Below are 72089 nucleotides of genomic sequence, written 5' to 3'. Positions count from 1 at the left end.
ATAGTTATGATGGTTAATGGTTAGTGACAACTGTCAGCTTGACAGAATCTAGACTCCCTTGGGAAACTGACCTCTGGGTATGCTATGGAAGATTATTTTGATTATAGTAATTGATATGGGAAGTCCAGCTTTGGGAGTATTTCCTGTGCAGCATATTGTGAACTGTATAAAATGGGACCATGTGGGGAGCATTAGCTCTGCATTGATTCCTCTCTGCTTCCTGATTGTGGATGTAATCTGCTTGACCACTTCAACAAACTTCTGCCTCAACCTCTCTATCTTTTCTTTTCTTCTTTACTTTTCTTCTCTTTTGTTTTTTTATTATTTGAGAAATACTTATGCTTAGCTGTTTTATTTTGAAATTAATATTTATCAGGCTTTCCATGGTTTTAAAAATGAAAAGAGAACTAATATTCTTAAGAATATTTTAATAGCTCTTGAATTGATATTATAAAAAGCTTACTCCTTATGAATTAGAAAATGTCATGTAAACACAGTTCTCACTTGAAGATTTTTCTAATGAGCAAATCCCTAGGTAACTCTTAAAATATTTTAGGAGCTTAGTTATCAGTCATAAGAATAATATTTTCTTGAATTTTTCCACGATGAAAGTCACACTTCAAAATTTCTCAGAAAGGTTGTAGTCATTCATATTTTTTTAAAATAAAAAGAGAAATATCTATGAAAATATGATTGCCACCTAGATTGCATGGCTACCTAGGAACGACACAGAAACATCTTTCCATAAAAAACACAGGACAATAAGTATTTTTATTAATTATTTTACTTTCATAAAAAGTCATTTCTCAGTGAATAAAGTTGTAGCTGTCATACATTAAATAGGCAAAGTTGCATGCTGGCATTTAGAAAACAGCTCAAATATGAAAAACCATGTTGCATTAATCTGTTTAAGTCAGACCATTTTTATAGCTTTATGTAGGGTTTCAGGGTTTCTATTCCTGCACAAACATTATGACTAAGAAGCAAGTTAGGGAGGAAAGGGTTTATTCAGCTTACACGTCCATGCTGCTGTTCATCACTGCAGGAAGTCAGGACTGGAACTCAAACAGGTCAGGAAGCAGGAGCTGATGCAGAGGCTGTGGAGGGATGTTCTTTACTGGCTCGATTCCCTTGTCTTGCTCAGCCTGCTCTCTTATAGAACCAAGACTACCAGCTTAGAGATGGCACCACCCACAAGCTGACCTCCCCCCTTGATCACTAGTTGAGAAAATGCCTTGCAGTTGGATCTCATGGAGGCATTTCCCCAACTGAAGCTCCTTTCTCTGTTATAACTCCAGCCTGTGTCAAGTTGACACAAAATGAGCCAGTACAAGGGTAGTAGTTTATTTTTCTTCTTAGGGATAATTTACAATAGTAAGAACTGTCCCTTATATTAGTGAGTTATGTATGTACAAATTGAAACTGTAAAATGTAAACACTGGAAAGCACCATTGTGACATAAACATAGTAGTCATATAGTAAACTGAATATTAATGGAAGTTAAAATCACATTCCTGTGAAACTTAGCTCCCAACTGTTAAGAGATTTGTGTTAGTGGGTAATTCTTAAAGAGCTTTGAAAATACTGCATAATCTGTGTAACCCAGAATTATTATTTCTTTGTAACTTATTATTCAGCTTGCCGAGTGCTTTTGATTTGGCAGATTGATAACATGGTACAATATATTTACTTAGTTGGAAACAATTCTTTCTACATACTTTAAAAAAAAATATCTGCTAGATGAAACATCCAATAAAACTACCTGTACTAAAATTTGGGAGAACTTTAGGTCCTTTAAAAAGTATTAATAATCATTAGCCACATCTATGATAAAAGTGTTTATTCTGGTTTACTTAGAAATGATAAACTTTTGAAGTGTTAACATCTTAGGAATGTAGTGAATTAATAGAATAAACATTTTGCAAAAAATTCAAAAAAAAGGTCCTCTACCATAATGTGCATGTGCATCAATTTTTGAAATCACTGCTTTTCCAAATATGTCTTTTGGAGCTAAAAATGAAGAGACCAGTAGATCATTTTAAGTACTCGCAACATGTATGGCTTAGAGCACACTTTTACAGCTGACTCTAAAGCCCTTGAGATGTGGGATTTCCAGTGGAAACTCTGAGAGGCCGCTCACTGTACGGACATTGACAGGTACCATTATGATAAATGGACCTGTGGGAGACATGATATAGGGTCACAGGTAATTAATGGCAGAAGTAAAATAAAATACAGGCAACCATTCCACTGAGAGCATGATGCAATGGGGGAAATCTCTCATAAAACACAAAGAATGTATATTTAACAAAGAACAGTGAGGAAAGACTTGTAAAATAAATCAGAATCTGGGGCTATAACCTTAAGCAATCATTGCATATTGCCTTATAATTAGGAGTTTTTAGAAAAACACCATAAAATTGATCCTTAGCTACACAAAATTACTCTATATAGTAGACTATGAAGGCAATGAAATATGAACTCGAACACTCAAGCCAGCTAATGACACCCAGGGTTTTCTAGTTGGAAAATCCAGCTGTAAGCATTCGTAGACTATGGCTCCTTGTTGTACAAATGGAATGTAACATGATTAGAACAAAGAATCACAATGACCCATCATCTCTTCTTCAATGTCACAACATGCTCAGGTTTGGCCACACATACACGTGCATACACACACACACAGAGAGAGAGAGAGAGAGAGAGAGAGAGAGAGAGAGAGAGGAGGGATTTATATATTACCTTTATAGATAGATTGAGAATATCTGCAGAATTTCTGGTCATAGGTTTCTGTTTTGCTTTGCGTTGTTTGATCTTTGAATATTACTTTAGCTCCAGTAATTTAAGTTTTCTTTTTAAGAGAATGAATGAGTTCCACTATGTTGCTAAAATTCACTTTAATTTCCTCTTCACACTGGACTTCAACTCTTCCAAGAAAATGTAATGTTTGTAAGCCTATGGTGTTCTTTTGTAAGTAAATACATCCTACAGATTTTTTTCTAAAACAGATAGCCAAAGGAAAGATACAGTAGTCGTGACGCTGTAGGGTAGGATAGCATAAAAAAATAGGAGAAAATGATTATGATAGATTATTGATCTAAAGCTTTGAAGAGACTGACATCAATCCTGTCTTGCTTCAGGGCCTTGGGGTGGCAAGAAATTAATCCTGTATGTTAGATGTAGTGACTGAATCCCCAAGAGTTTCAGTGACTGACTGTGTTCTCATAGTGCAGTCACTGGAGAGAGCCATGATAGATATCATCCACCTATGGATATGCTAAAGGTTTTTGATTTTAACATGTTCCCTGTAATTTTGAAAATGAATAAAATTCTTGCTCAAATAAAAGACATCCCCCACTGCTGTTTTAGAACAGATGTGGGCCAGATGACTGAGATGAGGTCGTTCCTGTGAGGAATACCTGAGCAGACTTTGTCATAGTTTCCCAAACAGCATTAGACGTAAAATCAACTTCATTATGTTCTCGCTACTTATCTGAAGATAGCATTAACCGGATGAGGTTATGTATGCCCTCTTCTTTTAGCCATACTTTTAAAAATGCCTCCTACAATTTTGCAGTGACTAACTCTTTTCTTGCTGTTTGACCCCGGCAAGGTTTGGCTTTGAAAATGGTTCTGATTCAGCTTCTCTGTGGTGAGAAAAGAAAAGAAAGCGAAGGGAATAAATAATGAACGTTTAACCTCAGGTTCTCAAAAGCACTTCTCTAACTTTCACGGGAATGCATTTCAATTCTGTTTGTTGACTGAGCAACTGATATCACCTGCTTCCCGTTTCCAGGTTAGTGAGTTTATAATTTTATAGTTGGGTTGTAATAATAATTGGAAATTTCATATTTTTTGTCTTAAAGATAAATTGGAAGTCTGATGGTCTGGTAGTTTTATGATCTGGTTTAATTGTATTTCTGATATTGTGCAGAAGTAAGGGAGATCTTTTAATATTAAAAATGTTGAGTCCATTAATTTAGGGATATGAGCAGATATACATAAACTACAACTCCTGGGTATCTTTGGTTGCCTTGCCTTGATGTTTTGACTGTCATATGAAGTGAGAGTTATAGAAGACAAAGCTGGCTATACAGAACACATGTTCTAAACTAGCAGACGTAGTAAGTTCACATGTTATACACATAGCAAAAGAACAAACTAGAAAGAGATGCTATAGTTAGTCAAGCTTATGTATTTCCCACAGAGAAGAAAATTACTTCCCATGGAACAGCTTTAAAAAAAATTCACAAGGTAGTTTTGTCTGAATTTTTATAGGGCCTCCGTGGTTAAAATGCTGCCCATGTTCCCGTATAGGTAATTTCTGATAAAAAAAGATTTATTATTTAGCATATTTATCGCCAGGTTTTGATTTCTTTATTCCAGCTTGCTCTCATTAAAATATTCATTCAGTCAGCAAGCTAGCTTCCATTTCATAAAATTGGGCCCCAGACATGTAAAATTTTGAGTAGAAAGTATTTATTAAAAATCCCTTTTGTGGATCTGCAACCCTATAGGTGGAACAACATTATGAACTAACCAGTACCCCGGAGCTCTTGACTCTAGCTGCATATGCATCAAAAGATGGCCTAGTCGGCCATCACTGGAAAGAGAGGCCCATTGGACACGCAAACTTTATATGCCCCAGTACAGGGGAACGCCAGGGCCATAAAAGGGGAGTGGGTGGGTAGGGGAGAGGGGGTGGGTGGCTATGGGGGACTTTTGGTATAGCATTGCAAATGTAAATGAGCGAAATACCTAATAAAAAATGGAAAAAAAAACAAAAAAAAATCCCTTTTGTATTTTTATTGCAAATGAACTCTGAGATGTTTCCTATTTAGTATTTATGTTTTGATTGTTAACTAAGATTACAGATTTTTAACTTTGTCAAACTCATTTATTTTAAATCAATGAATCTAATAACTTTAAAATATTAAAATGCCTTTCATTTGTATTTTGATCATCACTAGATTGATTATTTCTACTGTTTAAATAGGAAACATACAACAACGCTTACTCACTCTTTAACTTTTGTAATATATTTTAAGTGGTGGCTATAGAACTAATCATCTAAATACGTTTTATGATTTCATGTAAAAAACTATGTTGCTTACTTTTATGTTGCTATGCCCTGAACAGCAAACAAGGGCCACTAATGGGCACTTGAATGGGTGAGTGATGGTATATCTGCATCTGCTGTACTTAAATATTGATGGACAGAGAAGCAGCAAGCTTGGACTGAACAAGGCATGGCTATAAAGCGCAAGGCTCCACTTCACATCTCTGTGACTCACTTCTTTCAGTTAGGCCCCACTTAAAGGGGCCAGCAGAAAGAATGAAACATGCAACCTCGGGAGGTATGGGGTTGGGGGGACCCTCCAGAATGTACCAGAGACCTGGGAGGTGAGAGACTCTCAGACTTCAAAGAGAGGGACCTTAGATGAAATGACCTACACTGGGGAGAGGGAATTTGCTAAGTCCACCTCCAGCAGAAAGACAGGGCATCAAGTGAGGAAAGGGGTTGCCATCCCACAGTGAAAACTCCGACCCATAATTGTTTTTGTCTGAAAGAACTCTAGGAATGGAAATGGAGAGGAGCCTGAGGAGAAGAAGGTCCAGCAACAGGCCCAAAGTGGGATCCAGCTCAAGGGGAGGCCCCAAGACCTGACACTATTAAGGAGGCTATGGAGCACTCACAAAAAGGGATCAATCATGACTACCCTCTGAAGGATTCAACAAGCAGCTGAAAGAGTCAGATGCAGATATTTACACCCAATTAATGGACAGAAGCTGTTCACCCCTGTGGTTAAATTAGGGGAAAACTGGAAGAAGCTGAGGAGGAGGGCGATCCTGTAGGAGGACCAGCAGTCTCAATAAACCTGGACCCCTGAGATCTCTCAAACACTGGACCACCAACCAGGCAGTATAAAACAATTGTTATGAGGCCCCCAACACATATACAGCAGAGGACTGCCGGGTCAGGGTTTAGTCAGAGAAGATGCACCTAACCCTCAAGAGACTGGAGGCCCCAGGGAGTTTAGTGGTCTGGTGGGGTGGGGGGTGGGGACATCCTCTTGGAGACAGGGGCTGGGGAGGAAGTATGGAATGTGGAACAGTCAGAGGATGGACCGAGAGAGAAATAAAATCTGGAGTTTAAAGAAAATTAAAAAAAAATCAATAAAAGATTCAACAACCTCTCAAAGGGTGCCTCTAATGGAGTCCCAGATGTTGTCACAAAAGATCATGGCACAGGGGAAATAGTCCACATTTAAATTACAAAGAAATTGCAAGAATAATAAGATGTATTTTCTTAAATCTCAAGTTAGAGCAAAATTTTAGACCTCATAGTTCAGATTATATTTCAAGCAAGGCATAAATCAGTAAACTGAACTAATTGTCTACATATTTAAAACAAACAGAGTAGCCTAATTATGTTGCTTAAAATTTAAAGATTAAAGTGATTAATTACATATATGTGTGTGTGTTTGAGTGAGTGTATGTCATGTGTGTGCAGATATCCATGGGTTCCTAAAGAGGTCTCACATCTAGAGCTGGAGTTATAGACTGTTGTGAGCCACCTGGTATAGGTGTTGGAAACCGAACTCAGGTATTCTGTAAGAAGAGCATGTGTTCTTCACAGATAAGGCATTTCTTGACCCCTGATTCCATTTCAAATCCTTTATGCTTTTTACATTTTGCAAATGTTTAAATGACAAAACAAAGGAAGTACACATTGGAAAATGTGTAGTTATGCTTATTATAAAGATATTAACACCATTCTCATTTGCTTCATATTTTTATATTCATTTCTATGCCTTTTGCTCTGTCCAAGCCAATTAATATCAATGAAATAGTTAGAATTTTAAAATGGCTAAAGTTTCTTGGCTTCAGACTTAGTTCTAAAACCCAGTTAGGATTTGGAATATGAGCCAAGTTTCTGAGCAGACATGTGTAGCGTGGGCTTCAATATGAGGGCAATCACACCAGAGTAGCAGCTTATGTTAGATTGGCTGTTCCTGTATATAGTGGTCCGCCTTCAAGGAATTTGGGGAACATGGAAACTTAAAATACAGTGATTAGAAGTAAAACTTGTAACTCAGTGCATGAAGATTTTTGACTTTACTTCCAAGACTCATGCTCCTCACATTTGCTCTTCAGCTCTGTGGCCTGTTAACCTTATTTAGAGGATGTAATTTAAACCTTATATGTTTCAAGGAATCTCATTGCCAGTCAGATTATAACTAATGGATTTATATTCCATATCTCGGCAATAGAACTCTTCATTGTTCAAGTAAAGAAAAATTGATTTTTATGTTATTTATATTTTTCTTTCTTATTGAACTGACTAACATTTTATACATTACAACCAAATTGCTAATTATACTTTAAAGATTACTCTCAATATGACTGATGGTTGTATTTTTCTTTACACTGCACAGCTTTGTAAATGTGGTGTTTGAGAGAGGTTCATATATCGGCTGCTGTTATAATTATTTCAAGTTGAATATTCAATATGACTCATTCACAAGCTTGACAAAAGGGCACTGGTTAATGGTTGAGAAATCAGCTGTGCAGTCCACCTGAGGCTGCACATCATGGCCTCTTTCAGTGGAGGCTCACAGCACTGCAGCCATAATGTAGACCTGTAGACCAACTTTTTATTTGATAGCTCACTGCTTGAGTGAGGATGGCCCAATAGTGTATAGGCTATACTTTCTTTATGATCTAAAGCTAGGAAGTTATCTAAATTTATTTTCTTTGTTGTGTACCTGGTAAAAATAGTTTCAACTTTGCACAGATTCAAGAGGAAAGCATAGACATAATCTCTAAGTGAGAAAAATTGTTGCCAAATAGATATTTAAAAACATTCAAATATATTTATTAACCAACTGGTTGTGTATAAACTGACTCTAAATTTATTTCTCTTTCCATTCGCCAAATTACTGTATTGTCATATGGGATATTTTCCTTTTAACTGAAGTTCAAGTAAACATTTTATTTCTTGGAAATGTTTATTTGTCAAATTCACTGGTGTATACTGCAGCTCAATTTTACTTCTGATGTTGCAGTAAACTGATATTTATAATGTAAGATAGAAAATTCAGTTTGATTTACTTATGCTTCATTTTTGTTTAGGAACATTTTGTTTTGTGGGATTATTTGCAAGGACAAAAGTTGGGCAGAAAGTATATCAAGTCACACAAGCTACATTGGAGTGAAGGTTTCTAGGTAGATGCCTACTGGGACAATTTTAATATTAATATTCTGATTTGTGGTGAGCACAATATTTTACTTTGTACATCATCCAAGACTTGATGAGTTTGTTTAGGAAGAGAATATTTCTTACCACTTCCAAACATGTCAGGAGAAGATTCTGACATTTTTGTTGATTTGCAAGGTATCCTACCTACAAGTGGAACATACAACCCCATTGAGTGATTGGCTGAGGGTTAGTGCCTCTTTGCCTTGACTCTTCCCATCATCACTGAATGCTCTTCTCTCTTCTGACCAAGTTACTCCCACCAGTAAAGTCCCTTCTAAAGAAGACTTTATTTTGAGTTAATAGATTCATTATAGTTGTAAGAAATAATTCAAGTGACTCTCATCCATCTTTGCCTAGTGATAAAATTTTACAATATGTTAGCACAAACTAGAAGACAGCATATAACATGTGGAAAGTTTATTTCTGTTCCAGCAGTTGTGCTTGTTACATGTTTTGTGTTTGTGGGCATGTTATGTATATGCGTGTGTGTGTGTGTGTGTATGTGTGTGTGTGTATGTGTTATAATTCACCATGTGTATAAGTTAACTGATACAGTTAAGATACAGAAAAGTTTTGTTCCTAGAGGAATTTCTGCTTCTGTCTCTTGTTGCCCACTTCTCCACTGTCCCTATTAATTTAACATCAGTTTTCTCACACATATGTTATGTTTGCTACATACACAATAAACACAATATAGCTAAAATAAAGGGTAGTTCCAGTGAGATATCCTTCATAATATTAGGCATTTGAACACTTGTTCCCAGTTGGTGGCAGCAGTTGAGGCGCTGCGGTTTTGCTGAAAGAATTATGACTTGGGAACAGCCTTTGAGACTTTTAAACACTCTTACCATTGCTGTTCAACGTTCCCTGGTGCGCCTGCCTTTTATGATGAGTCCTAAAACCAGGCTTGGCAGCTCAGACCTCTCATCCCAGCCCTGGGGAAGCAGACACATGTGGATCTCTGAGTTTGAAGTCATCCTGGTCTACAAAGTGAGTTCCAGAACAGCTAAGGCTACACAGAGAAGCCCTGTCTCAAGGGGGAAAAAAAAAGATGGGAGTCCTCACCTTCCAACTCCGGCTGCCACATCTGCCATCTGCTGCCATGCTGTCCTTGCCGTTATGAATTTGAACTCTCTGGAACCCTAATCCCAAAGACTCTCTCTTCTATAAGTTGTCTTAGTCATGGTGTTTTATCACGGTGATAGAAAGTAACTAATATACAGGAAAAACAACAGGCATTACAAACAGTAAAGTTTTAATTGAAAGTGCTCTTAGAGATCATTTAGCAGCGAGCATACAACTATTGTTCCACAACTGTAGCTAACAGACTATTTATAAGCAACAACTTACCCTGTTTAAATGGCCCATGTGAATACTTTGAATAAGTGCCCTGTGAATCAATATATAAAGTTTTAAATGTGATCAACTGTTCTCTTCTTGCTTGTTAATTTATACGATCCAAACCCTTCGACTGTGTTGTTTTAACAGGACCCCTTGTAGAGAAACTATTTCCCAGTGGTAGTATGTTGAGGAGAATTAAGCAAGAGATTATGAAACAATTAAAGAAGCTCAGGATATATGTTGCTTTGTTTTAATAAGGCAAATAGTATTATCCAAAGTCATATAAAGACTTTTGCTACATGTCATTTCTAGTTATTTATTTTAAAAACTATTTTAAATTTTAGATGATCTTCAGTTGAATGTGGGAATTTGGGCTGTTGTTATTTTGACGATTTTAACCTATAAATTTGTTTGTGATATCTATTATATTTCAGTCTCAATTACTCTGTCACCTGTCTCATTGATAATGTTGTGAAACCTCCATTTTATCTGAAAATGAACTTTTATTTTTGTTCTTCAATCTTGTCTATTATTAGCTATAAATTTGATGTCTTTATCCTTTAAGATGTTTGTAAAAGTGCCCCAATTTAGTTAAGGTCTGTTTAAGGTTGTCTGAAATTACACCTCTAAAATTCAGGAAGCTTGTTTTCAGACATGTTGGGAATTCAGTCTGAATCCCACACACCTGGCAAAGCTTTTCTCCTTGATTGCTACTGAGCACCACTGTGCGGCCATGGCTGCCCTAGACAGTTTTGACATTACCAAATGACAAGGAACATCATCTTCATGCAGTAACCCTCTGAAAATTCACTAAGAAAAATTTTAAAAGGAGACCTACTTATTTTTTGTTTTATATGTTTTAGTGTTTGCCTGAATGTATGTTTGTGTGCCATAGATGTGTCTTGGTGTCTGCAAAGCGTAAAAATGAGCAGTAAATCTCTGGGAAGGTACTTACAGGTGCTTGTGAAAAACTATATGGATGCTTGAAACTCAACCCTGGTTCTCTACCAAAGGATCAAGGACAGTTGACTTCTGAGCCACCTCTCCAGCCTTACAGTAACCAAGATTTACTGTAGTACAAAACTAATGCTTAATTCATCTGATGTTTATGCAACCTCATGAAGGAGTGGCTGGTGGGGTTGATTTAAACCTGGAACAAGTCTCTTCATCTCAACATCTATTCACAGATGTTTTTCTGACATGACCAAAGTTTCTTGGGTCAAAAACTTGAACTTCAGACTATAAACACCCTTTAGATACTTTCCATTGATGCCGAGTTGTTAATAAATATTATCTTAATTTCTCAATCTATCTGTACTGGCTAGTTTTGTGTCAACTTGACACAGCTGGAGTTATCACAGAGAAAGGAGCTTCAGTTGAGGAAATGCCTCCATGAGATCCAGCTGTAAGGCATTTTCTCAATTAGTGATCAAGGGGGAAAGGCCCCTTGTGGGTGGGACCATCTCTGGGCTGGTAGTCTTGGGTTCTATAAGAGAGCAGGATGAGCAAGCCAGGTGAAGCAAGCCAGTAAGGAACATCCCTCCGTGGCTTCTGCATCAGATCCTGCTTCCTGACCTGCTTGAGTTCCAGTCCTGACTTCTTTGGTGATGAACAGCAGCATGGAAGTGTAAGCCAAATCAACCCTTTCCTCCCCAACTTGCTTTTTGGTCATGATGTTTGCACAGGAATAGAAACCCTGACTAAGACACTATCTGAGAGGTGAAATCAGACAGTGGCTGAGTGTGAAACTGTAAATGTTTTTGTTTCCACTAGCTGTGGTGTGTGGACCATGTGAGGACTAACATTACTAGTAATGATTATTTTCTTCTACTCTCAATTTGCTATTCTAGAATTATCTGGGAAGAGTTTCAGCAGGACTGTTCAATTAGATTGACCAGTGGGCAGGTCTGTGGGGGAACTGTCTTAAGTATTTGTTACTTGGTGTGGAAAGACACAGCCCACTTTAGGTGGCATCATTCCCTAGGCAGGGAAAGATGGGACTGAGCACATGTAAACATGTATAAGTGTATTTTTCTCAAACATTGGCTGTATCTGTAATATGACTAGCTATCTCCTGATCATGTCACTGTGACTTTCCCTGAAGTGATGAACTGTAACCTGAAGTTGTAAGTTGAATAAGCCCTTTCTCTCCTAAGTTGCTTTTGCCAGAATATTTTACTATGGTAACAAAAACGAAAAATAGGAAACTATTTAAAACTTCTTCACCATGTTAACTTTGATTTTCTATTCCTTTTAAGGGTGAAAAAAGGTATAAACTATTATTTCATTTACAGTTTTCAAATGAAATATTTGATTTAAAATTATACAAGTTGAACTTTCGAGATGAGGAATCTGAGAGAGCAAAACACCCAAAGTTTCCTATACAAGAAAAAGTTTGCTAGAAAAGTCTACCTCTGATATCACCAATCCACAAGATATCTCTTCCTTTCATTTACATACTGAATAGTATGTCTGAAGACAAGAAGCATTTCTCTAAAATTTCAGTTTTATATATGCTATTTTAGCTTTTGTTCCCCTTCTCTTTCTCTTTCTCTTTTTCTGTGTCTCTCTCTGTCTCTCTGTCTCTCTGTCTCTCTGTCTCTCTGTCTCTCTGTCTCTCTGTCTCTCTGTCTCTCTGTCTCTCTGTCTCTCTGTCTCTCTGTCTCCTCTCTGTCTCTCTGTCTCTCTGTCTCTGTCTCTGTCTCTGTCTCTCTCTCTCTCTCTCTCTCTCTCTCTCTCTGTGTGTGTGTATTTTCAGATGTCTACCTCTGCCAATAATCTGGCTTAAAATATAGTCATCCATTTATCATCTGGATATGTGGTACTATTATATGCTAATTTTATTATAAGATGACATAATTTAAAATTTTTCAAGAAAGAAGAATACATCTTTACTTCTACTTAGATTAGATATAGAGAGGGCTGTACATCCTAAATGCTGCTGGCATTCTGGGCAGATCAGAAATTGTCAGTTACTGGAGTTTTTAAGTCAGAGCCATAAAAATTTATATTTTTATTTTATGGTTATTTGGGTATTGAGTGAGAGACACAACTAATGATGTGTGGAACCATTGTTTAGATGCTTTTCTCTGAGCATAGTGGTTTTATTTGTGGACAGATTAATAATAAAACCAATCTATAAACAGCTTTCCCCATGAAAGTTTTGAATTTTATTTTTTTCTCCTACTTAACGAGAAAGCTTAGTATCTAGTGACACATGTAGAATAAAAAAAATAATATTCTTGGCTAGATTTTGCAAATTATATTACTTGGTTCAGTGACTTCTCACACAGAGCAGTACATTTTTCCAACTGTAAAAAGTATGAAGGCTTTATGTCAATCAGATATACCAGTTGTAAATTTGAACATCAAAGTACAAAATGCCAAAATGCTCGCAAATCGCACTGATTACATTTCCCATGGGAGACTACCCACTTTATATTTCATGAACGACTTCTGTACATATAGCTGCACTTTTTTATTTATTGCTCTTGAAGCTCTCAGATTGAAATGTTGCATAGCTGCCTATTGGGATAAAATGTTTGTTAGAAGTACGGGGAACTAACTGTAAGGGTATAACATCAGAATCTGAGGTCTTCCATAATTCAAATTCATTTTATACAACAGTCTGCTCATGCATGCAGATGGGCTAATGGCATAGCTCTAGTTATTAACCCAGTGTCACCTCTAGAACGCTACACCAGAAGATTATTTTCTGTGATTATAGTTTTGGATTTTTCAGCTAGATGACCTACTTTTGAAAATAATCTCATTTTTTTTCCTGTTAGCAAAACACAGATTTTGCTAAAATGAATTAACTCCATGGTTGATTGCCTCCTAACTCCACAGTCTCTCAGCCGGGACTATGTCATTGCATGCATACAATGCACTGCTCCAGGTCTTGCCCCAGTAAGTCTCTGACATAGCTCTACATGCCTTTGCCTTCATCACTTCATTGGATGGAGATCTCATTCCTCGCTGATCCCTTTATGCAACCAGTCTTGCAAGTATGAATTCAAATGAGCGGTATCTCTGTACTGATGAAACATGCATTGTGCACAATTTTCTCTATGGAGCATAGAAAACTTCATGTGATATTTCATTTCATATGAGACCAGCATGTGAATGGCGCTAGAAAAATTAGCTACAATTTGCCAGTAATTTATTCCATTTTAATGTTCTATGCTTCATTTGAATTTGAACCTATACTCTTTTGCAGACATATAAAAGCATGCCTTTGCATACAGGATTGTGTGCTTGCACACGTGTGAGTACATAGGTGAGGAGGCTGAAGGGTGACATGAGTGCCTTCCTTGATCTCCATGTTATATGAGGCCGTGTCCCTTGCTGCACCTGAACTTGCTATCTCAGCTAGACTGGGTGGCCAGGTGCTCCAGCGATTCCCTATCTTTGTGTCCCTGGTGCTGGGATTGTGTCTGAAAGTATAACTTTCTGGTATAGATCTTTGTATGTGGATACCTACATCATCTGTCTGTGTTGTTATATAATCACTTCCAAAACTTTATAGCAGGGTTGCTGTTAGCACCCAAGTGTTACAGCTGGGTGAAAATGTCCCCTTTTCATTGTTAGCTTCTACTTGTGTTCCTTGGATCTCTGGGTCTGCTATATTATTGTATTTACCCCTTCATTAGCCCTCAAAAGCCACAGAGAGAATGGTGCGTTTTGGCAGATGTCTGTTCTTTCTCAACTCACCTCTTTAGCCACAGGGCTTTTCTGTTTAAAATTGCCTCCATAGTCTGAGTACCAGATATTTTCATCTATATTGAAATCTTTTCTCCTAGATATTTCCATGTAACTGTGTGACTTCTGTCAAAATTTTGTCCAAATGTCACTTTCTTGATCACCTCTTCCTAAAACCCCTTGGTAATCTGCATCCATGACTGACCCCATAGTTTCTTTCCTGGTTCTGGTTTTCACCACCAAATTTATCCTTTAAAGTACATGGTAAAACTATTATTCATAATGCCAACAACGGGTTCCCATCTGTGATGTTTAGTTGTAATTGTTATCTCAGCATAATCTCAAATTGTCTGGAAAGAATCTTTGTGGGAATGGTATGAATTTTGTTGGCCTATGGGGATGCCGGGAAGCTATTTTCTTAACTGGGCTGACTGAGGTAGGACAACTGGCCTTGACTATGGACAAGGGCATTTCATGAACTTGGTGGAAGAACTGAGCAGAAAGCATGTACACACTCATTCTCTGTCTGCTCTAGATGGTGTGTGTGACCATTCACTCCACATTTCTGCTGCTCTAATTTCCCTGCTATGACATGAGCTGAAATAAGCCCCTTCTCCCTGCTCTCATCAGGAATTTTATCACAGCAACAGACACAAAAACCAACCTATCAGCTCTGCTTACCCAGCTACAGTGTAAGTCCTTTTTTTCCTCTGAACAGTGCCAAGTATAAACAGTGTTAAGAAAGTATTCAATGGATAGAAAGCTATAAAAAGTAATTAATTTTCAATATCTTAATTTTCTGTCACCTAGTTCCCAGATTCCAAGGAATCACAACTAAAATCAAGAATCTGTCACGATTAGAAAATCTAAGATTCATATAGAGATCGAAAGGATGCAGACTAGATTCATTTGCTAAGAAAAATTAAAAGCACAACATGAAACCAGAGCACTAGTTTGCCTCAATTGTAGAACCATTGTAGATTTTTAGTCATCAAGAAATCTGCTTATTGTCTTACAGAGAGACAGACAGGTGAAGTAAATCGTAGTAGCCAGAAACAGATCCACATGAGTACTGACAACTGGGTGGTGATAGACTAGTAAGACAGCAATAGGCAGCAAGGAAGCTATGTCTTAAACCGTATGTAAAAAGTAACTAGACTAAACCACACACCTTCAAATATTAAGCATCTAAATGGGATCACCATAGATATCCTTGCCACTTTGTTTCCAGTGATTCTCAACCTTCCTAATGCTGTGACCTAATACAGTTCTTCATGTTGTGGTGACCCACAGACAGAAAATTGTTTTATTGCTACTTCATAATTCAAAATTTGCTACTGTTATGAATTGTGATATAAACATCTGTGTTTCCTGATGATCTTAGATGACCCCCCAAAAGCTGCCTTTCTTGGAAAGTAATATTCTTTTTTTGTTGTTATTGTTGTTGTTCCTGAAATGACATTGCATACACCCAACAAGTCATGGAGAACTTCTGGCTAAATGAATTATGGTAATTATGCATAATTATATTCCTTCTGTTTGCTGTGCATGTAGCCCATCCCTACAGCCTTTAAGCCTGAACCATCTTTAACAATGAATTTAAATGAAGTAGAAAGTGGGCAGGCGTCACCACCACGGCAGCCTCTCTCCCAGAATGATGAAGTTCCCAGAAGTGTTTTATCGGGTTGTGGATGAAGACTGTTTAGTGAGGTATATCCTTTTCAGGAATCTCACACATGACTTCCTAACCCCTCACCCCTTTTCTGTGTTGGTCATGGAGTGTGAGGATTCCTTTCTTCAGTTCATTTCTCAGGAGAAATGAGCCAGGTAGAGCTCAGCTGCTGGCACTTCTGTGAGGTCAATGTTTAACAATGAGCACCAAAGAGAAAAAACAAAACCAAAGAAAGTGAAACAAAAAACCTAGGAAGGCAACTACCCAATAAATCCATCTCTCCAGTGAAAGGAGGGGGCATTTGCTCTTCTGAGTCTCTAGTCCTGATCTTAAACCCACTCATCACTAAAACAACGTCAATGTGTGATCAAACCATCATCCTGGTTTTATTTTAATAGTTCGCAGGTATTCTCCCAAGACTCTTAGTTAGATGGTTTTATGTTTTTAAAGGTTTTATGTTCTGGAATTTGAAATACTTTTAGGCAGATGATTTTAGCTTAGATACCATGTGAGTGGCTCTCTCTTTATGGGATACAGTAGGAGGTTTTTTGTTTTTGTTTTTGTTTTGTTTTTTTATCCCCATCTTTCATTTTCAGAGTCCACTCATGGGTGTAGAATGCTCAGCTTAATCGCTGTTCTAAATCCAATAATAAATAAAGTTTCCAAGATAAAGATGGTAAGCCATATTGTCTTAAAGCTGTTCCCATGTTAAAATATATAGCACCGGAGTGTCTAAAAAAATGTGTTTTCTATGAATTTAACAGCCATGTTATTGTAGCTGAACACTATAAGACGGAGAAAGATTGAGTACCATTTCAAATGGGTAGATATAATCATGATGAAACATTTGGCAATGTGTGCTTGGTATTTTAATATGTGCAGAAAATATAAGGTTTAGCTCAATTCAATTTCCATAGCACTAACATTAAACTAAGTATTTATCCCCAATGTTGGACCTGAAACTTCATGCACAAAGTTACTGCTCTGTTAGGAAACCCTTGATAGACTCTAATAAAGTTGTCAGCAAAATAGAGAATGTGATTTTCTGACCTTGGAAAATTTGCAAGTTGATGGATCTTTCAACCTTCTGAAGTAAAACAGCCCAAATAATTCACCATGGTTTTCTTTAAAATAATAATAAAGGTATAAACATAGTGGCTCCTTGAAGTGGTGATTTCTTTTCAAAACGGATTAAGGCAGCTGTAAGTGCAGAGGGAAAGAAAGCTGCACATTTCCCTGTGAGTGATAAGTGAGCTGAGTAACTCACCTTGCACTTAAGAGGTTCCATCAAATCAGTGTTTCAGATGGCCTTGCTTTGCTTACATAGAGTTTGCTTTCAATTAATGTTTGCTATCTGCACAGAAATACCAGATGTAAGAGGCCTAGAGCATCAACTTACAGCAGACTTACATTAACTTTGGTTAAGGGATAAATAAATTAAAAAAAAAAACCTGTAAAATTGAGTGACTTAGAGTCAGCAATCTCTCAGCACTTGCTCTTCTGCCTCCATCCCAGCCCTGCCCCCCCCATTTAACATTCCTTTCCTACCACTTCCTTTTCCTTTTTATGTCACTGGAATTATATCCCCCTGCCCTCAAAATTACCCCCTAACTACTTTCCTGCCTTCTATGGTTTCAACAGTTTAAGCATGCATACTTAAAGATTTAAATCTAGCATCCACATATAAGAATGAACACACTAGGGTTGTACTATGGGTATAGCTGACCTCACCAGAAGGATTACTTACAGTTCTGTCCATTTCACCTTTCTTTGCAGTTCAATGACACTCCATTGTGCATCTGTATAACATTTTCAGTACCCATTAATCAGCTAATGGACTCTTAGGCTGGTTCCATTTCCTGGCTGTTGAGAATAAAGAAGAAATCTGAACGAGTGAGCAAGTATCTCTATGTACAGCATAGAGTGCATTGGCTTGAATCCCAACAGTGTTTGTGGAGGTTTGGATGAGATGTCACCCACGATTCTTGGGCATTTGAGTACTTGAACTTTAGTTGGTTGCTGTTTGAAAATGATTAGGAGGTATGGCCTTGTAGAGATGTGTCACTAGGGGCAAGCTTGAGGCTTCAAAAGCCTCGGGACACTCCCAGTGCACTCTCTCTTCCTCTCTCTCTCTCTTCCTGTCCTAGATGTGAGCTCTCAACTCCTCCTGGAGCCATGTCTTCACTCTGTCACAGTGGACCCAAGCCTCTGGAACTGTAAGCCCATTCAACACTTTGTTTTCTAAGTGCCTTGTTTGTGGTGTTTCATCAAAACAATAGAAATGTAACTAAAACAATGGTGTAGCTTGATCACATGGTAAATCTATTTCTAGCATTTTGAGGAACTATATACTGGTTTTCATAGTGACTGCACCATTTTTCACTCCTATGAATTGTGAAAAGCTGCTCCCTTTTCCCACATCCACATTTCCGTTGTTGTTTTTCTATTTTTATTCTAGTCATTTTGAATAAAGATGTTTAAAATGCAGAAACAATACCTACACCCACACACCAACACACACACACACACACATACACACACACACACACACACACACACCATGCTTTGGCTCATGATTAATCTCTTACTACATGCTTCTGCTGTTGTTTTTCTATTCTTTAGCAAAATTCATGATTTCCATGCATCTTTGTAATGTCAACATTTTGCTTTACAAAATCCTACCAGTACATTTATTGCCAGACAACAGGGTAAGAATCGAACAGAACTCAACATGGAAGTTTCCATGTAGATATATTCCATTTGACCTTCCATCTTAGTTCTTTCCTGCTTTCTCTCCCCTTCTCTGCCTCTCGAAGGCTGGGCTACATGAGCAACATTACTGGTTTCCAGTTTTTTCTGATCAGTGGAAACCCACGCAGCAGACTGGAAGGGGATGGAGTTATAGGTGCCTGTCTATGGAGTGGCAGTCACAACTGGAGTGATTTATTTCTTCTAACATTCTCTACTCCCCAAGCGTTCCCAAGGAAACAGCCCTGGGTTCTTAGGAAGCTCCGGATGAATTCTCTGAGGTCCCCTCCCCCATGTAGTTTATTTATGGGTACATTGTTAAAGGTTTCTAAGATGATCCTGAGTAGAGTTTAGTTTATATTCTACTCTCTCCATACAAAACGTTTTCAGTAAGGTTTATGAAAGTTTTTCAGTATTAAAATGCAAATAATGCTTAGTATAACTTTAGGTTTTTAGAGAATACTAATTAATAACGACCTACCTTTTTCCCCTCCTCTTCCCACTCCTCTAGTTTGATGCAGGATCTTGCTGTAGAGTCAAGGCTGGCCTGGTTATCTCCCTACTTCAGCCTCCCAAAAGCTTGGATTGCAGGCATTTATCACGATGTCCAGCTTTGCTATTTTTTTTGAACACTTACATCAATACTCACATCCTAGATTCTAGTTGTGAGTATATAGAAAAAAAATAAACCATAAATACTGACTTTAAAATGAGTGTTCTGAGTTCTAATGACATTGATGCAACAATTTTCAGATAGGATAGCATGGGGAGAGTGAACATATTCCAAAAATCAACATTTCACAGAATTAGTCTTGGTCTTAACATACTGGTAGAATTTCATAAGCTACCCTTGCAATAAATTCCAATTGATACTATTTTCAACAAGATAGATGAGTGCCGGTAACTTTCCCTCTCTGAGCTCTCACTGCACTATGAAAAACACAGCTAGTATCCTCAGAGAACTTAGAGAATCTTTCTTTTTCTTTTCTTCTCTTTATTGTTGCATCAAAACATAAACTTGTAAGAGATTGCAACTTGAGGTGATGATTTTAGGAGCTACTTGAGGAGAATAATAATACCCTAAAGACTGTATTTTACTCTAAGAAGCTTTTATTTTTATTTTTTTCAAATGAAGTGATGGAAAGACAAAAGAATTTGTCATCCAGTAAAAGGTTTTCCCTCTTGCCTGTCCTTTTACTACAAGCACATTTATCAAAAAGAACACAATGAGCATGCATTATACAAAGCAGAATTTTACAGTGGGTGATGCTCACAGATATGAAAATTAATGAACAAAATGTGTCAATTTCAAAATGCTAGACATTCTAATTTTCAGAGGAATAAAATCAGTTATGCTTCCTGAAACTTTAAAAAAAATGGGCAACTAATACAAGTTGTTGAAGCCTTGGCCACTGATAATAAAAACTGAATCATAACATTGTGTTTTAGGGAGTGTTTTTGTCTATACATAAGCCAAACTGATTAGCAGAGTTACTATTCCCATCAGACTTTTACTCTGAGAATTTTATCTGTCCTTGAGTTGGGCTGTATAAATCAAACAATACTCGTGATCTTGAAGTAAGCACAGCACACATTCATCTTTTTTGTTGCTTGGTATTTTCTTAATGTCTGTGAGAGAGTTCTCATATATCATACACACTTGCTTATGGCTGCCTCGGACTTGTTTTCTAGTTGTTTCCCACAGTGAAATTTTAACTGAATCAGGACTAGTGTCTTTGGCTCATGGATGGTGTAGCATACTTCTTTAGGATTTCCTGAGGCTGTGCTAGGCAGTTTTTATCATCGCTCTAATGTTTGTTGATGGATCCCAGTGATTAAAGCTATTTTGTTGCATGTGCTGAATTCTCTGATTATAGTATTCCTATGAAGCATAAGAATAGTTATTTGAATTGAGTTTCAGAAACATGAAATTTTCGTCTTGAATGAGGGCTGTCCTGTACTTTGCTCCCCATATAAATGCATTAGCAGACTTTGGATACATAACATGGAGGCTTTCTTTTACTGCAGATCTGTGCCAAGATATACAGTGGATTTCTAAAAATTCTTAGAATTGAACCTATGCATATTGGACAGATGAATACATATGTGTATATATACACATGTATGGATGCATGCATATATAGATACATATGTAATATGTACATAATACTATGAGAAGTATAATTTTTCTTCTCCCACAAAAATTAAGAAAGAGCTGGAAATTATTTTCTTATTATGATGTTTGAAGAGGAAGGTTTACAGATTGTTTCATCATGAAAACCCATCATAATCAGGACTCCAAAGTGTGTAGAATATTAGATATGCTAAGCACATTTTTTTTTGACAGGCAAACTTTTATACCATAAATTTAATGAAAATCTTTTCATTTCATGCTACCTAAGCTTAAACATTTTATTTATTTTTTTTTGCAAATTTTTAACAAATACCTTGTCAAAATGATTACCAATGGAAACTTAGGAAAGTGATTTGAAGCAAAAATGTTTGAAAGTGACTTTTTAAACATCTTTACTGTATTATGAATCTTTAAAAAAAAGATTTATTTTTTATTATATCTAAGTACACTGTAGCCTTCTACAGACACACCAGAAGAGGGCACCAGATCTCATTATGGATGGTGTGAGCCACCATGTGGTTGCTGGGATTTGAACTCAGGACCCTCAGAAGAGCAGTCAGTGCCCTTAACCACTGAGCCATCTCTCCATATTATGAATCTTTTTTTCTCTTGACACTTAAGAGTGTATATAACATTCTCTCTCTTTTTTTTTTACATTTCATTTTTTATTAGATATTTTCTTCATTTACATTTCAAATGCTATCCCGAAAGTCCCCTATACCCTCCCCCCACCCTGCTCCCCAACTCACCCACTCCTGCTTCCTGACCCTGGCATTCCCCTGTACTGGGGCATATGATCTTTGCAAGACCAAGGGCCTCTCGTCCCATTGATGGCTGCCTAGGCCATCCTCTGCTACATATGCAGACACAGTTCTGGGGGCTACTGGTTAGTTCATATTGTTGATCCTCAAGAAGAAGGAAGACCAAAGCATGGATACTTCATTCCTTCTTTGAATGGGGAACAAAATACCCATGGAAGGAGTTACAGAGACAAAGTTTGGAGCTGAGACAGAAGAAAGGACCATCCAGAAACTGTCCCACCCGGGGATCCATCCCATATACAACCACCAAACCCAGACACTATTACATATGCCAGCAAGATTTTGCTGAAAGGACCCTGATAAAGCTGTCTCTTGTGAGGCTATGCCAGTTCCTGGCAAATACAGAAGTGGATGCTCACAGTCATCTATTGGATGAAACACAGGGCCCCTAAATAAGGAGCTAGAGAGAGTATCCATATTATGAATCTTAAGTACAAAGTTTTCTCTTTACACTATTTTATAAAATACCCACCTGTGAATTCCATTTGTGATTTTTTTCCTTTAATATTCATAGCCTGCAAGTGACTCTGCTGAAACTCAGAATAGCATGGATAAGGGGAGGCACTGTTATATAATCAACATGACTTTAAGCAGAAACTTAATAAGTTTACAATAGAAATTTAAAGTGTGATGCACACCTCTTAAAAATGTATATTCCTCTACTTGGACCATTTTAGGAAGAGGGCAGAGCCCTGGTGGAATGACCTGCTTTTAAAGCCAAAGCTCAAGTGCCCATCATATTAAAGGTGAGAGAATGATGTTGTTTTATGGCAGTTGCTAAAGGTAGAAGATACTGTCCTTTGGCATTGGACTTGGGGGCTTTGAGGAAAACATACATATAAGTTGAGACATGAAGATAGTGGAGATGCATTGAGGTGATTTCTGGAATCTTCCTGGAGCCTGTTGCCTACCCTCCTTTGAATCTTGTTAACATTCATGGATTCTACAAATTTGCTTTTTGTTGACTATTTAGTTCTTCTCCTCAAACTTAAGTTGAGACATAAATTAATAACTAATGCATAAGGCAGCAGTTCTAAACCATTAGTGGGGGTCACATATCAGATATCCTGCATATCAGATATTTACATTACAGTTCATAGCACTAACAAAATTACAGTTATGAAGTAGCAACAAAGTAATTTTATGGCTGAGGGTAAACACAACATGAGGAATTGTACTAAAGTAAAGGGTCAGAGCATTAGGAAGGCTGAGAACTGCGTATGGGCTGGAGAGATGCTCTGCACATGTAAGAACCTGAGTTCAGATCCTTAGAATTCACAAAACACCCCAGGTACTATAGTGCTGTCTGCAATCCCAGGGCAGGGCAGGCAGAGCTCCCCAGCCAGCCAGGCTAGTGGAATAAGTGAATGGTTCAGTGTGAAACTATATCTCAAAAAGGGGGGTGGGTGGAGAACAGTTGAGGAGGACAGCATGTGTACAGATATGTCTGTGTATGCACTCTTACTAATAAATACATACACTACATACACTACATATGCTACATACAGATACATACAGAACACATACACTACATACAACCCCTCAAAATACGTATGAGAATTAGAAAATTGAATGTTAGCCACATGGCATTATACAGATAACTTTGAGTGACATAAAAAATGAGTATGTGTTCTAGATGTCACCAATGTTTCCTCAGGTAGGAAAATATTTCCTTTTCCTCCTCTTCTTACTATCATATTCTTGCACATGTGCGTTTTGTTACTTCATATTTGATTCCCCAATAGTGCTAACTCTGAAAGCTTAGTGATAACTCTGTGGGTTATTGCTTTGACCCGTGTGTAACAACAAACAGGAACGGACTACAGAAAGCTTGTAAGTGGTATCCACACTTCATGACTGTGCATTCATGGAGTAATACTGGCTTTCTACAGCAACCAGGGAATGGACTTAGCCTGCCCAGCAGCCATCACATTAGTGGGTAACAAAATGTGGCTTATATATGCAATGGGATTTTACTAAGTCATATGAAAAATGAACTTGTGAAAGTGTCTGGAAAGGAGATGGTATTGGAAAGCAGGTTATTCAGTGCAGTGTCCCTGGTCCAGGAAGAAAATGAGTGTATTTCTCTATCATGTGTGGTCAAACATAAGGGCATGCAGGCAGGTATTTGTCAATATGGGAAACATCCAAGAAACTAAAAGGGGGTCATGTGACTGAAAAAGAGGAGTTTTAATGGAGAATTTGGGGAAAGTAATAGAACTAAATGGAAAGACAAAAACTAGGGGTGATGAGCAGAGACTAGAAAATAGAAAAAGTTGGTAAGGAAATGGGAGGTGGAGAGCTGACCAAGAACTGTATACTAAAACATTGCATGGAAACCTATCGTTTAAAATCTATGGTAATTGTAAAAAATGTAACATAGTGACAAATGTGCTTCATGATTCATAATTCATATTTGTGCGCTTTAACATGTTGAAGTGTTAACTTAATATTGTGGTATTTTAATTATAAGCATTTGATAGCTAAGATTATTGAGACATGGCAGAAATGTTAGTACGAGTGATGAAGAGAAGGTACTATGGTTTACTAGTGATTAACTTGATGGCTAATCTATTATTCCCTTAATGAGTCATTGCAATGAGTCACCAACTGTCTTCTGATTTGCTATGTTATGAATCCTGAACTGTGGAAATTTTGTGGAGACTTTCAGTTTATCTGTGAAACCAATTAACTTTATGAGATGTCAATGAATACAAGATAAAACTATTATGCAGTAAACATTTATGTAGCTAACACGCTAAATGGGACTGTCCATGGGGCAGGATCAGTGAATCTGAGTTAAGTACTAGTTGTTTCCAGCACCCACATCTCACCATGCCCAACTGCCCATTCTGAGCTGGCAAAGATCCAGTGCCCTCTTCTGGTCTCCACAAGCACTCACACACATGTGCTTACATAAAAATAAACATATACATACATAAAAAAATAAACCTGGTTTCAAAAGATAAGCATGATTATTTAGTTATCATATGGTGAGTAGATCTTAAAGAAAACAGATATGATTATCTAAAAATCATTTAAAATAACAAAAGCCATGCTTTTTAAATTATGGCCTTTAGGATTTCATCTCCCTATCAAACTTGTGTACTACATTGTCAAAACAATACAGTATTCAGCACAGATACAGGAGTCAACACTTCAGCCTCTTGTTACAATGGTGAGATTCATGAACAGTCACAATTACATTCATTTTGTGTACTTTTTTCTGAAGTTAAATGCAGGAGTTTAAAAAATAATTTTTTATCTCCCCTTCCTTGGTTTGTATGTATGATACCACCATACTGTGAAATGGCAAGTGCCATCAATAATGGAAGACTTGCTGTTCATAGAAAAGCATAACAAGGTGTCTGTAAGCTCGGAGACCGCCTTTACACATTTAGTATTTGTTCTTACTGGTTATGGTGCTAGCACACACATGGACACTTAAGTAGTAGAAGAATAACAAAAATAGAGTAATGTTTACATACTTAAGAATGCTGAATTCATTGTTAGTTATTAGAATAGTACTTAATAGATTCTTTGGTAATTTTCATTGTGTGTGTGTGTACATTTTGCATATGAATACATGTGTGTACATAGTATATATGCATAATACATGTGTAAACATGTTTGTATATGAACACCTGTGTGTACATAGTGTATGTGTGTCTACATGGTTTTATATGCATATATGTGTGTGCACATAGCATATGTGTGTGTACCTCTTTGTATGTGAGTGTATGTGTGTAGGTATGCATGAAAGTATGTGTGTATGTACCTGTGGGGACTAAAAGTCTTCTTCATTACTACCTCAAAAGCTCTCCACCTTAGTTTTTTGAGACAGTGTCTCAATAGACTGAAGTTCAATGGTTTGACTAAGTCTTAGTACAAATTTCAAGGACCAGCCTATCCTGCCACCCTGTGCTGGGAATTCAAATGTGTGTATTTTCACCTGGCTTTTTATATGGGCACTGGGGAATCAAACTTGGTCTTTCCCAGCAAACACTTTAGCAACTAGGCCATCTCCCTAGCATCAAGAAAATGTCTCCTGATTATTTTTATATATTATAGTGAATAAAAGAATTCATAGAGGTATTTCAATTAGATAATACACATCTATGTCATTTGTACCAGCATATGGCTTTTGTAACAGCTGAATGTAACTGTTCCCTAAAGGTGATTTTTAAATCTTATATGTCTTTGTCAGGATCTTTTTATACAACACAATTTATAAACTCCTTTTGAGGAGAAATGAACTTTCTTGATAAGATGCTTAAGCAAATATGAATATTATGGAAGTAAAACTTGCGTTAAGAAACTACTCACCCACTGGTTGATTCTCAGTTGACCGAGACAGATGAAATATCTTTCAAAATGCTTTCCTTGTTTTTGAATGTAGCCTAACAATGACTTGAATAATTCTTTATAGGAGAAGATAATCCTACCCCAGATCTATATTTGGATCGATCTAGCCGTGTTGTTTTTGGTTTAAACTGTATAAAGAAAACACAAAGAGGCCCAAGTCAATGACGAAATGGCTCAATTCTAAGAGCACAGAATTCAAAACTAATAAAAATTATTATCGACATCTTTAAGTTTAATGCCAGTTAAATTTCCAGTGAAATCATGCGGGTTGGCTCACCAGTGAAGCAGTTAGGGTATAATTGTTTTTCAAGCCACCACTTTCAATAGTGCCTTTTGCTGTGAATTGTTAGTTTAAATTTTGAGAGGACCAGTGTTATTTAAAAATACCATGACACCCATACACAAATATTTTTGTATGTTTTCTTTCACATGTAAGTTTACTGCATCCTTGTACTTAAAAGTCAGTCTCTTCTTCAGTATCATACACACATGTTTTAAAGTAAATATTAAACAGAAAGGAACAATTCAATGGTCATTTAAGAAAATGGTCGCCGGGCATGGTGGCACACGCCTTTAATCCCAGCACTTGGGAGGCAGAGGCAGGCGGATTTCTGAGTTTGAGGCCAGCCTGGTCTACAGAGTGAGTTCCAGGACAGCCAGGGCTACACAGAGAAACCCTGTCTCGAAAAACAAAACAAAACAAAACAAAACAAAACAAAACAAAAGGTCTTTAAAGAGGTAATAACATAAGTGTGGATATATTTGTATTCAAGTTTTCTTTGGAATCAAAGATGACATCCCAGTGCATTGAAATTGTTTTAACGAATGGATGTTTTATTCAAATATTCCTTCAGGAATAAAAAGTAACTTAGGCTAATTTCAGTATTATCTAAATTTTATACTTTCTAGTCAAATCCCTGACAGATTTCTGTCTAAAAGGAGACTTAAAGTCCATATGAAGCACTTAGAAAGCTGTATTTCCACCTCTGCCTAACACAGGAAGTTATTGTATACACTGACAGTACCAGCACCTGACCTTGACTGGTGATGCCTACCCTTATTTTAAGCCCATTTCCACCTTTCCCTCAGCATGGCTTTGGCAATGACATGGCTCTCACCGGCCCCCTGGCCAGGGGACCTGCAGGGTATTTGCACTGGTTTGAAACAATAATGAGCTCCCTATAAGGGCAACACTGAAACTTATCTGTCATCCTGACATGTTAGAAGAAATCTACTGGAAATGTTGGTGGCAAGAACATGAAATGGACTTGTTGAGATATAAGATATCCAAAAGGAGATGCATTTAAAGACATCCCATTAATCAAACTGACAGGGGAAAGCCCAAACAGAGGAAAGACTACAGATGTCTTACTGAAGCAAGCCTCATTACTTTTCCTCCCCCCTTCCTTTCTCCATATTACCTGTTGGAACATTTCTTGAGTCTAAAGGCAGCAGCTGTCAAGAAAGTGTTTTAAATCCTGGCAATTACCCTATAAAGTAACTTATTTCAGAAATGTAAATATGTTAAAAATTTTCAATCTTAACTTTGAGATTCTAGTTCTTTTTCCCATCCAAGATTAAAAAATAACACATAATTAGAGGAGGCCTGCAGACAAGCAGTTTAATTTTTGATGACTCAGCTGCTTTTCACACATGCTGGAAAAGTCTTTTTTAAGGCTTATTTTTATTTTAGTCACACTTGTGCAGCGGTGTCCACTGAGGTTAGAAGAGGGAGTTGGACCTTGGATGCACAGCTATCTTCTCAGACCCAAGACAAAAATTTAATGAAAGTGCTAACTCCAACACTAACACAAATTAAAATATGCTACAATCTTTAAAATATATATTTGTTTTATTTTTCACTAATTTCTTTTTAATTTTTTTATTGTTTATTTTATTTATTTTATATTCCAAATGTTATTCCCCTTCCTGGTTTCCTCTCTGCAAACTCCCTATCCCATTCCTCCTCCCCTTGCTTCTATGAGGGTGCTCCCTCACCACCTCCTGCCCCCACTCCTGCCTCACAGCCCTAGCATTTACCTATCCTGCAGCATCAAGCCTTCACAGGATCAAGGGCCTCCCTCCAACTGATGCCAGAAAAGGGCATCCTGTATTTAAAAATGGGGTATAGAGCTAAACAAAAAATTCTCAACTGAGGAATCTCCAATGGCTGAGAGGCATCTAAAAAATGTTCAACATCTTTAGTCATCAGGGAAATGCAAATCAACATGACCCTGAGATTCTATCTCACCCCAGTCAGAATGGCTAAGATGAAAAATTCAGGTGACAGCAGATGCTGGCAAGGATGTGGAGAAAGAGGAACACTCCTCCATTGATGGTGGGATTGCAAGCTGGTAAACCACTCTGGAAATCAGTCTGGCAGTTCCTCAGAAAACTGGACATAGTACTTACTACCCAAGGACCCAGCTATATCACTCCTAAGCATTTACCCAAAAAAATACTCCAATATATAAAACAAGGACACATGCTCCACTATGTTCACAGCAGTCTTATTTATAACAGCTAGAACTTGTAAAGAACCTAGATGTCCCTCAACAGAGAAATGGATGCAGAAAATGTGATACATTTACACAACGGAGTACTACTCAGCTATTAAAAACAATGACTTCATGAAATTCATAGGCAAATGGATAGAATTAGAAAATATCATCCTGAGTGAGGTAACTCAATCACAAAAGAATACACATGGTATGCTCTCACTAATAAGTGTATATAAGCCAAAAAACCTTGGGATACCCATGATACAACTCAAAGACCATATGAAGCTCAAGAAGAAGGAAGACCAAAGTGTAGATTCTTCAGTACTACTTAGAAGGAGGAACAAAATAATCAGGAGGTAGAGGGTTGGAGGGACTTTCAAGGAACACAGGAGAGGGAGAGGAAAAAGGAAGGAGAGGATCAGATGTGTGAGGAGACAGGGAGAGGAAGAGAGGGTCAGGAAATTGAACAGAGGCATGTAGCAATGGGGAATAGGGAACTGAGGTTAGCCACCAGAAGTCACAGATGCCAGGAAAGTAAGAGGCTCTCAGGTCCCAAGACGGAGGACATTGGTGAAATAACCAACAAAGGGGAGAGAGAACCTGTAGAGAACATAGACAGAAGGTTAAGCACAGCCCCCCAGTTCAGGGATGGGGGTCACCCACCCAACTCAAAAATATTTACCCAGAATTGCTCCTATCTAAAGGAAATAGAGACAAAAAGTAGAGCAGAGACTGAAGGAAAAGCCATCCAGAGACTGCCTGACCTGTGAATCTGTCCCATACGCAGCCACCAAACCCAGTCACTATTGCTGAGAGGCTCTTCCAGAGTCTGACCAATACAGATGTAGATGATTTTTCATTAATTCTTTAATTCATTAATATAAAGTGCAATTTTAATATTTTGTCTCTATCAAGTCTTTAAATATAGTGCCCACTGTTATCCTAACGACTAAAATTAACATACTGTATCTCATCATTTGTGAAAAGTAGTTTAAAAAGTTCTATTATCTTAATGTTTATAGACCAAACAATCTGTTAATGAAATATTAATCTGTTAATATGACTAGTTTGGTACAGTGGGGACACAAATTCAAATTACATTTGCATCAGCACACTTTGAGATAAATCAAGCTAAATTGAGAACAGCAAGGCAGGTGTTGCTCAAACTGCCTTTTCAATTCTGAGTACAGCTTGTTTATCAGTGACTTCTGATCTTGAAGAAGAATGAAGGGAGGATGAAGGGTAGTCCCTGTCAGGCCTGCTCTGGTATTACTCTTGTCTGAACCCACTAGACTCACATGTGTTCCCATTTCTTTTGGAAATATTCCCCTTTCTCTTCAGCTTCTTTTGTCTTAGTGCTTGGGATTTTTTCTGTCATAGTTCCATCCCTGCCCTTTCATCTCAACGGGGACTATATCTGGTCCAAAGATCTATTCACTCTTTCTCCTGATAAATTTTAGATACGAAATTCTCTTAAACCTGTGGCCCATATTCTACTCATATCTATCTCAAATCCAGGCCCTCTAGGAACTTATATTTCCAAAACAAAACAAAACAAAACAAACAACAACAAAAAATAAAAACAAAAAACCCAAACAAAGACAAAAACAGAACCAAAAAAGATTCAGACAGTAGGCTAGTTATCATTTTCCAAATATCATGGAAAGTCTACCATGATTTTTAGTGAACAATGGTTTCCAGATAAAATAGCTGAAATTTAGACTAATGAAGTTACCATAAAATCCAATTAATAATAGATAGATGAAAAGACAGACATTTGTGATGCCAGTGGTGTGTTTGCTTCACCTCTAGCAGTGTCACACATACCTCAGTGCACTGAAAGGGCATCCATCATCACTGATTGGTTCCACCTTCTCCATCAGGGCCTCACTGTTGCACATACAAAATTTTTTTTTTTGATTTCCTCAGTTTAACAAATATCCTGAGCATTTCCAAGACCAAGGTTGTCTCTACCGAAGCATGTCATTGTGTGTACAGTCCAATTCTACCTCAGCCAAACATGTCTCAGAGGAAAGTGATAGCACCAATTTGGCATCCTCTGTTTCTTTTCTTCATTTTTATTAAAGTATGTTTAAACTCTCTACTAGTAGTAGTATTCATGTACCCATTGTGGAATTCAAAATGTTATAAGAAGGGACAAATGTCACTCTGTCTTCTAGCTTTGTGTTCTTGCAAGTAGCAATGCTCAACTGGCATTCCACGGCATGAAGAACATTTTATTTTTGGGACAGTAGCTTTAGCAATGTTGCAGAAAATCTGCAGAACTTCTGAGGAAACCTCTTTTCATGTTGATCTATGGTGTGTGTGTGTGTGTGTGTGTGTGTGTGTGTGTGTGTTTCTGCATGGACGTGTTCTGGTGAGCACACTGAGGTCTGAGTACACCTAGACATCGGTTCTTCTTCTGTAACATCCAGGGGTTGAACTCATGTCATTATGATTGGGTGGCAAGAGCGTTCTTCCTCTGCTAAGTCATCTTGCTTGCCTAAGCATCTCATTGATCTGAAGCTGCAAAGGCCCTTGGGCTCCCATTCATTACTGAAGGATGTCTCTGTTGGAGATGGTATTCTTGTTTGACAGGTTGGTGCCTTGCTGCTATTTTGATGTGGTTTTCCCTACCACTTTGATTTTAGGAGACAATTCTCCCTCACCTGGCTGAGTTTCTGCTGAGAAGCCTACAAATTACAGTACTCTTTCATATGTGATATTCTTATCTCTTGCTGCTTTAAAGTTTCCCCTTTGTCTTTGATTTTCACAGCTATGTCACAATGAATTTCTTTCTGGTTTGTGTTTGAAGGGAAACCACTGTTCTTGTACCTAGATGTTGGCTTCCTCTTCAGACTAGAGAATTTTCATCTGACATTTCTTAAAGATTAACTTGGACCCTTTATTTTCTTCCCCTTCTCTAATTTATACTTTTCTCCTCTTCTTCCTCCTCTTCCTCCCTCCTTCCTCCTCTTTTCCTGTTGTTGGTGATCCAAGCAGCTCTGCCTATGACAGGCAAGCACTCCACTGGTTCTGTGCAATAATCCCCATCATCGTTGTGTTAATGCTTCTTTCCTTTAACAGATGAGTTCCTTCATGTGCTCTGTGTTCATGTTAACCCTGACCTCAACATGTGGAAGTCTTTGGAAATTCCTTGACAGTCATTTCCTCAGTCCTTACATTCTTCATCTCTAGGATTTCTGTTCTTAAAAATCAGTTCCCTTTCTTTCACAGGCTTCTAGGTTTGTTCATGTACTATTTTCCAGCGTTTGGTTTATTTTTGCTGGCATATGTGGGAGCTTTAAAAATCTTATTGGGAATTTATTTTCCTTATCTTCGATACATTTTAGGGAGTCCATTGTTAGAGCCTTATTAGCTCCTTTAGAAGGCCTAATGATTTCTTGAGTGTTTGTTATCTCTGTGCCCTGAAGTTGATATTCATATGTTTCCAGAGACAACTACATTGTCTGGATTCTGTAAGTATGCTTTGGCAGTACTAAGCCTTCACAGTTTCTTCTAGTTTATGACTCTGCCTGGGTCAGCTGGCAGTGTCCTTGGGAGGCAGAGTTTGAAGTTCTCTTGATGATTGGACTGGTTACTACTCTTGCTCTACATTCAGGTGAGGCAACTATTTTGATTGTCTTTTTCTGTGTTGCAAGACTACTAATGGAACATTTTTGTGGGTTTAACTATTGAATAGAAACTACAGTAACATCTGTTTCTTAATCGCAATGCACTACTGCTTACATTATCAGTTGAAGAGGTTAAATGGACCAGAATATATGAATCCAAATGCTGTGCTCACTATGAATGGCAAGTAAGGATCCTTCCCTTCAGCACTTCGGGATGAGCATACTGTCCGAGGCGAGAAACAGTATCAAGTCCTGAGCATGGCAGAACTGTGGTTAACTTCCTGATCTTGTTCACCAGGGTGGTCTTGCCCCTTCTTCTAAGAGTGGGCTTTGGAGAGCCAAAGAATGCTATTTAAACTTCCAGAGGTTGTTCAACTAATGTCCACTTGCTGTTGTAGTTTCCTGTGGGGTTCTTCCTTCTCCCACCTCTTCCCAACCCACTACCATTCAACCTTTCAACCCTCTCCACCTCCTGCCTTCCCACTCTACCTGACACCCTTCCACACATGCCCATCCCATTCCATCCCTATCCCCCACCTTCCACTACCCTCCATCTCACTCTGCTCCCATCCCCAGATCCTAAAGCCCCTGAATACACAGATGAAAGGTATCTTCCAAACCCTGCCCTGGTATAGTGCAGAGCCACACAACCTTGTCTCAGAGACTCTGGACACCTCCTTAGGGGCATAAATACCCCTCCCTGAGCCCCTGCCAATAAACCCATTGAACCAGTTCTCCTAAGCTGTTCCTGACTTTCCCCCCCAGATCACTCATTGCCAACTGAGATACTGCACTGCACACTAGAACCCAGCACCACCAGTCACTCACTTAAGCTTCTCTCCTTCCAGCCCAGCTCAGTGCTCAATAGGTCTGGCTACGGAAGTAGAAAATGGACACAGGGTGGCATATAAATTCTACATGTAAAAGCAAAATAGATTTAAGCAAATCAATAAAAATGGAGCTGAGCACTAACATCAAACTAAAGAAACCTACCAGAAGACAGAATAAGTGCAGTATGAAGACGATAAGCAGAAATTACCCAGCAGGCACTGTAGGCAGACAGGTGACTCTCTTGACTTAGAATTACAGATGACAAAACAAATGACAGCAGGCAAGCTGCAATACCTCAGGAGTCATGTGAAAAAGATTCTGCCAGGGAAACAGAGAGGGTGGGGCAGTTGCAGCCCTCTCTGTGGCATTGGTAAAAACTTTCATCTACAATACACATTAACTAGCACAGATCTTTCTTGATCTTTATGCTGCTTTTGCTGGTCCAGAGGTTTGCCACCAGGGCAAGATGTAGTGGTTCCAGTATACTGGAAATAAAATCTTAGAAATTACAAACTTTTTGATTTACAGAAACAAATGAGTATTTTTAATAAGTAGACACATTTCATGTGGAATAAATTAATGACTATATTTCAATATAGTCAACAGCATTCTAGTACATAAACAGTCAGCAGTGGATTTTGGGTTACTCTCTATGTTTGACAAAGCCATCATTTGTGAAGGGTAGATAAACCTTACAGGGCAAACTAGATTTAACATAAAAGAAATTCTCAACAGAAATATAAGCTTACAGACCATGAATAGGAATAAAGGAATAGTTTGCTGACTAGTGAAGATGTGGCTCAGAAGTCAAGTTCATAGGAATTACTTTTCTTCATAAAATTCGAGTTATGATTGTTGAATGGATGTTTTCTTTACACACAAGTACATACTGATGCTCTGTTGGTAGATTCTGATTATCCGAAAGGATGTAGAATGACTTTTACACTGGCACAGGATTCTTAGGTACCATGAATAGCTTATACCATAGATAGAGCTGCACCATCAGCTCAGGATGAGCTTGGCCACATGTCTCTTTAAGAGAGTAAAAGATTTGAAACTCTCCTGAATGATAACTTGCATGTGGAGGGTTTTAGAACGCTGGAGACCACTGCACCGAATATACTGCTTCTCTTCCTTGCTCTTGTCTTCTGAAGTCTAACCCTGTAGTCTCCCCTCCCCCAGCCTGAAACCTGCTTGCTCAGGGGTGGAGCTTCCTGCTCATTCGTTCTGCCACGCCCACTGCTGGACCATGCCGCTTTGCTGTTTGGAGCCACACACGTGCTCACCCTGCTACTGGATTCTGAGATTATTTGGCGGGAATCGGGTCTCCTCCCCTTTCCTTCTTAACTGAGTGTCGCAACAGTAAAATAGAGCTTTGATCAGAGTGACTTTGACTTGGCTCCGTTCTTTCTTCCGCCCGTCTAGTTCCTCTCTTTCAGCCCGAGTTGCCATCTCAGTTGAACCGTTCGTTGGGAGCTGCTGGTCGGCTGCAACATAACCCCTTCCACTCACCCCCTATTGCCAAACTGACCAGCTTGAAACTTATATGAGCAAAGCCAGTCTACAATATTAGATGCATGAGATTTATGATTTGATTAAACACAAACATGATTGATTAGTATTTCTTTTTTTGAAGAGAAAAAAACTAGGAGGCAATCACGGGGAATGGCGTGATCTAAGTGCAGTGGAAGGATGGATCTGGGAAACAATTATGGTCATGTTCGGCTTTGTGAGTTGTGATGACACATGTATTTAGATTCTTAAAATTGTCTGGGGTCACATCCCATCCTCTTACAATGACATTGACTTTATGGTAGTTCATTTTAATGAAATTTAGTTTTCAGAACAAGGTTTATGATGTGAACTTTAAATGTAGGGAAAATAACGTCTGTTATTTTTTAGTTCTAGACACTGAATATCTGGCTCTAGACCCTGACTGTCACTTGTGATAGGATGGTAGAGGAGTCTTAATTTTACTAAAATTAAAATAATTTTATTTTATCTACATTTTTAAACATGAAATAAAATTATTCTCAGTTTCTTACACAGTGGAAATTAAATCTCTAGCTGTTGGTTGATGTGTCTAGCAATGCCTACTTTTGTTCTTTATATTGTATTATGACAAATAGTTCTTGGACATGATGCTTAAGCAGCCATTGCCTCATTGACTGTGGCATTGGCCCTCAGTTTCTGACCCTCCTACATTTACTTAGGTGGATAGTATTCACCAGATGCAGATTAGCTGAGAACTAAAATACATGACTTGCTTATGCTCAAGCCTCTCAATTTAGCATAGACAAGAAGGGCTTTTCTTAGAACCGGGCCATAGAGGCCTCCTTTGAGTCCTATAGCATGGAAGTTCCTACACATGTAGTACCTTGTTCCTACACACCCAGTATCTTGTCTACAGTAAATTGTTGAAGGGGCACATGGGCATCTGACACTTCAGATTCTATGCTCAGCATATGGAAGCCAAAGCCCTGGACTCACCTCTTGTTGAAATACTCCCACCAAAATGTTTCTTTACCACTTGTCATCTGTTATAGAAATAGAAAATGGCTGCCACCACATGTCATAAAAGCTTAAGGAGAGAGAAGCTTTGGTACCACAAGAGCAGTGAGTGACATCTGAGCTATGGAGTACTTAACCTAATCACTGCCTTGTCAAGCCTGTAATTTCATATAGTAAAAGAAATTTAGACAAAAGGAACTATCATTTCCAAGTAATGTTGAGAATTTATTTTCTCACTTCTTTATTCTTTTATCCAGATACATGGTCCTGAAGGTACTGGAGAATCAGCGTAGTATTTAAAGATGTTGTATTTGCTGGCTAAGAGTTACTTTTGCAACATTAAATGCCACAAAGAAGTTTATAGGTACTTAGGAACAAAGGGATACTTGTAAACATTTATGAGGGGACATACTATAGAAACTTATAATGAATCAGGGGAAAAGCCACAAGAGAGGAAGAGGGAATTACACATAAACAATAAGAAAAAAATAAAATGAATTTTCTTTTACCAGAACAAGAGGAATAAGCAGCTACAGAGGAAGACACTGGGATAGTTCATAAAAATGCAAATTAGTTATCCTACTTTGCCTGTGTTTGAAAATGAAAATCACAAGAGTAAGCTATCATTTCACACCAGCTGATCCGGAAAAAGAAACCCGAAGGACTGTACGAAATAACAGCTATGCTGGTGGCGCACAGGAAAGTCAGTCACCACAAGACACAGAGTAAGAAGATATTAATGCCTGAAGCTAGGTATTGATTAAGAGATGACAAGCTTGAAATCGCTACCCTGCTGAGAATAATTAAAAATTGAAAACTGAAGTCATGCTTAAATATCTTCAATGTCACATTACTTGTAGGAGGTGAATTCTGAGAAGTGATCTACAGTAAGATCAATCATGGAAATAAGTGAATAAATGTTATCAATACAGATACAGCATGAGAAGCCATCAAATACACTGCTCTGTCACAACACACACAGACTTTTTGCGAGATTTCTTAAGAAAGCAAGCAAAACATATGCTGAGCTATATAATCTAAATGGAATAACACTTTAAGTCTTTTTAAAACACACGTGAGCAAAAATCACTTTAAAGCAGGTTCTCAAGGGTTACCATCGTAAGACAGAGAGTTTGGGAGGGGATAGGGATGAAGGTCCAACATGGAATCTAACAAAGAAAGCCCTCAAGTGGCTGATGATAGACTGGGGAGGAACACATAATCCAAGCCCTCAAATGTCTAAATTTATCAATATCACAACAAAGACAACAACAACAAAACGTACTTATGCACCTGTGTTCTTCCATATATGTACTAGAGCTCAGAACACACTTGTAAGGAGAAATATTTTGCTTTGTTTGATCACAGGTAGCCACCCTGCCAAAGGCCCAGATTCAACAACCTTCTCTTTCAATCTTCTCCACCTTGTGAAACTTTTATTGGAAGTTTTAACTCCCCCCCACCCCGCCCCCTGCCTAGTAAGACCCTTATTCATACACACCCCTCCTCCTATCCTCCTGGAGCTCAATGGTCAGTGTGGGTGGCTGACTCTTTCTCTCTCTCATTTCCCTTGCAGAGTCTTTAAAAAAAAAGAGAGAGATAATCTGGAAAGACTGTGAGGTCAAGTGCCAGCCAAGGCCAAAAGAGACAGTCACCACCTGTGTGAGGATAAGAACCAGGTGACTCTCTGTGCCCTAGTTGTGTTCACTTGGTTTGTGTTTAAGACCCAGATTATTCTTTGTTTCTAACACAATGACAAAATAAAAGGATATGATATACTATTGATTATGCTATTCCAAGGGTGTGACTCTTAGAAGGAATAAAAACCAAATCACTTCTAATTAAACTGAAGTGCTTACTGCAGGAGATCATCCGTGCTTCCTGCCCTCCATATTTATCAAGCAGTGTGAATTCCAGCTGCAGAAGTGCCATCCATGGCCATTCGTACAGCCTTTGAGTAGGTTCAGGTCAAAGACTCTGTGATTTAATGGAAGAATGGAAATGTTTTACTCATCTTGAGAACTTTGCAGTATAAAGGGTAGAAAAAAAATCATTTATTCCTGGATACAAAAAAACTTCCTCAGAAGTTTTGTTTCTAATTTTATTAAAGTTATGGAGGTTAAAGATCTTAGGGGGTGGCAGAGAGTATGAGAGTCTTCTCGAGTCCATTTCAGAATTTGCTTTGACTGAGGCCATCATTAAGAACAAGTTCCTGCTTAAGTTTTAAAATAATAAAAAATACTGAAAAATAAATAAATAAATAAATAAATAAATAAAAATTTCAGCAAGCACTGTGAAGGTTCTCAGTGCACTACAGAATCTGATCACGAAACAAAAGTTTGAATGAAGGACTTTGATTACTGTTGTGCAATAGCAAGCATACCAGAGATTTTATCCAAACACTTGGTGACTGTCCAGTCTGTTTTCTCTCTTACAATAAATGCTTTTTATACAATGTGTAAATTGTGGAACACTCGTTTTCTATTTCCTCAGAGAAAGAAGTCTCAAGACAATGATAGAACATTTATGTGTCATTTGAGGATCAATATCTGCAAAATAGAATATAGGTTAATAGTATTGGGAATTTCTAACTTCAAATAGAGGCAACACTGAAATTGCAAACCAGTTTATTCCTCATAAAGACTGAATGTTTTATATATACATACATACACACACACACACACACACACACACACACACACACACACACACACACACACACACGTTTGTTAGAATTCATTTATTACAACTTAGGACTTCCAGATAAGGATAAATGAGAAGGTAAAAAGCAAATCAAATCGAACCTTTGTTTCTCAAACATGTTCTATGCTACTGCCATGGTTCCCTCTCTACTTATTTGACAAAGCACATAAGCTGAAACGAAATAAAGAAGAAGGAGAGATGGGGAAAAATCAGAAAATGCATAGCAGACTGAAAGAAGAGAGAATGAAAAATAACAGAGCTCTGTTTATTTCATTTTGTATTGGCCTTGAAGAAGTCAAGGCCTGAAATTTGAAATTCCTACTCAACCTCAGACAACATGTTGTATGGTGATTTGTGTCAAAATGGGTCCCTTCATCTCTCCTAACCCACGGAAGCATATGCACTATAATTTCTTGCCATATGTTTTGTTTATTTTTCCATGCAAATTTTATTAAGGAAAAGGATCTATATTAAGTATACGTGGTCTGGCAGGAGCCTGATAAAGCTGTCTCCTAAGAGGCTCTGCCAGTGTCTGGCAGATGCTCACAGCTTTCCATTGTACAGAACACAGGGTCCCCAATGAAGGAGCTAGAGAAAGTACCCAAGGAGCTGAAGGGGTTTGCAGCCCCATAGGAGGAACAACAATATGAACTAACCAGTACCCTCAGAGCTCCCTGGGATTAAACCACCAGTCAAAGAAAACACATGGTGGGGCTCATGGCTCTAGCCACAAATGGGAGGAGAGGCCCTTGGTCCTGTGAAGGTTCTATGCCCCAGGATAGGGGAATGCCAGGGCCAGGAAGTAGGAGTGGGTGGGCTGGTGAGCAGGGGGAGTGGGGAGGGGATAGGGGATTTTCCCAGGGAAAAGTAGGAAAGTAGGGAAGGGGATAATATTTGAAATGTAAATAAAGAAAATATCTAATAAAAAATGGAGAAATCTAAAAAAAAAGAGAGAGATTTAAAAAAAAAGTATACGTGGTCTGTGTTAGAACAGTGAATTTCCCAGATAATTAAAAACTACGTACTGAGCATTTTCATCCTGTGCCTTGCCCAATGGAATCCTGGAACAATACCCCAGGCTCTCATCTCTAGACAGCTAAAAACCCCGCGTTTGAAGGGCAGTGTTTGCATTTTATTCTCCTACAGCAAATCCTGAGGGATGCTTGACAAAGACAGGAGCCTCTTCTTTGAAACTGCTTTCTCTTCGGTGTCTGAAGTCCAGTTTACTCTTCAGAGTATGTTACTGTGTTCAGAAAACCCACAGTGTCTCTTCCTTTACAAGGAGTTCTCAAAGCTGTATCTCCAAAGTCAATTGATTTCTGGAATTTTAACTTGCACTTTTATGTGGCTGCTTCAAGAAATTCGTATCTGTGCTTTTAATGAGCTAACCAACGATTCATCTTAAATTTATACACACTCATGTATTTTGACTTTTGAGTGCTCATGCATTTTGGACTGTTTGAAGAAAGTTAAAAATAAATAGCACTTTTTTTTTTGTCATTCTTGAGTTCTGGATTGACAAATAACACAAAAGGCAACTGGACTGTAGGAGGCCAGATGCAACTTTTACTCCATCCTAGAGCACTGGGGGGCAGATGCTTCACTGAGGAGAGCACAGTTTGATGTATGACTGAGGCTCATAGTTGAGGCAGAGCAGAGTGGCCCAGAGAAGAAAGGAAGAGGGAGAAGATCACACCAATAATTCTGTAAGCCTCCATCCATCCTTCAGCTGGCATGAGTGCTGGGGAAGTGGACAATGACATGGAAGTGGAGACTCAGATGCTCTCTAAGACCAGAAACACACAGATAAGGAAGAAAAGTCCCTCACCATCCCAGTCATGTGTCTGTCTTCCTCCACACTGTGGTTTTGGTTTGTTTGTTTGTTTGTTTGTTTGTTCATTTGTTTTTGTCTGCCAAAGCCAGGATAGAATCTCCACATCACAGAGTTCAGGGGCTTTGTTTATAATGATTCCCTTCAACTCCACATTCTCTTTTCTTGTCCATCTCCTATGCTATTTCCAATTCACAATAAAGCACTCTCTACTTCTCAAGTTATGCCTGGGGTACTAGAGTGTTTTTTCTATTTTCATTATGTCTGCTTTCAATCTAAAAGCTAAAAAAAAGCCAGTGTTGTCTTCTAAATGCATGATTTTCACTATTTTGTCCATTTCCTTGTGTTCTCACACTAAAATATAAAGGGACGTCTTCTAAAACAAGATATGACTACACAATCGTTATCATAGTGGCTAAGTGTAGAAGCAATGGGCCCAATGAGACCTGAGCTAAATCTTCTTTCTTCCCTGCCGGTAAATGGCTACAGAAAATTGGGTAAGTTACTTTTCTGTCTGAGAATGAGAGAAAAAAAAATGAACTCGAACAGATCAATAAGCAATAAAGAAACTGAAATAGGCACTCAAGTTTTTCTCTCACAAAAGACCACGTATTCTGAAAAGTTGTACGTCTGAGTTCTTCCAAACTTTAAAAGACTCACAACTGGCTTTCTTATAACAATTAACATGATACAAAAACAAATGAGACAACAACAACAAAATAAGTGGCCAAATGAAATTAGCAACATATTAGAGCATATTGTAAGAATAGAATTTCCTTCATGAAATTTGAGATTCTTTATTTCATTACGGTGTTTTTATTTGTGTGCATGCATCTGTCTGTGTATACACATGAACATATACATGTGTGTGCTCTCAGAAGCTAGAAGAGGATGTCACATATCCCATAACTGCAGTTGCAGGGAGGTGGAAGCTTATGGGTGCTGAGAACCAAACTGGATTCTCTGAAAATGCAGCAAGTACTGTGAACTGTGGAGCCATTTCACCAACCACCTGAGAATTTTACCATAAAATCGACTCATGTTTTCAGTACCATTAATTTAGCAAATAAAAAAATAATAAAATAATTTCAGGTTATGTGAAGCAGCAGTCAATAAAGTTAAATATTTTTATTGAAAATGAAATACATGTTAAGATTGTCATTATGTGGTGCAGATATGCTAAAGTTTTATATACCAAATCTCAAAAAATAATATGTTTATTTTTTTGACATAGGGAAAATTACTAAAATACCCACTATGTCACTTCGAGGGATTTTGAATTTTAAAGAATATTGAGAAGTTGTGGCACAGGATAATGAAATATAAGGAGATGAAACTTACTGTTGGCAAGTAATATGAGTATCTATTTAGAAAAAGAAAACAGCAAGACCAATGAGATCATAGTCATCAGTCCTGCCCCTTAGCACAGAGAAGGCAGAAGCTCAGAGCAGCAATATGGAAGCCGAAGGTGTAATAACATAAAATACTATATTGAGAATTAAAGCTGTACTCCTGGTGACCTGCGAGGATGGGGAGGCACTCCCTGCATCTGTGCCAGCTTCACAGCCACGGCTAGGCGATGCCTCAGAGCTGACAGTGTTCATGCAGCAAGCACATTATGGATTTGGGCATGCTCAGACCATGTACTCCAGGACAAGAAAAACATGAGATTTCACTCGAGAAAATCTTGGCATGTTATGTTTGCAGGGGAAAAGAAAATCAATGAACTTTTCAAACAAAGCAATAATATGTTGTGACTTTGGGCTTTGGTGAAACAACAAAAATATATATATCGTGGATTTTCTTATGGGAGCCGTTAAAGAGCACTGCCCCACAGGGCCATCAAGTGGATGATGAAAACGTGCAATTGGAAGTTGACAGCAGAGATATAAAGTGTTCTTAGCTTATCACTCATCTTGTTTAAAAGAAAATAAATAGATCTCATATGTATTCTATTCATAACCATGTCCTCATTCATATATGAAGCGAATCAACTTTGCAATATAGCCATGAAATATTGATGAAAGAGCATTAAAAATTCCATAGCATTAGATACTTCTGGAGGAAAGGAAGCCTGAGTAGAACAGACTGGAGAGAATCTTATCAGAAAGCAGCATCACTTTGAAATAAATGCTGAAAGCTAAGCCCAGTAGAATAGGCTTTTACCTAAACCTACTAGGGGGCTGAAGCATGAAGATCGCAGATGAAGGCCACCCTGAGCGCCATATGTATGATTTTGTCTCCAAATAAGTAGTAAAAACATTTCCTGAGGATCCAGCTCTGTAGTAGTGCACTTGACGGCCATGTATACGACTGGGTCACTTCACTTGGCTGCACTGAAAAGGAACATGTTGCCTTACACTATTCAAAAGCATCAGCTCTAATAAAGGCATAAAATGTGAAATACAGTATGAAGTAGTAAAGAGAAAATATTATTAAAAATGCACACATATGGATCATGTGGGGGTATTAAAAACCTATATCATAGAGATACCAGAAATATATTTAACTGAAATCAACCAATTTTTAAAGGTATTTCAGAGGGGTCCAATGTGGCCAAAAACAAATGATAAATAAATAAATAAGTACAGGAAATGAATAAATAGTCACAACTGTCCTACTGGATCTTAAGAACAGTAAAATCTGTGACAGCCAAGACTGGGGATTGACCCATAGAAGTAGACCATCAGTGGAATGAGCTAGAACAGTAAGGCATGGACCTCATAGTTCATAAGTGACAGGGCTAACACCACTCTTCAGGATCAATGAAAGGAAACCCTATGAATGACAAGAGGGTCAGTGCACACTGTGGCTTCAAAGATAGATATTTGGAAGGCACAACTCCAAAATTTAGAAGAAAAACATTCTTCATGACTTTAGCATTGGGGAAGTTTTCATAAGCATATTAAAAATTAAAACTTTATGAATAATAAGTTGATAAGTTCAATAAAACTCAACTTAAAATTTTGGTATGTTCAAAGTTAATGCATTTAGAACTCTCGCCATAAACTGAAAAAAGCATCAATATTTAGAGCTGACAAAACTCCTATGAATATGAAAGTTTTTTTACAAAAGGTTACACATTCATACACACATATCATTTTGGCTTCTTGTGTGTGTTTGCTATTAGATATCCAAACAGTATAAGTATAACCCAACAAACAATGAACAACACCCTTGCATTGGCTGTGAATTTTAAGGTGAATGTGAAGGCCTTGGAGAGAGGCCTTAGAGGGAGTAAAGGACAAAGAGAAATTTTGTAATTAAATTATAATCTCAAGAACGTTTAAAAGACTATTGAATTTAACCATTATTATTTCCCTCTTGCTCCAAAGATCTTCTGTTTCCGATATTTCCTACTTGTGATTCAAAATTATATTCTATCCATTGGTTTAAGATTCATACCACACTCTGAAGAATGACCCTCATTCTATCCTAAGCTAGTTCCAAGTGTGCCTTCTCCAATCTAGATCCCTGGCTACATTCCAATGAGTCTTAACTCTGTTAAGATACCAACTTAGAGACAGTGCATTGTCTGTGGTTACCTTAGCATGACTTAAGACATGAAGCAACTTAGCATGGCTTGTTTACAAGCTCATCTTCACAGCTCTATTGCAGCTAAACTGAGTTCATCTCCCTCATGAAATTCTGCTTGGCATGATGCCTTATAGGTAACACTGTCTTCCCTCTCCATGATGCTAGGCTAGCTGTTGTTGGAAGGAAAGATACAACTCAGAACATTTGCACTTAAACCACATGAAATATTGCTAGTTCCAAGGATGAAGGTGTCTAACAGTGTTATCTTGCAATGTAGATGGACAATCTAAAGGAATAGTACTCAAATGAATCTTTAATATATTCTCTATTATAACAGATGAATATCCATCAGAGGTAGTATCTAGATTAACCTTGTTCATGTACAGACTGTTGAGATCAGAGTAGCCTGTTCCAGGGATAATTTACTTATGAGCCTACTGCAAGTCAATAAGGACACATGCAAAGTGCTCTGTTGTTAAAAATATGTAAACTCAATTTACTGACCTTCTTCTCTCCTGCCTTGTGGTCTCCTCTGACCACAAGCCTGGGAACCCTAAACCCTGCCTATGTCTTTTCTGTTCAGTCATTGGCTATAGGTATATTTATTCACTGACCAGAAATAATTTGGGAGCAGGGCCACATAGCCTCACTTGGGCCTCCATGGGACTCTCCCTTTGGGCAACCAGGTCTTGGGGGCCTGAACTTAGAAGTGTGATACATAGCAACAGACCAAACCTCATCAGTGCTCGAATCAATTTCCATGGCATGACCCAATCAAATAATTATAAATAAAATACCAGTCAGCTCTAGTTGGGATTAATCTCAGATGCTTTTATAATAGCTTTTTCTCATCTATCACACTTATCTTGTTTTTTTTTTTTCAGGACCATATCGATGACTTAAAAAGGGATGGGTGTAAGGAGCTAAAGGGGTCTGCAACCCTATAGGTAGAACAACAATATGAACTAACCAGTACCCCCAGATCTCATGTCTCTAGCTGCATATGTAGCAGAACATGGCCTAGTTGGTCATCATTGGGAAGAGAGGCCCCTTGGTCTTGCAAACTTTATATGCCTCAGTACAGGGGAACACCAGGGCCAAGAAGTGGGAGTGGGTAGGTAGGGGAGTGGGGAGGGGAGGGTATGGGGGACTTTTGGGATAGCATTTGAAATGTAGATGAAGAAAATACTTAATTTTTAAGAAAAGAACATTTATATAAAAAATAATCAATAAAAGAATCTAATATAGAAAAAAAAGGGGGGATGGGTATCCTTGAATGCTTGGACTCCTGAGATTTTCTATACCACATAAGTGTAAAATTGTAAACTTTTATTTACTTGAAGAGACAAATTTTGCTTTACTTAAAGTTCAGATGGATATATGCCCATTCAGTGTCTCAGAAATCCTGATATTTTGCTTATGAATAAAGGATTCTAATACAGTCATTGAGATGAGAGCAAGTCTTTGAATATCTGTTGCTCTCACAGTCAAAACCTGTGTCTGGATTCCAGTTTCAAGTTCCCTTAGCAGGAAGTGAAGTCTAGATATTTTTAATGCTGCCAAGAAGTCTTTGTGATTTATAATTAAGTCTGAGTGTCTTTTAAGGAAATTGAAAGAATAATTAGGTCTTACTTCAAAAGCCTATACTGCACAAAATTGGACAATATTAATGAAATGGGTGGTTTTCTAGACAGATACCACTTACCAAAGTTAAATTATGATCAGGTAAACTATTTAAACAGTCTCATACCCCCTCAAAAAAAAAAAAGCCCTGAGCTAGACAGTTGTAGTGCAAAATTCTATCAGATATTTAAAGAAGAGCTATACCAATACTTCTAAAACTATTCCACAAAATGGAAACAGAAGGAACACTGTCAAACTCATTCCATGAGTCACCCTGATACCAAAACCACACAAAGACTCAAAAAAGAAAGAAAATTTTAGAGCAATTTCTCTTATGAACTTTGATGCAAGAATACTCAATAAAATACTTGCAAACTGAATTCTAGAACACATCAGAAACATCATCCATCAAGATCAAGTAGACTTCCTCCAAGAGTTTTAGGGATGGTTCACTATTCAAAAGCTTCATCAATATAATCCACCATATAAACTTCCTGAAAGAAAATAAGTCACATGATTATCTCATTAGACACTGAAAAAGCCTTCATGGTAAAAGTATTAGAGTAATCGGGGATTTAACGCACCTACCTAAACATAATCAAAGCAATATCTAGCAAGCTTATAGCCAATGCCAAACTAAATGGAGAGAAACATAAGCATTTCCACTAAAATCAAGGCAAGACAAGGCTGCCCACTCTCTACCTATCTACTCAAATATAGTACTTGAAGTTCTATCCAGAGCAATAAAACAACCAGAGGAGATCAAGGCTGTGCAAATGGAAAAAGAAGAAGACAAAGTATTCCTATTTGTTGATGCTATGATAGTAAACATAGCCAACCCCCAAACTTCTAATAGAGAACTCTTACAGTTGATAAATACCTTCAGGAAAATAGCTGGATACAAAATTAACTCAAAGAAATCAGTAGTCATCCTTTATTCAAATGATAAACTAGCCAAGAAAAAAATTAAGAAACATCACCCTTTATCATAGCCTTGAACAATATAAAATATCTTGGTGTAACTGTAAAGAAGCAAGTGAAAGTTCTATATGACAAGAACCTCAAATCCCTGAAGAAGAAATTAAAGATATCAGAAGATAGAAAGATCTACCATGTTCATGGATAGGCAGGATTAACATAATGAAATGATCATCTTACCCCAAACAATCTACAGATTCAATGCCATCTCCATCAAAATTCCAACATAATTTTTATGGACCTTGAAATTCTCAACTTTATATGGAAAAACTAAAAACCCAGAATAACCCAAACAATCCTAAGTAATAAAAGAACCTCAGGAGAAATCACCATCCCTGATTTTAAGACTTACTACAGAGCAATGGTGACAAAAACTGCATGGTATTGGTACAGACGCAGACATGTTGATCAATGGAATCGAATTGATGACACAGAAATAAAATCACAAACCTATAGACACTTGGTCTTTGATAAAGAAGTCAAAACCATTCAATGGGAAAATAAAGCATCTTCATCAAATGATCCTGGACTAACTGATGTCTACATGGAGAAGAATGAAGATAGATACATAATTATCCCCCTGCACAAAATTTAAGTCCAAGTGTATTGAGAACCTAAACATAAAACAAGATACACTAAATCTCATAGAAGAGAAAGTGAGAAATACCCTTGAACACATTGGTACAGGAGACAATTTCCTGAACAGAACACCAGGGCTCACATCTAAGATCAACAATTGATAAATGTATCCCCATGAAACTGCAAATCTTCTTCTGTAAGACAAAGGACAATAGGATAAATCAGCAGCCTACAGATTGGGAAAAGATCTTCACAAAACCTAAATCTGACATAGTGCTAATATCAAAATTTTACAAAGAACTCAAGAAGGTAGACAGGAACAACACAAAGAATCCAATTAAAAAATAAGGCACAGAACTAAAGAGAGAGAGAATTATCATCAAAGAAACCTTGAGTGGCTGAGAAGCACTGAAAGAAATGTTTAAAGCTCTTAGTGATCAGGGAAATGCAAATTAAAACAACTTTGAGGTTCCATCTTACACCCATCAGAATGGCTAAGATTAAAACTCAAGAGAAAGCACATGCTGGCAAGGATTTGGAGCAAGGGGAACACTTCTTCATTGCTTTTGGAAGGGAAAATTTGTACAACCACTTTCAAAATTAATTTGGCAGTTTCTCAGAAAACTGGTAATAGTGCTCCCTCAAGACCCAGCTGTATCACTCCTGCGCATATATCCAAAAGATGCTCCAACATACCATTCAATATTATGAAAGAGAGAGAGAGAGAGAGAGACAGAGAGAGAGAGAGAGAGACAGAGACAGAGACAGAGAGAGAGAGAGACAGAGAGAGAGATTATGAATTTCTCAGGTAAATGAATGAAACTTGAGAAAACCATCCTGAGTTAGGTTATCCAGTCCCAAAAGGGCATGCATGGTATGTACTCACTTATAAGTAGATATTAGCCATAAAATACAGGTACCATATTATAGTCCACAGACACAACGTGGCTAAACAAGAAGGAAAGCCAAAGCAAGAAGTTTCCCCTCACATAGAAGGGGAAATAAAATAGCAATAAGAGTCATAATAGCCATAAGAGACAGATGGGGGAGGGAACTGGAAGGAGGGGGATGGGAGTAGAATGGAGCACTTAGGATCAGATGTGGGGAGGGATGGGAGAGATGGCTAGATAGCCATGAAAATTAATGTAAATCTGCAGTTGATGGGGAGGAGGAGGTAGTGGGAAGCATCTCCAGAACCTCTACCCAGGATAAGAGAGACAACCAAGAATCAAAGGGGGTGATCTTAGCTGTGACTCACTACATTGGAGATATGGAACTTGAAAAGCCCACTTCCTATTGCCATTCGAGAACCCTAGTGGAAAATAGAGACACCAACCCACCCATAAAACTTTCAACCCCAAATTTTTCTTGTCTACAAGAAAGGCAGGCACAGGAACTGCAGCAGAGACTGAGGGAATGACCAAACATTAACTGGCCAAACTTAAGACCCACCCCATGGACAACCACCAATCCTTGACACTATTAATGATAGCTATGTTTGTCGATGGGAACATGCTGTCCTCTGTACATTCAGAATGGTACAGACTCCAACAGCCAAACAATGGTTGTAGCTTGAGGACTTTTATGGAAGAATAGTAGGAAATATTGTGGGAACCGAAAGGGATAGGATCTCCACAGGAAGACCTACAAAGTCAAGTAGCCTGGTCCCTTGGGGCTCTCAGAGTCTGAACCAACAACCTAAGAATATGCATAGGCTGTAATGCACACATGTGTAGCAAATGTGTACCTTGGACTTCATGTGGGTCCCGAAAAAATCGAATGGGGGTTATCCCAAAAGCTGTTGTGAGTATGTAGGATATGTTCTACTATCTGTCCTGCCATGTCTGGTCTCAGTGGGAGAGTGACTATCCTTACATAGACTTGAAGTGCCAGGTTTGGGGGGATACCTATGGTGGGGCTCTATCTACTCAGGCAAGAAGGGAAGGTAGGAATGGGGGCAGGACTGTGGGAGGGGGTAACTGGGAGGGAGGCAGTGAGCAGGATGTAAAGTGAATAGGTTGATGAAAAATTAAATTTTAAAAATTCTGAGTGTCTTACATTCTTGTAACACAACAGGACACTTTGCAACAGTTCTTGCAATTTTCTGTACATCATTACATGAAAATTTCCGTTTCCTTGTACTTATGTCCTGTCTTAGTTCATACAAAATAAAGGATGATGGGTCAATGTCAAGTATCAGTACTGTAGAAGGTTAGACATGATCAGTCCTCAGTCATCTTTGAAGGGTTCTCATCAACGTTTGATTGAAGGGGATTGGGACTTGAGGCTCCAATCTAAAGAACTGGCTTTCCCTGACCCTCTCTGTCATCACCTATCTGACCTTAGGGTGACTGGAATTCCTGCATCGTTTATTTATCAAGGGTGATTCTCAGGGATAAAGTAAAAAGACTCATTGGCAAAGTTAGGCCTGAGTTACTAAAAAAGGAATTTTTCTCTGCTGGCAGTGAATTTTAGGCTGTTTCCGTGCTTCAGAGATTGATTACAACTTGAGAAATCCTATGTCAGTCAGCAACTGACTCTGCGTCGTTGTTAACTTCCATGGAGCCATGGTCAAGGTTGGATTATTTAGTTAATTACCTTGAATGAATAATCAGCCTGATAGTTTGAAATCATTTTCATGTCATGTTGCATGCTACATCACTTTAAAATTATGTAAGCTTTGAAGAAGTGATAAGAAGGATGTATAAGTATGATTTTATCTAATCTGTTAAAATATATGATTCTCTCTATTTATAAAGCCCAAATAGTTAAATTGCACAATTAAAATAAAATAGTATACAATTATCAGATAATGTCCTTGAATGTAATTTATTCATTTATTAGTTTACTCTGTGTATATGTTCACGTGTAGGCAGATATATATTTATATGTGCATAAAGAGGTCATAGGTCAACCTCTGGTGACATTTCTCAGGCTTTCTCCACCAGTTTTTCTTGAGGCAAGTTATTTACTGCCCTTGAACTTGCTGTCCTGCCTAGGCTGGCTGGCCAACAAGCCCCAGGGATCTTTCTATCTCCACCTCCCCAGTGCTGTGCTGGGACTCTAAGAGCACCACCAGGTCTCTGTTTTCCTGTGGGTACTGAGACTGAGCTCACACTTTCACTCTTGCAAGGTAACCAGTTTACCCATTGAGCTATTTCTCCAGCCCAAGAGATATATTTTACAATTATGGGTCTTCTGACAGCATGTGTCCTTGAATACAATACTGAACGAAATCTCTCTAGGACAAAACAAAGAAGTTTGCAAAGTCATTGAGACAATTTGCATCTTAACTAGAATGGGAATGGACAGACAGACGTTTTCTTTTTGAATCTCAACTGCTTAGTGAATCCCAGGGATCCGCTTGTCTTTGCTCCCTGAGCACTGTGAATATCGTACATCCTGCTATATGTGTTTTGGGCTTGGGGTCTTGTGTTTCCAAGTCAAGTACTTCACTAACTAAGCTGTTTCTCAGCTCTATGAATACATTTATTTGAAATAATTCTGGAACCTGGAAAGGGTGAACTTACTAGCTCATGTTGGAGCAAAAGCAGGATTATTTTAATTATGCCTAGCAGTTAGTTTCCCACAAAGCCTGTATATTAGCTTAGGAGAAATCTGTTACCAAATGGTGTCTGAAACAACAGATCATTTTATCTCAGTACATTAGAGTCTAGAGGTCTTAGATGGAGGTACCACCAGGGTTAACTACAACCTAATGCTGACTTCTTCGCTTGTAGATGGCATCTTCTCTCTTTATGCCATATCTCCTTTCTGTGTAGTGGTCCAAGTTTGCTCTTATTGCATCACCAGTTAAAAGTCTGATCTGTTGTACTACCTCCTTCTAAGTTAGTCTTCACCTACAGACCCTGTATCCTAGTCTGGTCACAGTATATGATAGAGAGCCTGGTACTTTGATATGTGGATTAAGGAAGGAAATGAAATTCAACAAGTGCCACCCCACTACTTCATTGTCTAGAAAATTTTTCAGTTTTCAGAGTTGGTTTGCTTGTAGAACATGTGTCATTTCAGGGATGTTTTTCATTTTTTGAACTGAAGCAGGTTGAGTGTGATTCCAATTCAGTTCTTATGTTTCATGTCATATTATAAGGGAATCATCTTTAAATACTTAAATTAAAATATGAAATGAGCAAATGGTGCAAGTTTGTCCTTCCTCAACATAGTTAAGTAAGAAAATAATGTCAGGTGCCAATTTGTGTCTTTGCAAAGCTGGAATGGGATTATTTTTGCAGGAATTTAAGCAGCATGAGCCAAACAGAGTTTATCTATATTCAAATGTAAGCTTCCATTTAATTAGAAAACGAATGAGAAGAAAATGTATTTCCTCCATATTAATAAAATATTACTCAGTGCAAATTTGAATACTATTTTTCTAAATTGCGTATTTTCAAAGCTTGGATTAACTGAGATCTGTGCCCATAAAACCTCAGGGGCTTGTCTTTGAAGCAGTCCTTGGTGTGGCAATAAAGGGAGTCATGGGTCTTGATAAGCAAGAAATAGGAATCTCGGGGGGCACATTTTTATTGGCAAATGAAATCCTTTAAAAAAAACAACCTTAATTTGTAGCCATGCATTCTGGCAGTTGAGGACTTTCAGTGGTAGAGACGGAGATAAGAAAATGCAGTGGAAGAATGAAAACTGAAAGAAACTCTTGAACCTAAGCAGGAGCTGGTAGTGCAAAAATAATAGTTAAACCATAGCTGCACAAATAATGGGATATAAGAGTGTTTGTACATTACAAAGAGTCACCAGATATAGATTGAGCAGTTGTTCCTTGCCTGTGACACTGTAGGCTCCCTTTTCTGTTCTCATCTTGGGAATTCAGAAATTACTCTTCATACTTATCCATTTAATCCATGCTCAGTTGCCCAAAGCAGATGGCAGACAAATCGCTTCCTCATAAGTAGAAAGAGCAGATGCATTAAAAAGTAGCAAAGACACTTGGGTAAATAATAAGGATACCAAAAAGGGAAAATAAGAAAAGCTTCTAGTCTTCTGAAATTTTGCATCAAAAATATGAGCAGACTCCCATGTGTCTCTTTGGTACTGACCAAAACATGAAGAACAGTGACAGTTGTTGAAACTGAAACCTCCAACACTGAGACAGGAGGATGACACTGAACACACAGAAGCAATATGGGGACCAGCAAATGAACTAGGAAATTGTTGTATATGATCTCATAAAGAACCCATTATGTTGAACAATTAATATACGCCAAACATATCCAGAGAGACTGCCATGAGTATACTCTTACATGCATGAAAGTGGGTGGTGAAGAGTGGACAGAGAGTAGAGAGACAGAAAGAGACATGCTTAGAAAGAGAGATGAAGGCAGTCGATAGCTGCAGTGTTAAATAACATTGTTTTGGAACAAGTACTCCACACAATTAAGCTATATAATATAAACTATTATTATTTTAGGTAGCAATTTGTGGTATGGTAATATTTCTTTGCAGATAACGTAATTGTTTACTAAGAAAACCAGAGAATAAATCAATTTTTAAAAAGCTATTAGAAATTGAACACAGTTTTATTAAGATGATTTATTACAAAATAAATGATAGTTGTTGCAGTAAATCTCCAACCCAAATATGTCCCAGCAGTGATAACATGACTCAATTAATATGAATACATGCTGTGCGCCTAGATTGGGCAGTTCTACCACTACACTACCATCTTCCATATCTATGAGACCCCTTAGAATTTGCGGTTTCTCCAGGCCATATGCTTCTTCTCTGCTTTTCTTCTTCTTCCTCTTCCTCCTCCACATACTCTTCCTTTTCCTTCTTCTCCTTATTCCCCCCCCCACACACACACACATTCTGTTCCAACTTCCCTTTTATCTGCTCAATCATCAGCTCTCCTTTATTTTACAAATTAAGGTGGGAAACAGGTTTACAGGAAATCACCTGAGTGCTGACTCATTCCTTGTTCAAAGCCACTCACAGGAGAATGGAATTGACATCAAATATAATTAGCCCCAGGGCTATCCACAACAGATAGTAACTTTCCTATCACCAACCAATGAGAGAAGGAGAAGAGGGAAAGGTACTGACAGAATTTTGATGTGAGTCCCAGGCTCAACTAAGCCATATAGTGAGAACCTAGGGTCTGGAAGTCATGCAAGACAGGTGGGATGTAACATTGGATATGTATAAATAGATATGCATGTCAAAAAACCTTAAAGAACATTCTAGTTCTACTGCTCCTGGCTCATGGAATAAGTATACAGAGAATCTTAACCACAAGAACACTGATTTTGAAAGGTAACACTTATTTTTTTTAAATGTGTGTAACTTTAAAACAATGTTTTTTATTATTATTAGTGGGATGGTTTCACATGTGTTATTGTAAAACGAGTTGCTGGCTTTTGTCTAGAGTACTTCTGAGTTTGTTCCCTGGATCAGGCAAAGAATTGAAGGTAGTGGAAAGATGGACCAAGATATCTAAATACTTTTCTGAAATAGGGAAAAACCTAAATCTCAAGCAAGAGAGATTTAAAACGAAGGGGGACTTTTTGTTTAGATATTGATTTATACTTGTTAGAGAAGTAGATATGACCATGAGAGGCCAGGCTCCAGCCAAGCATCCAGCAAACAGAGCTACATCACAGAGAGAAGCAAGCTCCAGGTTTATTCTATTCAGTCTTTCATCTAGTCCTTTTGGCATATTTTATGATTTGCTTAGATTTTTCCATTCAGTAATCCCTTTGGAAGATGTTGTTATTTTTTTCCTGTGAAACAAACACAACATGCAAGCAGCTTTGAAGAGACAGCTTTTCAGGAGCTATTAATATTTTCTAAAAAACTGAATCTGAAAATATTACATGCATTTTTAAATAAATTATTTATTTTAATCTGTCTAGAGGACCACTGTTTTTAGTCATATATTTTTAGAAATGAAAGCTGTCAACTCAATGCATTGAAACTCTGTTAATTTCCATAAATCTTCCAATTTTTTTCTAAAGGTTTTGAGCTGCTTTTTTTGCTTCAAGATGGTTTATTCCCTCTATGAAGGAGCCAGATCAGAATGTGTCTGTATTCTGTAAGTGTCCCTGCTAACTGACAAGAAAAGACCCAGGATTACTCTGACTCTGTTGACATTTAAGAGAAGTCAAACCTACTCATCCCCGGGAAGTTGAAAGTTGATGTTTAATGTGTTAAAGTGCAGACACAGAGCTTATACTCCAGAGAACTTGAGGCTGGGAGATAACCACAGAGCAAAAGTGGCAGATCAGAGCCAAAGGTCATTGAGAACTTTCATTTTTATTATAGCCATCTGGGAACAAATCAGTGACATGGATGGTGAAGCAGTGCATTCCATCACTGCTCCTAAAAGGGGCCCTGGTGAGGCAGGTTTACCTGCACAAACACACCCTTCCCCACCCTCTGCCCTCCCCCTCCACGCCAAGACACCAAGGAGCAACAGCACTAAGAATCTGGATATAAGAAACCCTGTATCATCTGGATGTAAAAACCCTTGATTCTTCAAGGGCATCAGAGCCATACTACCTGTCTATTGTAAAATTAAATGAGCTAGGGTGTATTAAGTGCTTAAATCCATCTATGGATACTGTTTTGACTCGAAAATAAGTTATACAATCTAAGTGCCCTCCTGTGCTTTCTCTCCCACTCTAGATGCTGTGCTAGCTTGGATTCTGCACATTTGGTGTTGCTCTCGAATATCCAGGTTGTAATGTTCATAGAGTCCTAGTAGTAAATAAAAACTGGCTCTAATGGAGAGAGTCAAAAAGACTTTTATCTACCAAGAATGAGGCTACAAGTGTAATTGCAAAACTGCCTGGAAGTGGAGCTCATGATGGCCTCCAGGACCATTGTGCAGACTCATGGAGCAGAAGAGGCTTGCAGATTAAACAGCTGCAACTCCCTCAATCCAAGGCCTGGGCTGGCCACCCCAACTACTGACACCTCTACTGGAATCATTTGGAAAAGGGGAAGCAGTTTTGCATCTGTCAACCGGCCACCTCCTACCCCGGCTGTGCTCAAGCCACTGCATTATGGACAGATTGTCTCTCTTATATTGTTCTGTCTGAACTGAGGTCTGGAACTCACCATCTCAGTCCTTACTCCTAGCTCCAGGGTGGAGGAATAAAGCTTTGGGGCATCTCTTGATAAAGTTCAAGTGATAAATTTGGAGATTTTGCAGAAGATCAAAAGGTTCAGAGTTGCTCACTGGGTGGGGATAAAGTGTTCAGCGTTCAAGTTTAACTCGCTGCAGAGACACAATTTTTCTGCTTCAAGAAACTACTATTAAAGAAATAGTTGTGCTCATGTTTTACTCTTGAGTCTAGGATCTGTCAGATCAGTGGTACTCTGTTCCTGAATATTCTATCCCAGAATATTCTCGGGAACTGCCTTATCAGAACCGGCCCTCCTACCCCCTGACATCCTCTTTCAAGGATTGTTAGAATCTTCTTCACATGTATTGGGAACACTGAAACCCTAAGCAAAGGCAGAACAGCTAATGTTGTTAGCGTCTTGTCTGTTTGTATATGCTGTGATAAATTTAATGAACATATATTTACATCCAGATTTTTATGGATTGTATATTGATTCTTTTCATCGCACAATAAAATCAAAATGGCCTAAATATAATGATATTTTTGCTATGAATTTTTGGCGTGATAAGCTTGCTAATAATGCTGAGTTGATATTAGTTATGATTTTAAGTCAGCAAGATGAATTATCAGGGAGCTGAGTTCCATATGATCTGCTCTATTATCTTAAGTGCTACAAATTGGAATGAGGATGCCAGAGAAATGTGATACTGAAATTTCATAATCACAGCAGATGATGATGGAAGAGAAATAATTTTAAAAATGCATTCATTTGGTTCTTAGAGCCAGTGCAAAACCCACCTATGGTTAAAAGAATATACAAGGAAAGAATATGCAAAATTATGTTCAGAGTCTTAACTTTCAGTTTTCCTAGATCCTACCCAAAAGGGGCAAGAATGTAAATATTTCAGTTTCACAATATAGGAAAAGAAAAGGAAACAGTTTTTTGTTGTTATTGTTTTTAATTGTTGTTTGTTTTGATTTTCTTTTTGAGGTCAGGTCACTTCATAGGAAATTCACATCCATGTTAATACTATTTTCAGGTCTTGAACTTGGTCCTTTTGGACATCTATAATAACTGTACATTCCAAGTTCACATGATTTTAATTACCCTATACTATAAACAAATTCAAACAGTGGGGTGGGAGGACGGCTCAGTGACTAAGTGTATATTTTGCTTTTGTAAAGGACTCTGGTTGGGTTTTCAGCACCCACGTGCTAGTGCCCAGTCATATGTAATTCTAGATTCAGAGGATTTAATTCCCCTTTGGCTTCTGGGGGCACTGAACTGAAGTGATACGCTCACAAAAATACAGGCAAAAGTCATATAAGTTCAATAGAAATATTCAAGCCTGAAAATTATTTTGATTTGTTTCTACTGACACCAAAGAAAATAAGGTTGTCAATATTAAAAGTTAAAGCAACAAGATTTCCACATTGGTAGCAACACATTTCTCTTCTAGTTCAGCTGTTCAATACAGCCTGATATGGACACGGGCTGCTATGATTGAGGAATTGTGAACTCTGTTCTAATTGTTTTAAGGAGCAGAGGAATCAAATTCTGCATAGCTGACCAAAGAATCCTAAAGCTATCTTTTTCATATTTTAGCTCCAGAATAACTTTTCTTCTATTCTTTTTAAGTTGAGAGTTCTGTCTTTGCATTAACCCGGGAGACTGAGGCGAGGGATTTTCAGTGAGGGCAGTGAACAAGGAAATGCAGAGGATGCAGGATGGAAATATCTCAAGGTGAAATTACTTGTGAAAGCCAACAGAGAGAAAAAACAAGTTGGCCCTTAGATTTCTCAGCTTGGTAATTCGGAGGCTGGGAGTGCTGGGCACCAAGTCAGGGAGTTCCATCATAGGACAGGAGGATGGTGAGTTTAACATTAAAATGAGTTTGGAGTGCATAAAAGGGAGTTTAAAGTGTTTGTCAGTAAGTGCGAGACATTATAAGCCAGAAAGAAGGTTTGCAAAGTCAATAGGCATTTTCGAGCCACCAGTTAATGCTGTCATTTTGAAGAACTTTTAAGAAAGTAATACATCTTAGCTATAAAAATTCAGTGTTTCTAAGGACCCAAAATGTGGAGTTTTAGCTCATTAGATTCATAACATGAGGGTTTAATTATGAGACTTGTGGTCTTTAAATGATGTTTACCAACAAATGAAACAAATTTATTATTTAGGAAATCTTTTGTTTTTGGTAAGGTGTAGTCGTAGGGTGCTCTGAGGACAGGAATTCTGAAGTATGAAGGCTGCAGGTTCCTTGTGCTGGTCGGATAAGCACCCATCCTTCTGATGACTTTGCTAGCAGTAATGAGTGAATGACTTTGAATTATACGAAGGTTAATTAACTGGTCATTCCTGATGAGAGCACAGCTCTATTGTGGGTCATTTGTGAGACTTGGTAAATGCCTGGCAGATTGACCTTGACGTTCCTGTCTCAAGCCATCCTTTGTTTTGTTCACAGCTCTGAATACAGTTCCTGTTACATTTTTGCCTGCTGCCATGTGTATGAATTAACCAAGTCTAAAGTGGTTGGATGAATATAGAGGTTAGATAGGTTAAATCTATTCACAGGTGCACATTTCTAGAGACAACTAGGGTTGGAATGTCTCCAATGGGGTGGGGAGATTATGTCTCTAAGGAGGCCCTGTAGTAACAGCCAATAAAAAGTAATTGGGGCTAGAAGTTACACAAAACATGAACCATTAGCAAAAAAGGGAAAGGCCAAAAAGTCCTGAAGGATTTTTTTTGTATATGATAAGAGAGCAACTATGACTTCTCTGAGGGAACCAAGTTGGCTGAATGTGATCTTAATCCTGCTGTCTGTTCCCCCAATCCGCAGTGTCACCCTTAGCTCTGCAGTAGGAATAGCTTCTGCAGCCCTCTCTGCCCTCTGCCCTCCTCTTTGGTTAAAACTAGCAGTTCTCCCCCTCCTAAATCCTCATCTCCAGCAGGTAATCTCAGCAAAGCGGAAGGGCACTCCTACCAGGGAAGGAGGCAGGCCACCTGGGGATCTTTCCCTTTTTCTGCTCTTCCAGGCTCAGTCCTTCATTTCCATCCCAGACTCAGGAGTACAACACCAGGTGCAGTCTTGTCCCTTTCCTCTCCATGCCCAGTGGATCACAAAAATCTCTTCCAATCTTTCTTCTGCCATCTTATCTCATTATCCCAGCCTCTACTACCAGTAGACATTCCCTGTGAACCCACCAGCAGGGCTGGTCAGGGAAAGAGGTAAGTTAACTAAAGACCATCACCTCTCCCTCCTCTCCACTTAATTCAGTCTTCCAGGCTTATCCCTAGCTCTGCGGAAGAATATCTTGCAGCATCCTTCAATCTAACCATCCTGCAAATGATTCCCCAGACTTTCCCCTCCTTTTTTTCCTAAAACTTCATTTAATATTAAATTATAAACTGTTTATTAGATTACAAATGTTACTTGAAAATTTCATTAACAATGGCTGCATGCAATTCCAACAAATAAATGCATATTTTTCTATGGTCAAGCACTCATCTTTTTCCATAAACATTCTTTTTTAATTTATTTTTTAATTGTGTATTTTCTTCATTTACATTTCAAATGCTATCCCAAAAGTCCCCTAGACTCCCCCTCCCCTACCCACCCACTCCCACTTCTTGGCCGTGGCATTCCTCCATACTGAGGCATATAAAGTTTGCAAAACCAAGGGACCTCTCTTCCCAATGACAGCCAGCTAGGCCATCTTCTGATACATATGCAGCTAGAGACATGAGCTCTGGGGGTACTGGTTAGTTCATATTGTTTTTCCACAAATAGGATTGCAGACCACTTTAGCTCCTTGGGTACTTTCTCTAGCTCCTCCACTGGTTGCCCTGTGTTGCATCCAATAGCTGACAGTGAGCATCCACTTCTGTGTTTGCCAGGCCCCGACATAGCCTGACAAGAGACAGCTATATCAGGGTCCTTTCAGAAAAATCTTGCTGGTGTATGCAATGGTGTCAGCGTTTGGAGGCTGATTATGGAATGGATCCCCGGGTATGGCAGTCTCTAGATAGTCCATCTTTTCGTCTCAGCTCCAAACTTTGTCTCTGTAACTCCTTCCATGGGTGTTTTGTTCCCAATTCTAAGAAGGGGCAAAGTGTCCACACTTTGGTCTTCGTTCTTCTTGAGTTTCATGTGTTTTGCAAATTGTATCTTGTCTTGGGTATTCTAAGTTTCTGGGCTAATATCCACTTAGGAGTGAGTACATATCATGTGAGTTCTTTTGTGATTGGGTTACCTCACACAGGATGATGCCCTCCAGGTCCATCCATTTGCCTAAGAATTTCATAAATTCATTGTGTTGAATAGCTGAGTAGTACTTCATTGTGAAAATGTACCACATTTTCTGTATCCATTCTTCTGTTGAGGGACATCTGGGTTCTTTCCAGCTTCTGGCTATTATAAATAAGGCTACTATGAACATGGTGGAGCATGTGTCCACCTTACCAGTTGGAACATCTTCTGGATATATGCCCAGGAGAGGTATTGTGGGACCCTCAGTGGTACTATGCCCAATTTTCTGAGGAACCGCCAGACTGATTTCCAGAGTGGTTGTACAAGCTTGCAATCCCACCAACAATGGAGGAGTGCTCCTCTTTCTCCACTTCCTTGCCAGCATCTGCTGTCACCTGAATTTTTGATCTTAGCCATTCTGACTGGTGTGAGGTGGAGACTCAGGGTTGTTTTGATTTACATTTCCCTGATGATTAAGGATGCTGAACATTTTTTTCAGGTGCTTCTAAGCCATTTGGTATTCCTCAGGTGAGAATTCTTTGTTTAGCTCTGAGACCCATTTTTTAATGGGGTTATTTGATTTTCTGGAGTCCACCTTCTTGAGTTCTTTATATATATATTGGATATTAGTCCCCTATCTGATTTAAGATTGCTAAAGGTCCTTTCCCAATATGTTGGTGGCCTTTTTGTCTTATTGACTGTGTCTTTTGTCTTACAGAAGATTTGTAATTTTATGAGGTCCCATTTGTCAATTCTCAATCTTACAGCACAAGCCATTGCTGTTCTATTCAGAAAAATTTCCCCTGTGCCCATATATTCGAGGCTTTTCCCCACTTTCTCCTCTATAAGTTTCAGTGTCTCTGGTTTTATGTGGAGTTCCTTGATCCACTTAGATTTGATCTTAGTACAAGGAGATAGGAATGAATCAATTTGCATTCTTCTACATGATAACCACCAGTTGTGCCAGTACCATTTATTTAAAATGATGTCTTTTTTCCACTGGATGATTTTAGCTCCCTTGTCAAAGATCAATTGACCATAGGTGTGTGGGTTCATTTCTGGGTCTTCCATTTTATTCCATTGGTCTACCTGTCTGTAATTATACCAGTACCATGCAGTTTTTATCACAATTGCTCTGTAGTGCAGCTTTAGGTCAGGCATGGTGATTCCACCAGAGGTTCTTTTATCCTTGAGAAGAGTTTATGCTATCCTAGGTTTTTTGTTGTTCCAGATGAATTTGCAAATTTCCCTTTGTAATTCGTTGAAGAATTGAGTTGGAATTTTGATGATTGCATTGAATCTTTAGATTGCTTTTGGCAAAATAGCCATTTTTACTATATTGATCCTGCCAATCCATGAGCCTGGGAGATCTTTCCATCTTCTGAGATCTTCTTTAATTTCTTTCTTCAGAGACTTGAAGTTCTTATCATACAGATCTTTCACTTCCTTAGAGTCACGCCAAGGTATTTTATACTATTTGTGACTATTGAGAAGGGTGTTGTTTCCCTAATTTCTTTCTCAGCCTGTTTATTCTTTGTGTAGAAAAAGGCCATTGAATTGTTTGAGTTAATTTTATATCCAGCTACTTCACCGAAGCTGTTTATCAGATTTAGGAGTTCTCTGGTGAAATTTTTAAGTTCAGTTATATATACTATCATATCATCTGCAAAAAAGTGATATTTTGACTTCTTCCTTTCCAATTTGTATCCCCTTGTTTTCCTTTTGTTGTCGAATTGCTCTGGCTAGGACTTCAAGTACAATGTTGAAGAGGTAGGGAGAAAGTGGGCAGCCTTGTCTAATCCCTGATTTTAGTGGGATTGCTTCCAGTTTCTCACCATTTACTTTGATGTTGCCTATTGGTTTGCTGTAGATTGCTTTTATCATGTTTAGGTATGGGCCTCATTTTCCTGATCTTTTGCCTCTAATTCCTTATCTTTCCAAGACTTTTATCATGAATGGGTGTTGGATTGTGTCAAATGCTTTCTCCACATCTAACGAGATGATTATGTGGTTTTTGTCTTTGACTTTGTTTATATACTGGATTACGTTGATGGATTTCCATATATTGAACCATCCCTGCATCCGTGGAATGAAACCTACTTTGTCAGGATGGATGATTGTTTTGATGTGTTCTTGGATTCGGTTAGCAAGAATTTTATTGAGTATTTTTGCATTGATATTCATAAGGGAAATTGGTCTGAAGTTCTCTATCTTTGTCGGGTCTTTCTGTGGTTTAGGTATCAGAGTAATTGTGGCTTCATAGAATGAATTGGGTACAGTACCTTCTGCTTCTATTTTGTGGAATAGTTTGTACAGAACTGGAATTAGGTCTTCTTTGAATGTCTGATAGAACTCTGCACTAAACCCATCTGGTCCTGGGCTTTTTTTTTTTTTGAGGGGGGAAGACTATTAATGACTGCTTCTATTTCTTTAGGGGATATAGGACTGTTTACATCATTAATCTGATCCTGGTATCTGTCTAGAAATTTCTCCATTTCATCCAGGTTCTCCAGTTTTGTTGAGTATAGCCTTTTGTAGAAGGATCTGATGGTGTTTTGGATTTCTTCAGGATCTGTTGTTATGTTTCCCTTTTTCATTTCTGATTTTGTTAATTAGGATGCTTTCCCTGTGCCCTCTAGTGAGTCTAGCTAAGGGTTTATCTATCTTGTTGATTTTCTCAAAGAACCAGCTCCAAGTTTGGTTGATTTTTTTGAATAGTTCTTCTTGTTTCCACTTGGTTGATTTTGCCCCTGAGTTTGATTATTTCCTGCCATCTACTCCTCTTGGGTGAATTTGCTTCCTTTTGTTCTAGACCTTTTAGGTGTGTTGTCAAGCTGCTAGTGTGCGCTCTCTCTAGTTTCTTTTTGGAGGCACTCAGAGCTATGAGTTTTCCTCTTAGAAATGCTTTCATTGTGTCCCATAAGTTTGGGTATGTTGTGGCTTCATTTTTATTAAACTCTAAAACGTCTTTAATTTCTTTCTTTATTCCTTCCTTGACCAAGGTATCATTGAGTAGAGTGTTGTTCAGTTTCCAAGAGAATGTTGGCTTTCTATTATCTATGTTGTTATTGAAGATCAGCATTAGTTCATGGTGATCTGATAGGATGCATGGGACAATTTCAATATTTTTGTATCTGTTGAGGCCTGTTTTGTGACCAATTATATGGTCAGTTTTGGAGAACATACCAGGAGGTGCTGAGAAGAAGGTATATCCTTTTGTTTTAGGATAAAATGTTCTGTAGATATCTGTTAAGTCCATTTGTTTCATAACTTCTGTTAGTTTCACCATGTCCCTGCTTAGTTTCTGTTTCCAAGATCTGTCCATTGATGAAAGTGGGGTGTTGAAGTCTCCCACTATTATTGTGTGAGGTGCAATATGTGCTTTGAGCTTTACTAAAGTGTCTTTAATGAATGTGGCTGCCCTTGCATTTGGAGCATAGATATTCAGAACTGAGAGTTCATCTTGGAAGATTTTACCTTTGATGAGTATGAAGTGCTCTTCTTTGTCTTTTTTGATAACTCTGGGTTGGAAGTCGATTTTATTCGATATTAGAATGGCCAGACCTTCCCCTCCTTATCACCTTCCACAACTCATTGCTATTTCCCAGCTCACACCCAGCAGGTACTCCCTGGTAACCCACAAGTCACTCCTACTCTGGAATCCTGTAGGCTGACTAAAACTTCACCTCTTTCTCTGTTCCCCCAGTTTTAATGCTTTAGTCTTACATCTAGCTTTTCAAAAGGATACCTGGTGCATCTTTCCGTGCTCACTTCTGTGAAAACTTTGAAATTCCTAACTTACCACCTTTCTTAAGTATCAGCTCTCAATATCTAGAAATACATTTTACCTGAAATCCATGGGAAATTTTTACCAGACAGCACAGTCATCACACTCTTCTAAAACCCAGAGAAGAAACAAAAAGTATCAAAAGATGCTCTGACATTTCACAAAGACCCTTGTTCAACTATGTTCATTAGCTGCTTTATCCATAATAGCCAGAAAGTGGAAACAACCTAGATTTCCCTCCACTGAAGAATGGATAAAGAAAATATGGTATCTACACAATGTAATACTATTCAGCTATTACAAAAAAAAACAAAAAACAAAAAACAAAACAAAACAAAAACAAAAACAAAACAAAAAAGACATCATGAATTTTTCAGGTAAATCGAGGGAACTTGAGAATATCATCCTGAGTGAGGTAACCCAATCCCAAAAGGACATTCATAGTATGTACTCACTTGTCAGTAATACTAGACACAAAGTACAGGTACTCCACAGACACAAAGAGGCTAAATAAGAAGGAAGGCCCCAAAAAGGAAGCTTGAATCTCACTTAGAATGGGGAATAAAATAGTCATAAGAGTCATAATAGTCATAAAACGCAGATGGAGGAAAGGAACTTGGATAAAGGGGGAGATGGGGAGTGGAATGGGTCATTTAGGATCAGATGTGGAAAAGGACAGGAGAGATGTCTGGATGGCCATGAAAATGAATGAAAATCTACAACTGATGAGGGTGAGAAGGTTGAGAGCATCTCTAGGATGAGACAGAGACCTGAGATAAGAGAGGTGCCCAAATATCAATGGGGTTGACCTTATCTGTGACTCACATTCACAATATAGAATCTGAAGGGGCCATGCCCTATACCTCAAAAGGAACCCCAGTGGAGCAAGAGAGACACCAAACCACTCACAAAACTTTCAGTCCAAAATTTATTAAAAAAAAATGTAGGCATCAGAATGGAGTAAAGACTGAGGGAATGACCAACCAATGACTGGCCCAACTTGAGACCCAACATATGGACAAACACCAAACACTAAGACATTGATGATACTCTGTTATGCTCGAAAACAAGAGCATGTTGTCCTCTGAGTGTCTCAACCCAGCAACTGACAGCCTGATACAGATACCCACAGTCAAACAGTGTATGGAGCTTGGGGAATCTTATGGAAGAATAGGAGAAAGTATTTCAGGTCCAAAGTGGATAGGAACTCCACAGGAAGACCAACAGAGTCAACTAACCTGGTCCCTTTGAGCTTTAAGAGCCTGAACCACCAATCAAAGGAATACATGGGCTGGACCTATGCCTCTTTTCTCTTATGTAAAAGATGTGCAGCTTGGTTTTCATGTGGTTTTTGAAAAACTGGAATGGGAACTATCCTAAAAGCTGTTACTCCTAAAAACTGTTGCCATAGATCATGGTTTTCTTCAGCCTTCATTAGGGAAGCTCCTTCTACAGTAGACAGAAACCAATATAGAAACTCACAGCTGGACATCACACAGAAAGAATCCTTGAAACACAGAGCTCTAAATGGAATGTCTCCATCAAATCCCTCAGGGCTCAGGGGACCACATGGATGAAGAAGCATAAGACATATAATGGCCAGAGGAGATGGAGTATACCAGGAGAACAAGATCATCCAAATCAAATATTTAAAGGCCATATGAACTCACAGAGCCTGTTTCAGCAAGCACAGGGCCTGTATGGGTCTGAACCAGGTCTTCTGCATTATATATTGTAGCTTTGAGCTTAGTGTTTTTATGGGACTCCTGAGTGTGTGAACACGTGTATCTCTCATGGTTGTGCCTTCTTTTGGGGCTCTTTTCCTTCTGTTAGTTTGCTTTGTCCAACTTTAATGTAATATTTTTATTTTATCTTATGATTTTAAAAATATTTTATTAGATATTTTCTTCATTTACATTTCAAATGCTATACCGAAAGTCCCCCATACCCTCCACCCCATATCTTATTATATTTTACCTTGTTATATTTTGTTGTTGCCTCTTAGCCTTTTCTTTTCTAATGAGAGACAGAAAGGGATTGGATCAGATGGGAGAATGTTAGGAAGGATCTGGGAGGGAGGGGACACTGTAATCAGGCTATATTGCTTGAGAAAAAAATCTATTTCTAATAAAATGAGGAAAATAATGAGTACTTGAAATTGAGAGAAAGAAAGAAAGAAAGAAAGAAAGAAAGAAAGAAAGAAAGAAAGAAAGAGAGAAAGGAAGGAAGGAAGGAAGGAAGAAAGAAAAGGAAGAAAGAAAGTAAGAAAGTAAGAAAAGGAAGAAAGAAAGAAAGAAAGAAAGAAAGAAAGAAAGGAAGGAAGGAAGGAAGGAAGGAAGGAAGAAAGAAAGAAAGAAAGAAAGAAAGAAAGAAAGAAAGAAAGAAAGAAAGAAAGAAAGAAAGAAAGAAAGAAAGAAAGAAAGAAAGCAAAAAACCAGGCAAGCAAGCTACACTAAACACAGGGATGGGACAGATCCTGGAAGTAACTCTATTCAAATCCATACGTAGGTATGCAGAATGCAAAGAGTTCAAGTGTCCAGTGTGTATGGCATTTACCAGTGGTGAACAATGTTGGTCCCTAACTTCTTTATGATTTTGTCAAGAATTCAATCAGCATACAATTGTCTTGTTTTTCTTCAGCAAAGGCTTCCTTTTAGCAGGCGATGAGATAAAGAAGTGAACCTGGCCAGATGCGTGTCCTGATGTGCTCATTCCTGCTGCCCCCGAGAGCGAGTCAGGAGACCCACTGTAGCCCAGGGCACCACAGTGAGATGGTGTCTCACAAACAAACCCCAAGGCAGTGCAAACTCAGCTCCTATAGGACCTACCACGAGTCATGTTAGTTCTCCCTGCAAATGCTTATAACTGCATGCTTTAATAAATTAAAAATGTATGTCTTTATGTAAAAAAAATCTCTAACAAATCATTTTGGAAAACTAAAACATGGATTTTATTATGCTATATAACATAATATATAAACTGTCCTAAAATATTTGAGATACTTGGGATTTTTAATTCTATCCAGATCATTATGTCTAACTATAGTAACTCTATAAATGTTGAAAATGTCAACTCAGTTTAATGTGACAAAATGACACTTCGTTAGAATCTGCTCTAACAAGGATTCTACCTTCTTTGATTTATTGCCACAGCTGAACACAGAGATCATTTATTTTTATATTCCCTTTTCCTGGCAATAGCATAGGAAGCTAGCCGGCCAAGTGTGATAACTAAAGCATGTGCCTGTTGTATTAATATTTTCATGATTAGCTGTTTGGAGATTTATGGGTATGTTGTAAGGAACTCAGAATGAAGTAGAGACAGATACACTCCAGATAGGGTCAGGTGCCATGTGCTTTGTAAATATGAATAAGTTGTGTTCTTTGCCAAAATTTTTATTACAACTATAAATAGTCACATCCCATTGCTCAAGGATAATGCAAGGAAAGACAAATATGATTGGTTTATACAAAGACATCCCTAACAGTACTGTTATGAGACAATAGTGTTCATTTATGCTCTGTTTTATGAATAGATTTTTGGGTAACATGAGCAAATAAGAAACATTTAGTAATTGTCTTAATAACGTTTCCGTTCTTACACACACACACACACACACACACACACACACACACACACACACACACACACACACACACTTTACCTAAGTCAGATCTATCCACTGATGATTTCTAGGCCTCTATTATTATGACTTGTTATCTGACTTAACCTTACACTGGTTGTTGGTGCTAAGGTAGGATGTTAGTACATAGATTTAACAACAGGGCTACTGTACTCCTTGCATTTCTGATCATTTTGGAGTCCAATGTTGATCAATGAGTGTGTATTTTAGTGCAGGAGAAAAAAATGTTCCTGATATTCTAATGCTATCACTCAAAGCTCTAGCAAAAAACAAAACAAAAAAAAATCAGTTCTTGGATAATCATAAACTACAATTTATTTTAAATCAACATCAAACATAACATATGAAAAATATTATGCTCTTTGATTCTGACACATGAATTAGTCCATGGAAATACTTAAAATATTTATTAACTAGAACTAGTCTTAGGAAAGTTGTCAAATGAGTCTTACTGGGTAGAACCAATGATCATCAATCCCACTAACATCTACAATACATAAAATGAGAGGAATTGGGAAGGAAAATACTTTGAGTGCAATAGTATGTGTGAAGACTGAGAAGAGAGGGAATAGAGAGATGGCTTAACAGCTCTTGTAGTTTGTGGAGAGAACCCAGGCTTGGATCTCAGCACCCATAGATGACTTAGAACTATCTGATGCTTCAATTCCAGGGATCTAATGCCCTCTTTTAGCCTCTGCAGAAACCAGTAATGCATGCAACATACACACAGACATAGACACACACACACACACACACACACACACACACACACTACCCACATACATAAAAAAATAAATCTATAAGAAAAAAAAACGAGAAGAGAGGGATCTAATGAGATGAGTCAGAAAAGGTTGCCATGCAAGCATGAAGAATTGAAGTCACAGCATCCACCTAGAAAGTCGGATGCTCCAGAAGATGCCTGTAACCCTTGAAAGTGGAAAGGCAGGAAGGAGAACACCTAGGGCTTTCTGGATAGCCAGTGTAGTCAACCTTGCAAGATGCAGGTTCAGGAATGGAGCCTGCCTAACGTTAAGGTAAAGAATATTACAGAGAGACACCTGACATTTTCCTCTGACCTACACACATGTGTGTGCATTAGCCCCTGCCCCACCCCATAATGAGAAGACTGTTGCCTGCCAGATGTAAGCCATGTCAGCAGAGTGCCTAATTAGATCATTTGGGTGGCCTCTCAGCATGAATTGAGCACAGCACGTCAACCAGAGACTGTAATATTTTATGTTTAGTATTACTTTAAAGGCTGATAAAATAGATGAGTAATTCTTGTTTAAACTCTGCCAACGGCAAGGTAAATATTGTAATAAAACAGTTTCTCTGTATTATGAGGAAATTTATAATGCAAATTTTATAACAAATGGAGGACACAGGAATCAATAAATTTACTGCTTAATCCTGATCTTTCATGTTCTTACTTGCAATCCCCTGATTGCTAGAATAAAGCCGGGTAAGTCCATGCCTGTGAAGAAGGTGAACCCTACTAGGTATGGACCAACTCATTGGAAGGCATGGTGACAGAATGTCCTAAGGTTTAAGTTTATCCTTAGATACTAGAATAAGGCTGATGTCAAATGTATGGTTTGGAAAGAATCAACAGAACGGAAAGGTCTGCCAGAGGCCACTGGGATGAATCACAAAACAATTTGTTGAGTCCTCCAAAAGGATTAACAACCAGGATGGCATAAGAACTCCTATTTTAAGACTTCCATTAGCAGCTGTGAAGATCTGTCCTATATAGCAGTTTACACTCTTTAATAGATCTTATATCATTAGCTTCTTCACTTGTAGCATTTTCTTCTCTTTGTAAGAATTTATCTCTGCTGTATATAAAGCATTTATAACTAAAGGCATTTCTATTAAGTTTTCTTGTTAAATCAGCAAGAAAGCTGGAAAAAAGATTTTGACCTTACACATTTTTTTCGTTCAAAAGTATATTTAGCTGCCTGGTTTAAGAAGCTTGTATTCACAGAGAAATTTTATTTGCACACAGTAAAGTTATTAACACACAAACTGTTGATTAAGCGTTTTGTAATAGCTACCATTGTTCAAGGACTCTTATTTTCTGAGTAAACAGTGAGAAATGGGGTGTGCTATAGCTGTTAAGTGTTAGTCAGACTCAGCTAGGAGGCTTTGGGTCTCAAAACTAGAAGCATTCATTGACATTTTTGCAATGCACTGTAGCCCATGATAGAGATCTCTCCAATAGCACATGAACTTATTACTGGCCTTCTGGGACTTGGCCTATAAAATATTTGGTTTTGCATTTAATCAGACTTCTAGGGAATAAGTGATAGATGCTATTCATCTATTTATCACCCATCTGCATCTATCTATATCTATCATCACCGTCATTTATATCTGTAGCTATCATTTATCTATATCTATCTATATCTAATACCTACTGATCAATCAGTCTTCCTATGTTCTTTTTATGTTCTATCATCTATGTATCTATCTATGTATCTATCCACCTATCTCTATCATCCATCACTTATCTATAATTTATCTTATTTGAATTGTCTATATCCATCTATAATTATCTATGTATCTATCTCCTTTCTATTATCAATCTATCTATAATCTATTTATCTTATTTAAGTGTGTGTGTTCTCCTGTGCATTTGTTGGTCAAATGCACCTCTAATGTCTTTCCTCAGGATGTCACAAACCTTGTGTTTTGTTTGTTTGTTTGTTTGTTTTGTTTTTTGTTTCTGTTACTGGGCTGGATCTGCCAATTTAACGATCCTGGATGTCCAATGAACACCAGGAATATGCATGTCTTCATGTCCCCTGCATTGTGATTACCATCACACACCATCACACCAGGCTTTTTAAATGTGAATTCTTGGAATGAAACTTCCATCCTCATTCTGCAATACAGACACTTTATCAACCGAGTGATCTCCCAGATTAAGACATGTGTGGTATGATAATGTGCCTTCTGAGCCTAATTCTAGGCATCATCTTGACATCTTGATGGGGTTAAGTTATGTGGGAAGATCTGTCTTAGTGTGGAAAGGTCATTTCTTAGGCAGGGAGTCCTGGACTAGTACATATTCTCTCACTCTGCATTCTGACTATGGAACTGTGTGACTTTTCAACTGCAGGTTTGCCATCCGGGTTTCTGCATCCTTGACTTCCCCACTGTGATGGGCCTTGAACTATAAGACAGAACAGGACTTTCTCCTTTAAATGACTTTATAGCCATATTTTGTCACAGTGGCACAAAAGTAACTGAAACATAAGGTGGTGGAAGCAATTTGCATCTGTACTCAGATATGATAGGGGAAATTATTTTTTTATAGTAGTGATTGATAATTATAGTGCTGAGTCTTGAAGACTTGACCTGAATTTTTGTTTTCCCTGCACTTTGGCCACTGATTGTCCCATTGGTTGTATACATTTACCTTTTGTGTTACTAATTTTTGTTTTCCCTGCACTTTGGCCACTGATTGTCCCATTGGTTGTATACATTTACCTTTTATGTTACTACTTACAGATTATACACAACAATTCTACAAATTAATTTTAAGTTTAGTAGATAGATAAGGAATAGTTTGATTAATGAATAGATAGATGACAGATATCGATAGATATAAATAATTGATAGAAAGTTATAGATAAATGGTAGATAGATGATAGATACAGGTATATATATATATATATATATATATATAATAAATATGTGGTATATTACATATTATTTTGTCAAATTCCTGGGACTTTTCCATATAAATCACTAACAAGAGACAGAGGCAAGCAGACCACTGAGTTCAAAGCTAGCCTGATATAGAGCAAGTTCCAGGTACAAAAAAGTCCTAGGTCCAGGTATGGTTGTACGTGCCTTTAATCCTAGCGCTTAGTCAGTTCTGTTCAGTTAGCTCAGGAGGCAGGGCAATAGAGTTGAGCTTGTTTCACACAGTCCATTGCAGGTTGGCAGAATCAGTTGAAGCCAGAGAATAAGAAGGATCCAGAAGATTTAAACAGATTGCTAGAGCTAGTCTCAGGCCAAACAGAGCAGAAAGTCAGAAGCTGAGAGAAGTCAGATTGACTCAGTCAGTTGGGAAAGGAATTTGAGCTAGAACAACTTAACTGAACCAGCCAGAACCAGAGTTCAGAAAGAACTAGAAAGGGTGCGATTATTCAGCAGTAAGTCTTTGGAGAAGACAAAGTGCACTAGTGGGTGAACAAAAGATACTTTGCACAGATGACACTTCAGGTTGATGAAACTTTGTGGCAAGTAACACTTTTTCCAGAACAGAATTTTGGTGTTTTTTTTTTTTTATGACTAATGGTCAGTTGTATAGGCTAAGATTAAAAATTATTATTCTTATACTAGCATGCAACTAGGCAACTGATAGCTGTAATCACTTAAGCAACTATGACACTAAGAATATATTGGTGCTTAGTTTTTAGTACTGCTGAAAAAATAAATTGAGTATAATTATCAGTGTCTGAATTTTGTGATCTCACATATTTAATGCAGTCTACAAAATATACTTCCCCATCCACTGTAATTTTATTTAGTGTTTCCTGTAAGCTTGCATATTATTTAAGATAAGCACACAACAGAGAACTGTTTTGCCAATATCATGATGTATGAATTTTTACAGAAGCCTATGGAATGGACTGAGTCAAAGTGGGTTTTCTTTATAAGTCATTGACACTATGCTAGAATAAAATCTGAAAAGAGGTCATAAGCTTAATGTATTTGTGTAATGTAATTAGTGTTATGAATTGGTGTGTGGGATCCTAAGTTAAGAATCAACTTTGAAATAGCATTCCTCCATAGCTGCTTCATGGTATACCACCAGCTCAGCAGAGAGAATGTGTGCTGTGCAAAGCATGAGCAGGCTTGAAAGTCACTGAAGATGGCCACCTATGTCTTGACTGTCAGTGTATCAAACCAGAAAATGAAAGTATAGGTCTTTGATTAGTGGTTAAAATGATATCTGAAGCAAATCTCTGCTACTGTGTTTATTTAATAACAAAATGAGTCTTATTATAAAAGCTAGCAGTGATAATTCAGTAAGGTAGATTTTCATGAATTAAGTAATTAGGCATTAAAGTGCTTGCTGGGCAAGCACAGGGAACTGAGTTTTAGTCCACAGCATTCATGTGAATAGCCAGATATGCTATTTAATATTAGTAATCCCAGGGCTGATCATGTAAACTGATGAACTCCAGGTTCACTGAGCTCTGTGGCCTCAAAATGTAAGGTTGACTTGATTGAAAATGTCCAGTGTTGACTTCTTCCCTCTTCAGGATGCATACTGACGCCTGAGTAGTTATGTATGCCTCACCCATACACATACACACATCTGCAAACATCTGTAGTACATACGGTGTTTTATTCTAAGTAGCAGAATAGAATGCTTGTGACCAAAAAAAAAAAATAAACATGCTGATACCTATATAGTAAGAACAGATTCTCAAGCTTTGCGCTAGCTGCTTATTAACAGGCTATAAAGCTACTACAAGTTCAGGTCTGATGACAGAACGCTGGTTCCTCCAAC

This window comes from Mus musculus, chromosome 3, assembly GCF_000001635.26.
Source record: "Mus musculus strain C57BL/6J chromosome 3, GRCm38.p6 C57BL/6J".
Lineage (NCBI taxonomy): Eukaryota > Metazoa > Chordata > Mammalia > Rodentia > Muridae > Mus > Mus musculus.
This window is presented reverse-complemented; position numbering follows the sequence as displayed.